The sequence below is a fragment of the Mytilus galloprovincialis genome, chromosome 8, assembly GCF_965363235.1.
Source record: "Mytilus galloprovincialis chromosome 8, xbMytGall1.hap1.1, whole genome shotgun sequence".
Classification (NCBI taxonomy): domain Eukaryota; kingdom Metazoa; phylum Mollusca; class Bivalvia; order Mytilida; family Mytilidae; genus Mytilus; species Mytilus galloprovincialis.
This window is the reverse complement of record NC_134845.1, coordinates 64,353,169-64,425,257: the sequence shown is the minus strand read 5'-3', so window position 1 is coordinate 64,425,257 and position 72,089 is coordinate 64,353,169. Positions and strand designations below refer to the sequence as shown.

At 31.7% G+C, this 72,089-nt stretch overlaps 2 long non-coding RNA genes across 2 annotated transcripts; both read right to left on the bottom strand.

Annotated features, from left to right (window-relative positions):
• Positions 1-4,243: 4,243 nt before the first annotated feature.
• On the bottom strand, positions 4,244-8,963 carry LOC143042379 (uncharacterized). The gene is made up of 3 exons (XR_012967959.1): positions 8,610-8,963; positions 7,176-7,273; positions 4,244-6,633 (listed from the first exon to the last, which is right to left on the bottom strand). It is a non-coding gene; the product is annotated as an uncharacterized LOC143042379 (long non-coding RNA).
• Positions 8,964-34,806: 25,843 nt separating this feature from the next.
• Positions 34,807-37,973, bottom strand: LOC143043444 (uncharacterized). The gene is made up of 2 exons (XR_012968394.1): positions 37,617-37,973; positions 34,807-35,003 (listed from the first exon to the last, which is right to left on the bottom strand). It is a non-coding gene; the product is annotated as an uncharacterized LOC143043444 (long non-coding RNA).
• Positions 37,974-72,089: the final 34,116 nt, after the last annotated feature.

Genomic DNA, 72,089 nt, shown 5'->3' with positions numbered 1-72,089 from the left:
TTAGGGGCCAGCTGAAGGACGCCTCCGGGTGCGAGAATTTCTCGTTGCATTGAAGACCTGTTGGTGACCTTCTGCTGTTGTTTTTTCTATGGTCGGGTTGTTGTCTCTTTGATATATTCCCCATTTTCATTCTCAATTTTATTGACAACTGAATACAGAACGAGAAATAAGTGAGCATGTTTTTTAAATGGAGATATAAGCACTGCATTTTGTATATTGCTAACATTTCAATCGTTTAAAAAAAAGTAATGGTCTTTTTTATCACAAGTCTAATACCTGTATTTGTACACTCTTTCCAGAATTTTGCTAATTTGTCACCTTATATGCTAGCAGTCATGTAACAGGTACCCACAGTGACACTCAAATTTTGTTGCAAAATGTATTTCTTAAAATCTTTAATAGGAGCTCAGACAGCCATTCAGTTTACCTGCGTAACGTAATAGTGTCACTTCACTTTAATTAGTGTATATCTTTTAACCAATTTCAATTAATTTTTGAAGTTTGGGGATTTACCTTTAATCAAAATTTGTGTTGAGATAAATGTACCTGCAAGAACGTACAACAAACATGGACATCACCTAAACTACACTATAGTTACAATACATCTGTACTATTACTTTTGTATACTAACATTTGACAGTCTGAGAGTAGTTTGGTAGGATATTGGGTAGCTGAGTGTAATTTTGTAAAGTGTTTTATTGAAATTCATCAGTTTTCAGAATTGTTTGAGGGGAAGGGTGTTATCGTACAGAGTCTTGATTGTCTAATAAACTATTCAACTATCATTAACGGTGTAAGATGTTATGTCAATACAAAATCTTCAAAATGAAATAGAATTCTAACAAAATGTTACGATTCATGATAAAGAGAAAACGCTGCAGCGAACTTTGCAAAATAGTTTGTTTTGGTATTACTCTTTGAAAGAAAAAGTGGTTCGTATGTGCAATTCATGAGAGCTAACTTGACAACAAAACAACATAATGCTCGTTGCTCTTCGTCTTTAATAATATAAATTGTGTCTTTAACTTTCCTCTTAATGTACCAAGGACCAATCGCCTGATTTAAATTTTTAATGATTTAAAAGTTATCAAATGATAAAAGATATGCGAATAATATGATAATATCCATAATTCTACAAATCAATGCTAGTAAAAATCACATTTTCTACCAAATAAATACATTTTCATTTGGTCATTTTTCTTAATTTAATTTTAATTTACTGCAACAATCTGATACTGCATTAATCCACTCGAATCCACTTAAATATTCAAACTTATAACGCGATGCTCGGGAAAATGATAAATCGTGTTAGAATTAGAGAAATTAGAATACTGATTTGCTAAAAAATGAACATAACATCGGAAAATACAAAATGCAAAAATAAAAGCTCAAACATATCAAACAAATGGAGAAGAAATGTCATTAATAAATTAGTGATATTTTCATGTATGTCACTTCATTCCATGTACATTGTTTATGTTTGAACCCAATTTTCCGGTTGTTTCATATGAAATGGTTAATACTCATAATTGCTTATGTTTTCTTGTCATTTACAAACGGTGCAAATCAAATAATTATTGTTTAGCGTACATACATGTAGGTATTCTTACAATGTTGATACTTTATAGCATCAAACATTGATTTCAGAAAATATTTCAAACCAGGAGATAACGAGTATTACATTTTTAATGGACGGTTTTGTTGTCAGAAAAAATACAAAATGTACCTCTTACATTCATTATAACGGGCTAAGTTACTTATTTTGCGTGTTTTACGTGTATATCCTTGATCCATATAAAAAAAAGGTTATACGTAAATACTATATGGTTTACCTGTTTTACTATGTATTTCTATAGATGGTTCCACTGCTGATAAAGATGTACCTGAAAATCGTAAATCTCAAATTAAAACAGATATCACACAGGTTACAATAATAACACTACTACGGTATATAGATTCCTAGCCTTGAGTATTCCTAAAATTTAAATCATATACTCAAGACTCATAGCTGATATCGCAAGATTTTCTAGCTGTGATGAAGACTCATCAGTAGCCTTATGCTGTTTTATGAGCTTCGATTCGGATGATGTCTCTATGCTCCATTCCCCATTTTCATGCACATTTTTATTACAGATATTTTTTTATTGTGTAAAACATAGTGTTAACTAGAAACTGCATATAGAATATGTATTAACATTTGTCTGGAAATATAGATAAAAGCTACAGGGAAAATGTTGACATAAAATTTAATAAGACATATAAGTAAAGCTCTTTTAAACGACAAAAACACCATTAAATTCCATTTAGTGAGAGCAAATATACCATTAAAGTCACTTTCATGAGAGCAACGTTTCCAACAAGATAAGCTTAACTTAATCACTCTTTTGTGGTAATAAAAGATATATACATAAGTGACGAATACAATTTTATTTCAAAGAGCAATTATGTAATGATGTGGGCGAGAGTTTATCCAAACACTACATGAGCTTATTTCCCATTGATATACAAACATCATCGATCTACAAAGAGAAAATAAACATATATTTTACCTTCAACATGATCATGTTCTGTGACAGCTTCGGTGCTAGGTAATATATCTAAACATCCTTTTACGTGGTCGCATCTGAAGAACAGGTATTTCATATATCTCTTCTTATCATGCATTAACAGTTTGTTTAGACAATAGCAGATTTACTTTGTGGACAACAGGCTGCTACTATGTTAACACGAACAACGACATTTCCCATTGGAATCCTTTTTTACGCATAAAGCTGATTAACTCTTACTATGAAGTTTTAAAAATAATAATATCCCTGAGTGAAAAATTCACATTCACTTTTGTTTCTAAAAGTTAGTGAATGTCCTATTTCATAACCTTTTTCTCATTTTCGATTAAAACAAAACTGCCAAAACGTTTTGGGAAGCGGTATGGACCAAAATTGATTATAGACTATCCGATTTGATTTCCTCTGAGTTCAATATTTTTGTTACTTTTTTCGCACTCACTTTTAAAAGTTAAGGAGGGGCAGTTTCCATCCTTCGACGTCAACAAGGCTCCTCATATTTGTTTATTTGTACACCCATTCTACTCAAAGAAAAACACTAAACAAAAGAACGTCAACCAAAAACAAAACACAACAAAGAAACTAATTACCAATAAATATATGAATACGAAAGACATATTTAAGATAATTTTTAAGAGTTCAACGACGTATTAAATAGGATAATCGAATAAATACAGTTGTAAATACGTGGAGCAAATATACGAATCTTTAAAAAGACTTCTTAATATTTTTCTAGAAATAAGATGAAATGAAACATAATGGATTTTGTGTTGTTTTGAATATTCGGTAGTCCCTTAATTTGGAAATCAAACGTTTCAATTTATTTTGGTGCCAATTGAAGTGAAATGATATTCGAGTAGACCCTGAAATTAATCGGGTAACACAATATGTTTTTATTTAACATCCCAATGTTCAAATATGCGATAATGTATGTAACGTTGACGCTAATTATGCACTTTCACAATTCGACTTGAACAAACTGATTAATGACTTTTGTGTGAAATGAAATAAGCAATCATCCGTAACGATTATTAAGAGCCAATCTGCCAGAAAACCATGCAAAACCGTCCGAATGCCAATTTTGCCAAATGAGTTCATACTTGGCACATTGGTGCACCTTATTGATGTAATTAACCACACAAAATTTTTTTTGGAAATTTTGAACCGATCTTGATTTTTTTTAGGCGCCATCTTTAAACAGCTGAAATTGCTCGAAAACGTCAAAAATAAGCCTTTTTTGGCATATTTTGATGGTTTAAATAAAAAAACATGGCAATATTTATAATTTTTTGATAGTTGTTCCTAGTAATACATTACTTTAAGTGTAAGAATGCATAGAAATAACAATGCTGTCTATAAAGTGTATGTATAATCTAACCATTTCAATATGTTCTATTTAGCTTCAAGTCCAAAATGGCTGATTTTGGTCATCTTTAAGAGCCAAAATACTCCTAAGACCCGTTTATTATTGTAAAACAACATATCTACTTGCAAAGTATAACTATATATACTCAATCAAAAAAAATATTAAGCTCGGCAAATAATGTTGGTGTCTAGTATATGCCACAACAAAATGGGGTAGCCTGCATATTCAAATTTTCTCAATTTTGCCGTCTAATTTTTAAAATCTGACATATTATAAGATCTGGATTAATAAATAAGTATAACAACAAAAGGAAAAGATTAATTAATGTTTCATTTAATACATTAAGAAAAAAATCATATACAAATACAAATTATTCATTACAAATCTAGAGGCTCCCAGGAGCCGAAATAGCTTGAATTGACAAATTGTGCACCTCAAAACGATAAAAAACACATAATTCATTAGCAATAAATTTAAAACAATTCAGAATAAGTTCAGACTGTAAAAATAAGTTTTTTTCTGACCACTTTTGCAATATTTTCTTATATCATATTGATATAGCTGTCAGATATTAGCAGAAAACTCTGAAAATTTGTAAAGGGGAAGGTCCGGTAAGGACTCATTTTGGCCTCAAATTTCAGTTTCATCTGACAAAAGATTTTGACCACTTTTTAAACACTTAAGTGTCTATTTCACTTGATACAATTAGTAAATGTGAAAGATTTTAACTGATTTAGTCATTTAAGACAATCAGATTCATGCTCAAATATGCAAAATCTCTCAAATATGCCGAAAAACGTCACTTTTTAGATGGTTTTTGTCAAAAATGAAAGTGGTCGCATCTGTGTTTATCCACAACCTTTATATATGTTATGTATTATCATAAAATACAACTTACATTTCAATATTAAGAATGAACACGAATGTGGCCACTTTCGTTTAACACGGAAACCGTCTAAAATTTAACTATAATGATAGAATATTGAAGATTTCAGTAATTTAGCATGACTTAATGGTGCTACAACCCGATATATGTCAATTGTATTGTCAAAAACAGCCCATTTTTATGTAGCAGAAGCATTCAACTGTCTAATAAATAACTTAAAGTTTACATTTTAACAATTTTGTAAAACTGTTATATTTTGGGGCCAAAAAGGGGTCTTACCGGACCTACTCCTTTACACACTTCAGGGACAATAGCTCATAGATGTTACGTCCCAATTTTACAGAAAAATTTTGGGTATATATATACATATATGTATGATACTTCTTCTAAAAGTTTTTAAAATAATGGTTTAAAAGAGAAAACTGTAAACAGTTGCAATATAGAGATGATTTTAACAGACACTAAGAGATGGACTTTTTTATGTCCCTTTGAGCCTAGTATGCTAACAAGGTAATATTGGCCAGGTACCTATATATCTACGTTGCTGCAATGTGGTCAATAAAAACATGAAAATCATAAATGCATCTACTGTAATGTAGTCAATACAAAAATGATAATCATAAATGTATCTTAAACTAGATGTGTGAAAGCAACACGAAAGGCTACGTCTCAAAAAATTGAAAATCTGCAATTTCAATAACACATGTGGATACAAACACGATGGTTGTTTCACATATAAAAAAATCAGCTCTAAATCTGGAGGCATATACAAAAATGTCCATATAAATGTGAATTTTGAACAATTTTCAAAGTTTAAAACCCTTAATTCTGGAAAAAATTACACAGCGGAACGAAACTTAAACTTGATATGTAACTCATCATGGTTAGCTCACATACCAAAAATCAGCCCAATATCTGAAAGCATTTTAATAGAAGAAAGGTCCATATAACTTTGATTTTCCAAAATTTTTCAAAGTCCATAGCCCGAAATTACAGCAAATATTAGGGTAGCATGACGAAACTTTAACTTGATCTGTAACTCACATACCAAAAATCAGCCCAATATCTGAAAGCTTTTTAGGAAAAAAGTGCATGTAACTGTGATTTTCAACAATTTATCAAAGTCCATAGCGGGTAATTTCAACAGAAATTAGGGGAGTGGAACAAAACTTATACTTGATCTGTAACTCATCATAGTCAACTTACATACCAAAAATCAGGCCAATATCTATGGCGTTTAGAAAAAAACACTGTATAATGGTTTGTTTCGGAATGACTGAATTATGGAATTACGGAAAATCGGTATTTTAGTACAAGGGTAAAACTTAAGGCACCGACTACTTTGTTACTGGCCATAAAAATCCCATAACTAGACGAAAAACAAATTACTTCAGTTTATATTTACTAGTGCCAAATTTTCAAAGAATTTTGAATGAAATTGAATAGCTGTTTAGATTACTGTCATGACTGTACCTTTACATGACATCCTGAGAAATAACAAAATTAAAACAAGTCATATGAATCTTCAAATTTCAATAAAGTTAAATGTTTTTTTGATACTTGAACAGCAAGGTTTTACTATAAAAACAAGTGTACATTAACTTTCTTGTAAAAGAAAATCCATAACAAAAAATTCTTCATTAATGATGAACTGTTATTTTTTGGAACATCATCCCATGGAAGATGTAAGTAGTGTTTTAAAGATGCAAAGTTTCTGTTACTTGTTTGGTTGGTTGAAATTGTTTCTGTCAGAAGCATTATCAGTCTTCCAATCTGATGTTGACTGCTGTAAAGTTCAGTTAGTTGTGAGTCTAGATCTGAAAATCACAAAACATACATGTACATATATAGATCAGGCTGTTAGCTTACATATTTTTTCATTTTCCAATTTTTTGGCCTTTTATGGCTGAATAGATATGCAGTATTGGTCTTGTGCATTGTTGAAGGCCATATGGCATATGAAGACTTATAGCTTACATATAAGTTGTATGTCATCTATTCTAATTGGCAATCATACCACTTTTTTCATATTTTTCATTTACATGTTTACCACTGACAGGAAATAAAGATGACAACTTTTTTTTTTGCCATCCTTAGTGGCCATCTTGAAAATGTAATAGTTGTTGAATGCAAAACATAGGACCACCCTATATATGTACGAATGTACTACATGTATTCCTACTACAAATTGAATTAGTATAAAAGTGATTTTTCAATGGGAAAACCAAGTTAACAAAGACATGTTCAATAAAACTGATGTATAATTATTATAAAGGTGATGACATATATACTTTGTATGTCATTATAACCATATTTTCCAAACAGTTAAATTAATATATATAGGTTAATAATATCTTACCAGTATCTTGTTCTTTACATGTATTTAGTTTGACCTGGCTATTGTCACATTCACAAAAATCATCAGCATTGCCTGCATCTATTATCATGATAATAGTCCTACAATGAAAAGTGTTAAACTATAAAATAATTCTTCAATTTTGTATCACAGGAATTGTAGGGTAGTGTAGCATCACTGTGCATGGTTTTTTTGTTTCTTTTAAAAAGGGCTCTATAAATATAATTCATACATTTATACATACATGTACATCAATGTACATGTAAGGTCCCAAAATTGAACTTTATAAAAGTTTGCAATGCTTTTGATATTTTAGTCGCCATGGCCTACATTCATTGACATTGTATAATAGATCATTAAACAAGATTATTCTTTAGATAAAGTAATCTAGTGTTTCATGTACAGAATGTTGTATGTAAAACATGTTTTGGAATGAGGCTTTACCACCAGGTAGAAGCTTTTTTAATAAACAAAGACCTGAACATGTACAACTTCAATTAAAAACTTAAAATTAAACTTAGGGTAAGAGAATAAAAACATATTGTCCTGCTTAATGTTGAACATGTTGAAATAAATTTTGATTACTATCATGCTTATCATGCTTATGGTCTATAAATTGTTTTTTTTAAGCAAAAAATTAATATACATGTACATGATGTATATTGTACCCTGGTTAATAGCTTAACAATTTAAATTCTGTCCTTAGCTGACAAGGATATTTTTACCATTCTAATCCTCCCCCTTTCTTTTTGGTAATTAAATGGTCCCAAGACTCACGCCATATATACATTTAATATATAACTGTTGCATGGGTTTATTAATGCGATTTTATAATTCAAGACTGAAATGTGATTTAAATTTTGAGATATTCAGAAATATCCAGAATCCTGTTTGATTCATATAAAAAATACTCAAAATGTGAGTTTTAATTAAATTGCAATTACAAAAAAAAAATGTTTTACATGATTACCCTTTCACATTCTAGCTATAATAAAAACAATACAATAATTTCTCAATTTACAGTATATTATTTGTTTGCACTTGGCTATGGGAAATAGATAAGATGTCCTAGAACAGGTCAGGTGTAAAAGAATATTCACATGCCCATTCAACTCCCTCCGTTCTTTTTTCATCTGGCTATTGTATCAAATGTTGGTCCCCTAATTTCAGATTGACTATATAGTGGGTCTCATTAGGGGGCTAGGATGAAATTTGAAAAAAAATAGGCAGGACAGGAGTTTTGAGTAAAAAAAAAAAGGCAGGATGAGACACTTGCAAAAAAATAAGTCATGACGACAATTTAGGTAAAAAAAGTCAAGATAAACTAAAAAAAAAAGAATGCAGGACCAAACAGAGTGAAAAATAAAAAGGCAGCACAGAAATTACAGCTAAAAAAAAATGCAGGACAAAAATTTTCATCCGAGTTGTACAATGTACCTGATCCTAGTGGAATGACTCGTCCTGTATACACCCTGTCAGGAAATTATGAAGATCCTTGGTCAGCTTTCAAATTGGCTTTGCTGGAAGACGGTTGGACGGGATGTTGACATCTTGCTTGACTACATGTATGATGTCAATGAATTCCATAAAAGTCCCTGTACTTCAAGCATATTCTAACATGTCTAAGACGAGATGATATAACAACCATAGGAAAATAAACCACTCCTCGTCTTATATAAAACAAGGACTCCTGTTGGAAATTCTACACCATAGTTTGCATCATGTTTATTCACTAAGTTATGATTATTGTCTGGTAAATTATTGTCATGATTGGCAGATTCTTGCATTGGCAGTCATTCAGATATCTTAAATAGTTCGTAATATGTAGATGCATAATGCTGGGATAGCCCAAATAGTCCTCCTAGATTATTAAAGTTGCAAACTTCGCTGTAAACTTTGTCTGCCAAGTCCATCACTGGGAGCTGACATGTTGCCCAAGGGAGATAAGTCAATGGAAGAGCATAAAAGATGTACTCCCTGGTTTCAGCCAATTTATTGATTTTTGCACTTGCAGTACAAAAACGTCTTATTTAAATTTTTAGACACATTTATTTTACTTTTTTAAATGATTTTATTAGCTATTTTATTACAATTGTATTTAGAATTAAATTAAAATCAAAATCAAAATGTGCCAATTTGGGACTAAAATCACCATTCTTCCAAGGCAAAAATTAACATGTAATAGTCATTTGCCAAGCTTAATATTTTAATCTATTATAAAAAATACACCATAATTAAAACTAATATAAGTTGCAAACATATATGGAATGGGTCTTGCAAGTTAGAAGCAAGTAAAAGTCATGTAAATTCATGTATGAAAAATCTAGCCTTTGCGTCCGTGCTCCTGGCAATGTGCCAAATAGTTTAAATTTTCATTTGTATTGACCAGAACATAGTAAAATGAATGGGTTCCAGCTGACATTACTCTAAAAACTCAACTCCCCCATTTAATATGCTTCTGGGTAGTTCTTAAAAGGCATTAAAAGTTTGATTTTTCCTTGGTTTTCGAATGAATTTACATAATTATGCAAATGAGGCTGTTACTAAAAATAGATATGATTCTGGCGAAAATTAAGTAGCCATTTTTTTTTATTTTATGTGAAGGATTGAGATGATATATAAAAATTTGTCAAGTTGTGATTGTCGATTTGGACGATTTTCTGAATATTGCATGGTTTTCTGGCGGATTGGCTCTTAAGATGACTCGGAAGAATCTATTTCAACAACTAATCAAACCAAGAGAATTTGTATAGTTACAGTAAGAATTTGACATATTTAATTTCATTTTGGATTTTTGGGACATAATGTGCTTTTTTTACAACACAATAAAAGAAAGTACTAGTTTTATTTTTTTGAAGTAAGCGGAAAATATGCAGATCGCAAGACATTAACACTATGCCTTTTATAACAACAAAATATTGTAACACTGTTCATTGGATTCCACCTTAACATTGAAATTTAATTGGAAACAAAAGAAACGGTATTATGATTTTGTGTCCGGATAAAAACTAAGTTCAAACTGTTGGATATTAATAGAAGACTGTCTTCTTTTAATACTAATAAATAAAATTCTACAATGTTTTAATTTTAATCATTCAAGTGTAGATGGAAGAATATGTTGCTAAAAAAATGTTGTAATAGAATATTTACACAATTTGATTAGTGTCCATGAAAATACAATGTATTTTCATTTAATCCCTACCCTGCATACAAAGTTAAAGGTACTAATAAGTGGCATTTAGGGAAAACAACACAAAAAACAGGGTATGTGCACATATGATATCTTGCAAAGTTGTCTCAGTCATGTGGTCCGAGACCACAATTGTCGTCCCTTGATTTTCGTTGTTCACAAATATAGTCCCTAGTGTTGATAGTGGGTTACTTGCCATTAATTTCTATACCCCTTCCAAATTTATTTCTCCATGTTTAATGCCTCAAATAGCAAGAAAGGGGGTGAAATTACACAGAAAAAAAAATTGGGTTCAGAATTTTAAAGGAAAGTAGTGATTTGGTCCAGCTGAAAAAGGTTGAAAATTAGCACTTCGGAAGCTGTCAAAGGATTTCAAGACGCCCTAAACATAAACTTGTCCATATTTTGAGTTAGAGCCGATGAAGTTTTCTATAATTTTGATATAATGTGTCCCAAAAGTAGTACAACACACTGTAAAAATTTCATTGAGGAAGCGCAGGTGGGAATTTTTTCATTTTCATTTATCTTCTAAAAGAAATGCACTACGAAATAATTGTGGTCTTGGACCATGTGTCAATGTTCAGTGAACCAATGAATCGTTCTTTGAAATTCTTTTTGAAAATGTCACAATCAACATGTATCATCAGTTGATTAGACCACATCATTTAACAAAACTTTAAACGAAAATAACACGAATTGTTCATTGTCAAACTTTTGAATTAACCATAGTTGAAACGTTTATACCAAATTCGTTGTCAAATTAAAAAAGATTAAAACATGTTTTTAATATGTGCACAAAGTTTCAATTTGATGCAACCTTTTTTTTTTCTAAATATTCTTAATTTCCTTGTTAATCTTTTAGATTGTATAAGCGTCTCAACATTTCTGTATATCATGTCTTATACTGTGTTGTGTTATTTTGTATTGTCAACGTAGAAAATAATATAAAAAATATTTCGACAGCATATTACAGCTTGTTCAATATTTTTTTTTTTTTTTTTACAGAATAATAAGTTAGTGCAGCTTTGCATCACACAGACACAAATGATAAGATTTTAAATTGTAGGAATAAAATCTGCCATCCCGTTCATTCCCATTACAAGGGGTATCGGTGACTGAGTGGTCTACTTAGTTACTACTGTAATCACTAGTGACTACTCTGTCAACACTGATGTTCGAACCACGCTCGTACGGATGTATAAGCCTCCAATCTTAATTGACTAGGATTGTCAGTTTTCCTATCGAAGGTCGGTTGTTTTATCCTGGCACTCCGGCTTCCTCTACCATCAAAAACTGTTCGCCACGAAATAGCCAAAAAGTGGTTTACAAAAGTGGCGTTTAACACTTAAATTAGATTATAAGGTCGCAATGAACAGCAACAATCAAAAATTGTTAGGACATTATCTATCTGAAAATGGCAATTTCGTGTGTTCCTTTTTGAAAATTGGGATGTTATTATCGTTGGATAAAAAACGAAACCTTGCAATTCGCCTTTCCACAATCCGAAGGCTTATGGGTAATCTCATTGTTTGTACACAAAAATGAAAATAACGTTACGTCATCGGTTGAATTTCTATTGTTTATCACGTTTTAAACCAATCACAACGTTTTTGTGTACGTTTTTGGAAATATTATCCAGAATGAATTAGTTTGTGAAACGGCGAATTGTTTTTTAAGTAAATAAAGATAATTAATAATAAACTTACTTCTCAGTCATGTTACAACGACACTTCCTTAAACATTTTATTCCGAAGAATCCTCTGGAACAAGGTCTGCATTGACCACCATCCAAAGTCATAAATCCGTCCATACACGCTGTTGAAACTCAATCAGTTAATCATGTTTATTAAATACATTATGTTCCCTTTAAAATATTAGTAAAATGCATAGTACCAACGACCGCAGAATTGTCTATCAAAGAACACAAATCCGATTGTTAAAATTTGTATTGGGCAGTGAGTAAACAAATATTGTTGTATCTTAAGTCTAAGTGAGGAAAGGTCTTTAAGGAAATTAAGTTTACATGTTCACATATTTTTTAATCTCCAATACCAAAAAAGAACCAATTCTAGTCTGTATTGTCGGAACATACATTTTGCATATGCTTATGAAGCCTTTTGTCAAGCCGGAAGACTTTTTAGAATTCTGTGTAGTCGCAAATATTCATTCTTATGTTAATTTTTTCTCGAATTTGTCCATCAACTTTTGGATAACACAAACTTTTCAAAATTAATTATAAGAACCTGTTTAAACGTTGACGTTTAGGAATACCGTATCTGATTAAATACAGACATGAAATAACCAAAATTGAAGGTCTTTTAAGATAACAATCTATTGTAAATGATAATTATTTGAAATGAACTTAATTAAAATTAATGGTCAGTTATGCATAATTCGTCGCTAATAAAACCTGCCCATCCTTTGACACTTGTATGCAAATAATTAACACCTTTGTTATTTCAATTAGTTATCGTTTTGATAACATAAATAATAAGCCATGTGATGCAGTGATTTATAATACTGATTAACAGTCAAGTTCAGCGAGACTTTGTGTAGATTGCTGTATTGATGATTACGCAAAGTGAGGAGTCTATTATTAATTGTATTTTGGAACTTTTGGTTCTTAACTTTGAACTTGTTTTGGCTTTCAACATTTTTTCATCTGAGCGTCACTGTGTAGTTTTGTGTGGACGAAACGCGCGTCTCGCGTATAAAATTTAAACCTTGTCCCTTTATTTAGCTACTATTCGTGTCTTTCTCTGTCGTATATGTTCTCCCATTTATTTGTATTGTAGTCCTGTCATGTAATGTCAATTTAATATTATATTTAACATCGCCATAAAACCGGGAGGTTTGGCATGTCACAAAACCTGGTTTAACCCACTATTTTTTTCTTAAAATATCCTGTACCAAGTCAGGAAAATGGCCATTGTTATATTATAGTTCGTTAATGTGTTCAGTTTTAGTTCGTAACCCGGATTTTTTTTTCAATTGATTTGTGAATTTCGGTATACTACTGTTGCCTTTTTTTGATTGCAGGTCTGTAATTTTTGACTTTGTTGAGTAATAAATCTTGCCGTCGGCTTTTTTTTATCTGAATTGTTCTACATACTGTGATGTCGGCATCTTTTTGCAGCGGACAATATGATTTTGACTTTGCTCATAATGTCGTAATGTGACCAATAGGTAGAATTATTACAGATATAGTATACTTTTAAGACCATATCTGTTTGTTCTTATATATAAAAAACTAAAACACGAAAATTGTTTGATAGAATTATGTCACGTTATCAATTCTGATTCCTTCTTCTTAAGTTATTACTTCTAATAGTGTTTGTTTGGTTTTTTATGTGATGTTACATTGCTGTATAATTGAAGTATGTAACACATGCGTACTTGTATACATATTCACAAATTCGGATTAATGTCCTTTTTGGGTGAAATATATCGTTTAACCGATTTTGGCAGTCCAATCAAGGAAAACATGAAATAATGCTTTAATAACAATATGGAACAAAGTCATTATTGTATTTTAATTTAATGTATCTATAGACATTATTTACTAGTTATGACCTCGTAAATATATTCACCTACCGATACAAACACCATTAACATCTTCGTAATTAAAGCAACAAACCAATCTTCCAAAACTAAAAAAAATGACAGACAATCGTCAATAAATAAACTTTTAATTAGTTAAACAAGACTATTATCACACATTTAATATATGCTAACATTCGACATTCGAGTTGGTTTCATTATTGTACGGTACTAACATCAACATTATCAGTAAATTGCAGCGGGTCCAAAACACAGCAGCACGTTTGATAACACGAATAAGGAAATTTGACTCAATTACGCCTGTTTTAATATCGTTACACTGGCTACCCATACATTACCGTTGCCAATGTAAGCTTCTTTTATATGTGCACAAAGCACAGCATGGCAAGGCTCCTAGTTACCTTCAGATCCCTCAGGTCGGAAAATAGTATGCTCATACATCCTTCAAATGACGTTCGAACTAAAAGCTACGGTGAGAGGCGTTTTGACAACGCTGCACCTACACTCTGGAACAATTTGCCATCGTCTTACGGAGTGTAGATTCTTTACATGTTTTTTTAAAAGCAACTCAAGACTCATTTATTTCGGACTGTTTTTAAGGATTTCTTGTAGATTTTATATATTTTTAATCGACTGCATTAGTTTTAGACAGTTTTGTTTATTTTAGGGTCCATGCATTTTTCATTTCTTTTATTTCTTTTTTTCTTTTTTAAGTATCTTATAAATTTGTATATGCTTGTTTGATTCTTTTAAGATAGTGCTTTGTAATCTATGTTTTATGTATTTTTGTATTTTATATATTTTTTTTAAATGTAAAGCTCTTAAGAGTAATTTTTGTTATTATATAATGCGCTCTATAAATATTGTATTTATTATTATTATTATTATTATTATTATTATTATTATTATTATTCTTTATTATTATACGTTTAGAGAATATGTTCTACTATGATTACACATGAATGATCGGAATATATTAAACTAAAAACATATTCGATAAAGAAGTAAAGAATGTATAGGGAGAAGTGGATTCAAAAATGATAATCAACGACCGATGTTGGTACTCCTAGTACATTATTTTTATACATACTGCCGAAAGACAGCCTTTTGCGGTTTTGACCATTGATTAAGGGAATAACCTAGATAGTTTTGTTATGTGAACTCTTCATCATTGAATATTGATTGTATTCATATCATATCCTTCTTTAGGCGTCAGACAAGATAAAGAAAATTAGACACACTTTACTTTAAGTTAAAATTTCATTCATATTGGTGCTTCCATTGTTCGGAACCCGTATTCAGTAACAACTTTAAGACAGGCACCCGACATTAACACGTTCCATGCAGTAGTGTCACAATCGAGTGATAGATTTGTAGGTTTTGGTTCTATTGTTGCATTTGACCCGAAGGTTATTCTGGAAATTTTGAAATCGATAGGAAATGTTTATAAATGAAGTCAATGTTTCCCCATCAATATACAAAGTTCAAACATTTTGTATAATTGCACTAAATGCAAATCTCCTCTCTCTCTCTCTCTCTCTCTCTCTCTCTCTCTCTCTCTCAGTTCGATCAAACATTTTCAATCGTCATTTCAGTGAATATACATCATAAATCCTTATACCAAACTTGTATTCTTATCAAATTACTGAACATTTTAGACTATCAAATGTTGACCAAAATTACTTTTGAAAGAACGTAATGTATACAACTTTGTAAAAATACAAATAATTTATTTCATACTTTACCTATCTTTACATACTCCTCCGTACATTAAATTTAAAGATTCCACTGTATTTAATATAAACAGTATATTAATTAATACAATCATTGCTATATATTTATTAAGGCATATTTGGAAAATATTGGAGGATTTGTGTTAGTTATATCAGGAAATATTTCGTTGAAGTAAAGTGTTTTAGGAAGTACAATTTATCAAAACTATGTGTGTACTAATTTACCATCGTACAATTAAATACTTTGTTAATTATCAACGTTTATTCATGTTATTGTCGGGATTAGTTCAGGGTGATATGTGAATTAAGACTCGTTATCATGTCAAACCACGGAACTACATTTCGATTATAAATTGATAAATCACGGGCATAATGCAAATGTGTATAAATGTTTGTTTTATCTTGCAGGAAAACTGTAGTTTCGGAATTAAATATTGTGACATTATGAATCGTACTAGTATTTCTGAGAAATTTGTTGATAAAATTGTAAATGGAAATGGGGAATGTGTCAAAGAGATAACAACCCTACCAAAGAGCAAACAACAGCCAAAGGCCCTCAACACGAAACTCCCGTACCCGGAGGCGTACCTCAGCTGGCAACTAAACACGATGTATAATATTTCAATGATAACGATCGTTAGACTAAACTCCGAAATATACACAAGAAACTAAAATTTTAAATCATACAAGACTTACTTAGGCCAGAAACTGCTGACTTGGGACAGACGCAACAATGTGACGGGGTTAAACACGATACTTTCTGACATAAATTGGCAGTGATGAATAAGTACTGGTAAAGCAACAAATTGCTGCTTCTTGATCTAAATTGCATATTTTCAACAAGACAACAATCATAAAATTGAGAATGGAAATGGGGAATGTGTCAAAGAGACAACAACTCGACCAAATAAAATAATCAGTATAGTTTGTTTTTATTTTAGCTCAGATGCTCTATTTAAAGTCAGTAAATCATAAAATCAGCAGTGCTTTTAAACTGACCTTAATGCTATTATATCAATCAGATATATCATGCACAGTAAGGATAAACATATCATAGAAAAGGGGACGAGAATGTGGTTCGGATGATCAACACATATACCGGTCTTCAGTGACACATATATTCGATGATGGTCAACCTATTCATAATGAAAATAGTTTTGTCTTTACAAACATTTGTTTTTGTTAAATTGAAACACAACTTAATGCTTATTGCTATTTAAATCTATAGTCTTCCGTCCTCTCCATTTCATCTACTTATATATTGGACATTTTACAAGATCATACAACTATTGTCGGATTATTTATGAAGCCAAAACACATAATGTGTTGGATGTGTACTGATAGATTCTTTAATTTAGAAGGGCATGCTTTTATTTATTAGTTTGTATTAACTTTAAACTAGTTTTCCGTATCTACAAGCTCAATTAGTTCTGTACATTGCGTCTTTTGATTGCATGTCATTTTAAAAGAGTATCAAAAGATACCAGAGGGACATTTAAACTCATTGATAAAAAAAATAAACTGACAATGTCATGGCTACAAAAGAAAAAAGAGAAACAGCCAAACAAAATTACACAAAACAAACATAGAAAAAATAGACTAAGCAACACAAACTCCAACAAAAACTGGGGGTGATCTCTGGTGCTCCGGAAGGTGAGCAGATCCTGCTCCCAATGCGACACCCGTCGTGTTGCTCATGATTTTACAACCCCGGTAAAAACCTACTTCGGTAGGTCACATTCGTGAGGGAAACTGGATTGAAGCTACGACATTATGAGCATAAACGATATTATATGTGAAACGGATATTCCATAACGGTCATCCAACTGTCCGTAAAATTTACGAAAGGAAATACAAACTTGTGATTCAAGCCATTTCTTACATCTCAATATTTTAGTATTTCACTTCATCTGTAGTATCAATTATTTCCAGTTCGAAGGGAAAGATTTGTTTCACAAAGGTATCAAAATCCAGGACATCATCAATGTAGCATAATGTGATGTCGAATGATAACAAAAGTTTTTTTACTGATTCTGGCTCATTTACCTAGAAAAGCTTGACAGAAGATTAACACAGTTAGTTTTCCTCGGAATTGTTCCCTCATTTGTAAGAAATATGTTGTCGATACAAACAAAAATCGACCATCTTAATAGCGTTATTTTCAGAGAATCATTTTTTTAAATATTAAAAATTCAAAGCGCTATTGTAGAGGTTAGAGATGCCAAATATTTGTCTACTATCGCACTAAGAAAAAGATTTATATTGGTGTAGTGTTTTTTAAGAATAAACATGTGATTAACGCCTACCCTGTGTAGCATAAGTTGGCTGGCTTTGATTGTTTATATAATTGCATTTAAAGGTTGGAAAGAACTTTCTTTATGAACTGTGTAGCCCCAAAAAATTAACGTGCTTTGTTATGACTTGTCATTTTGGAAAGTGAGGATTAAACAAAAATATATTTGTCTAGACAGATGTAAAGTGACATTTGAGAGTATGGAGATATATATAGTATGAATATTCTTATATCGATTCAGTCATTTTATTTCGAATTTGTATCAACATCCTCAAATCTTTAACCCATTTGGACAGAATAAAAGGCCCATAAATGACAAATATATAACAATTCAAACGGAAAACGGCCTAATTTATGTACAAACGTTTATATGTCCTGAACTTCTCAGAGTTTAAACTAACACTAACTTTCTTAACTACCCCTACCTCGTATGAAAGGTTACCACATATTTCAATGTAAACAATATGCACATGTTTATTTACTGGTAACATTCCCACGTTATGTCTCTGTGAGATGGAACACAGAGAGCATAACTGGGAACCAGTATGTAAACAAAATTAATTTTCTATGAATATTCAAGATCTCCCCAAAAGAGGCGTGTTTTGAGAAACAGCTGTATTTATAAAATGCAACCTCTGTGATATTCCTACTCATATGCACGTCTATACATCTTTCTTAATCTTGATCGAATTACCTGATCACAATGGGTTATTATGAGACAAAACAAAACAAAAATGAAATGGAAGTTTAAGGACAAAGTCTTACAAGAGAAGGGAAATATACCAAAGGCACATATCGAAAACAAACTTACAATTCCATGGCAAAACACGAAAATCGATGGAAAACTAAAGACTGAGCAACAAAATTAAAAACATTATAATATAAATCACCAAAACAAATGAAATATAATTCTGTCGTGTTGAGCATAACCTATATCACTATACAAAATACCGACAAAAAATAATTAGGTATCTGGAATATATTTAAAAAATTCACACGTTTGAACTCACAGCCGACTACATGTGGAGTTTAGCTTTATTGCAATCATTTGTGACAGATTACTTTCATGTAACATATTGCAAAATCACAGTATCGCAAATAGGAAGTATGTTCTGACTGGTCCAGAGAGTGGTCACATGTTACAGCACAAACTATTACACTGCTCACCAAAGATGAGGAAGCAATGACGAACATACTTGATAAATGAAAGAACAAACAGAATGACAGACAGACAAACGGACTGAAGGACGAACGGTTGGGAGAATAAAATAAATGCAGTATAACCCATACCCCTTGATATCGGAAATATCTTTAAAAAGTCTTAATAAAATGAACATAAATAAAACTAGAACTTAAGTATCAGACGTATCCCGCATTGAAATAGAAATATCATATGCCTTTTTTATTAGACCAATCATGGACCCTTGCGGAATTTTAATTTCTTATATTGGTGTACATGCAACAACCAGTTACAAAATATAAATATAATGTATTTGTAATAGGGAATTAATCCTGTTAAAGGGAGATAAGCCAGGTTTAGCCATTTTACTTTCGGTTGAATAAAAATGCATCATTCATTTGATGTCTATGTTAATATAAAAGATGTGGTATGATTGCCAACGCTCCACTAAATACCAAATGACACAGAATTTAACAACTATATGTCATCTTGCGGCCTTAAAACAATGAACAAAGCCCATACCCCATAGTTAGCTATAAAAGGCCCCGAAATGACAATGCAAAACAATTCAAAAAAGAAGACTAACGGCAAAATTTATATACAAAATATGAACGAAAAACAAATATGTAACACATAAACAAACGGCAACAACTGAATTACAAGCTCCTGACTTGGGACAGGCAATAAATAAAGAATGTGGCGGAATTTAAACATGTTAGCGGGATCTCAACCCTCCCCATACCTGGTACAGTGGTGTAAAATTAACTAAGTTAATTATCTAAGTACAATAACTCATAGGTCATTTGTAATTGTCAAATAAAAAAACCAACGCATTATAATACAACAAAATTAGAAATCAAAGATTAACATATTTTAACCATTGCACCGGATGTATTTTCATTAAGTATACATTAATATTGTGTCGTGTTTTTTTCCTCCCTCTCCCTCTTCAAAATCATATTAGCAATTTGCTTATGGTTTTACGTATCGTGTTTGCATTGTATATGCTTTTTCGAGATTTCAAGTGGGTGTTTATTTAACTTGCACAAAATTCGAGTGCTGAGGAAAATCAAAGATCTAACATGTGTGGTCTAAGTTTGAAACAAATCATGTATCTACATATAAATGAAAAGAATACGGTGTGACGTATACGCCATTGTTTTATCACACAGTTGGTTATTCAGGTTGATATGATCTTGGCAAAGTCCAACGATAAAAGTCAGTTATCGTTTAATTGTTTCAAAAATTAAACAATTTCAATATATACTCCGTAGATTTTTATTTTCCTGGACAAAGTACCATAACTAACGGTCATTTGGCATTGTTAAACAAAACAAAAACAACGAATTATAATGCAACAAAGTCAGCGATCAAAGATAAACATATTTGTACCATTTTACCGGATGTATATTCTTCCTTGTAAAAATAGGGCTTAAGGGAATATAAAACAGTTTTATTATTTATGTTAATAATTTGGATTCTACTACCTTTTTTTTTTAGGGAAAAGCCAATTTTACCAATTTATGTTTTATACAAACAATTATTTGGCCTTTTTAACTTTTTTGGATTCGAGCGTCACTGATGAGTCTTTTGTAGACTAAACGCGCGACTGGCGTATATACAAAATTTAGTCCTGTTATCTATGATGAGTTTATTGACAATCATGCTATTAGCAATTATACCGATTCTAAATGCACTTACAACAGATCATTATGATGTCGACCAATATTACAAAACTAGCAACATACAACATCACCATAAAAACCTTGTTTACTATGTACAACTCGAATATAGGATGTCTTTCTCATTGATATAGGAAAACGTGTATGGTATAGTTAAGATATGTGCATAATCATAAACATCCTAACAAAAATTGCGCCGTTCTACAAACAATATCATATACTGTACTTTTTATAACCCTTCATACACCAACGTAGTAACAGTACAGAAAGGAGCAATGTTGAAAACGTAATTATACAAACATAAGAGTAAAAAAAACTTTATTTTTATCTATGAAGTTGGAAGTAAACTGTGTTCTCCTGTGTATGTGTGAAACTGGTTCCTGTGCATGATTGCGAAGTATATTATGCATAATCCATCTCGATTTCATTTGATTTAAGCGCATGATAGGGATTCAGATATCCGTCACTGTCTACTCCACAAATGCCGCTACCCCTAGTTGAACTTCCACTGTTTCTCGCGCGATGAATATAATATATTGAGGATCCCCTATTCAATCTTCCATCATCTATTTCAACGTACTCGTGAGCCTCTCCTTGATGTGCATGGTTTCGAGATCTATTGGTATGATTTGTGCTAGATTGAACTGTTCTTCTTTCTCTTTTCTTGCAAGATATTTCATATTTCCAACAAACATACATAAGAGAGACACATACTAGTAGCAGAAATAATATCGAAACAATGCTGATGTTTACGATGTGAAGTAGCGATAGTGGCATAACAGCAGTACCTATCAAAAGATGTAAATATACTACAGAGTAAATAAATATTTTTTTATGAGAATATTAAAAAAGATGTATGTTTATTATTTAAGTTTAGAAATATATTGATAGTGTAAAACTAAAAGACATGTTTTTTTTTCATGGCTTTCTAACGATATGACTAAATTATAAGTTTTTCAAAAATCATATGACTTACAGTCAGGAGTCGGTATTAAAGAAATAGATGGAAAAATGTATTTGCTTGCACATGAGATTCCTGCTTTATTTGTGAAGCACTTGGTTTGTTCTTTACACATGTATACATTTATAAGAAGAATAAATACAGATAACAGATTTCCAGAAGAAATCATATTTTGGGGTTGTTAAGATTTTCATTACAAGTCGGTGGCATCCTTTATAAAACTCCTGTTCCTATAATCACATTCTGCACATTTTAAAATTCAGGAGGTACTTAATTCAGTAACAGTCAGAAAGAAGTAGCCCATCACTTGGGAGATAACTGTATTGAATTGTAAGCTCCGACGGCATCAATTTGTGATTTGATTGTCGCATATTAGGTTTACTGGCGACGCGTTTGATATCATCATTCTATTGAAACTAACAGAAAGCAACAGTAATTCATACATTTAAAATCAGACATACGTTGTCCGTGCTTTCGCATACTTTTTCGTAGCATCAATTGCGAATTGATACTATGCAAATTAGTAACTTCAACCCATCAAAATGAACGCTAAAACGATGATGCATTAGAACAACCATGTTATGTACAAAAAAAGGAATTATAGATACGTATCCGAATCCGGTCGGAATAGGAATGTTAATCCGATGCTATGTGAAAGGTAACATCCCAGTTATTGCATTTTAAAACAAGAGTTTGCAGTTCTACACTGAGGGTTTATATACCTATAAATGCCAAATGTATATTCCTACCAACAAAATATCATGTTTGGCAGTCTCTCAGAATATATATTGTTTACTTGTTCGTGTCCTGAAGACGCAGGCACATTTTGGACAATATCGACATATAAATTACGCAAAAACTGAGCACATTACGCATTGTGTCATTAATGTTATTACTGCTAATCATTTTGTAGGTATCCATAACGAAAATAAATCAAGATAAAAACAAAAACTTCGGGATCTCATGATACCGATAAGAACGAAAACAGATGCCAACTCTGTAATGCATAAAAGTAAAATTTAAAAAAAATACTAAACTCCGAGGAAACGGATAGTCCATAATCAAATGGCAAAATTACAAGCTTAAACACATCAAACGAACGGATAGCAACTGTCATATTCCTGACTTGATACAGGTATTTTCTTATGTACAATCTAATAATAATGTTCGTACCGCAGATCTATACCAAGTAAAATGTCACAATTGGGTTTAAGTACAAATACATTTTGCTCGTTGAATTAAGCTTGACTGTAACATAATGTACAAAACTATAACAGTTATGAAAAATGAAAACACTGAAATCACATTCTGTATTACTAAGAATTTTTGAGGGGGGTCTTTTTGCAAATGCTCTATAATTTCCTATTTAATTGGCCTTCCAACTGTTTTGATCGAGCATGCAGACGAAATACTCATCTTGTGTAGACGAAGTACGCGTCTTGTGAAAACGAAAGACGCGTCTTTTGTAGACGGAATACGAGTCTTTTTAGACGAAATACGCGTCTTTTGTAGACGATCTACTCGTATTTCGTCTACGAAATACGCGTCTCATGTAGACGCTATACGCGTCTTGTGTAACGAATTTCACAAGCTTTGTATCTTTGATGAAGTGTGTGTCTTATGATGGAGCTTTAATATTTTCTATTGTTTTAATACAGTTATAAATTAGAATAACAATATTGACTTTTATGTTTAGCTTCATTTCGCTGGAGTTCTTTTGAACAAATATATTTAGCTTTTAAAATAAAACTTTAAAGAACGTAACTATTCTTAGGTGTCTACTATATACTTATAAAGTTGAATAATTTCTTTGATTCTCTTTCGAAATTCAAAATATGAAGGATCATAATTTGTCCATTCGTTTTTTGATGCGTTTTGTATTTTGATTTTGCCATGTCATTATGGACTTTCCGAATTGATTTTCCTCTAAGTTCAGTATTTTTGTGATTTTACTTTATACATATAAAGCTCGATTTTAATAATGGACATGATTATGCGTTGAAGGATTATGCTTTGGGCAGGACTGTAGTTGGAGAACAAATGAACATAAGCATTAATACCTTTAGTATGATCATATGGTAAGACAGCTTCTGTGCTAATCAGTACCTGGACACATCCTACTTCATGGTCGCATCTGAAAAAATAAACAAATAAACGGTTTATAAAACATGTAGGTTTTGTAATAGAGGCTTCCGAGATTAAGGTCGGAGAAATTTAAACTGCCACGGGAATGAAGGTATGTTGGATAGGAACAGAAATCTAGCCTTTTAACAGGTCACCAACACACCCCTCAAAAAGTTGTTGTAACGGGTCTTAACGTGCAAAGAGCATGGCACCTTCTGTATGAGGCATTGGATTTAACGTCCCCATTTGGACCGGACGTGGCTTCAATTTGTACATCTCTCACATCTTAACAGGCGACGCCCCACTTTGGCGAATGTTTAACTGCCGGTCGGAGGAAGACAAGTTGTGACCATACTTCTAGTTCCTGGTCAACCTTGGGGTATATATATTGAAGAGACTAGTTCTTAGTTGATGACTGTAAATTCACTACTATAGATGTTGGCAGTGATATTTTTTGTTGTTATAAATACTAAATACACAGCTGCGCCATGAGCGCATGATACGCCCGACGTCTGGTGTGGAAGTTTAATGCAATAATCATAAATAGTTTCTGAGAAAGTTTTAAGGAATAACCATATATTGTTTTTGAGATAAGGCGGGACATGTGAACTCCCCCCCCCCCCCCCCTCTTTCCTTTATTTTTTTACCAAAAAACTAAATATCACTAAAATAAAATTTTGAATCAAAACCAAAAAGTATACAGATCTTAAGATTGATATAACAAAGAAGTGTGTAAAGTTTACAGCAATAATCATAAATTGTTTTTGAGCTACGTCGCGAAATGTAAAAAAAACCTCCCCTTTTTTACAAAATGCTTAATAGTTCAAAAATAAAATTTTAAATCATCACCAAAAAGTATACAGATCTTACGATTAATATAACTAAGAAGTGTGTAAAGTTTAAAGCAATATTCAAAAATCGTTTTTGAGATACAGTGCGAGATCTGAAAAAAAATACAAACTCCCCTGTTTTAGTTACAAAGTGCCGTAACTCAAAAAAAAATTATTTTATTTCCACCAAAAAGTATACAGATCATTTGAAACAACAATATTAAGTTTCATAAAATTTGGATAAGTCGTTCTCAAGTTACGGTGCGACCTGTTTACGCCGGACAGACGGTACAACGGATGGACGGACAGACGGAGGGACACCGGACATTTGTATACCATTAAACGTCCCGTATAAAAACTAGTACCATGAAATCATAATATGTCATAAAATATGGACCGCACCAACAAACACTCAGACCGCAAATAAAAGCCACCCCTACTAAATGTATTGTATGCTGGAAAATTATTCTGACATCGTCAATAGTTTTATGGTTATACTTGTTCGTGTCGACCTTAAACTTTGACAAAAGATTTTTAAATTTCCTAAATCGAAGACTGACATATGAACATTAGGAAATAGCGAAACGGAAAAGACGACAACACAAACAACAGTATAACTATCGCATCGACGTTACTATACCTTCAAATCGTTTGAGGTTAACGCTTACTCTACATATTTTTTTTTCTGGAGTCTTACATAAAATATATCAATCAAACAACATCAACTGGATTGTAAACAAATGCATTCAACATGTGACTAGAAACAACTAACATAGTGGAGCTTCAATATTCCATCCTACCCCTTATTCTCTTAATTATAAGAGAAACCTTTGTAAAGAAATATAAGGTCAAGACTTAATAACAACTATCTTGCGAAAGGACCTCTCACAAATTAGTCCAAAGATAAGAGGTAAGATGAACAGAGGTAAAACAAAACGCCTTATGGTTATTTCGAATACGAAACATATAGTGATGTTCATCGCATAGTTCATATTATGCGTAGTTGGACAAACGATATTCAGACTGTCAAGTTAAATACATTATATGTTATACATGTAGTATATGTCCTTCATTGATTCAGCGGAAGACACAAATAATATAGACAAACCTTTCAGTAGTTCTGCATGCACATTTATGTCCACATCTGTATCCATAATAAGGTTCTGGACATCTGTAACAAGGTCTACCGCCTTTTGAATAAAAACCACTTTCACATTCTAGAATAAATATCAACATATGTATAGAATACTTGAGGTAACCAAATATTCAAACCGTATATATATTTGCTTCATCTTATAGAAGGATATAATTTTCCGAATCTCTCTTAATCGTAATTCTTTAACACGACGGGTGCCACATGATGAGCAGGATCTGCTTACCCTCCCGGAGAACCTAAGATCACCCCGAGATTTTGGTTTGGTTCGTATTGCTTAGTCTTTATTTTTCTATGTTGTGTCATGTGTACTATAATGTGTCTGTTTGTCTTTTTCATTTTTAGCCATGGCGTTGTGAGTTTATTTTCGATCTATGAGTTTGACTGTTCCTCTGGTATCTTTCACCCGTCTTCAAGTTGTTTCAACGATTTTCCAATTTTCATAATTATTATTCTATCATTATTTTAAAACATCTTTCTTTAGACTAGTTCTAATGGTGATAAATTTCACACAGTTTTCGTTTGTTCAGAAATTTCTATTGATATTCTCTGCTTTACTTTCGACATCATTTATAATATTTATGGATTCCACGAGTTAAATCGTACTTCTTGATAACTTGTACAAATAAGTATAGATAAAGATTGATACGATAGTAAATAAAATTGTGGTTATTATTTTGGGTGCTTGATAATTTTGCAGTTCTTAATTGGCTATGTATAAATATTGATTACTTTTCTGGATTAATCTAAACTCACACACACACACACACACACACACACATGTTTCCAAACAAGATTCATGAAGTAAATAATTTGAAATATATACTATCTTACCAACACAGCGTCCGTTCCTGAATTCGAAATAGAAACAACAAACCTGTTCTATTCTGTAAATAAAATTAAACAATTTTGTAATATAATCTTCGAACGAATTTTATTATAAATTTGGGACTAGTATAATAGTATAATAGTCCCAATATAAATATAATGCATTATTTAAGGTTGAAACCGCAAAAAAACTTTAAAAGTCCTAACTGGTATAACTGGTAGTATTACGTTGTCTTCTGTATGATGAATATCTACCGAATTTGCTGACAAACTATTCATCTTCTCAAAGTTTTAGATAATAAAACATATTTACCCAGTTCTCGTTTCCCTTACACAAAGTCGTCCGCTACAAAAAGCATTGAAAGTAAACAAAAAGAAAACGTTCATGTGAATCAACATAATGTATACTAAATCAATCAGATAAAAAAATGTATATTTAGATTAGTTTTGAAAACAAGGAAATATTTGTAAAACATTGAATTGCGAGATAGATCATTATTAATTAAATATTAAATGTTATTTTAAGATTCTAGTTTTATAGCAGGAGCTGTGAAAAAACACCTTTATTGAAATTTGAGTATTTTTTTTGAAAGAGAGAAATTGCAAAGTCATTTCGAACGGCGATTTTCTATAATTCAAACTATAGAAAAATCTATAGCTTTCAAAAAGGCCACATATCTTCTATCAAGAAACTTTATCATTCCATGCACGAGATCACGAGGTCATGAATTTTCCGAAGATTTATATAAAATATCATTCACCTACTAAAATTATCTAGAAAGAATGTTGTCAAGACATCAGCGATGCTCTTAGATAATGCTGACAAAAATCACGGTTATCATTCTTAAAAGATATATGAATCTGTTACCTCGTAGAATGGATACTGATTTACAAACTAATTTGTATACTTGAAATCAGAGAGTCTCGTTATGTATATGTAAGATTCAAATCAATGGCAGGTTCCAAATCTATGGCAGAATCCTAATCTATGGCAAATGTGACGTTACAAACGCCAAACAACTCAAATCTATGCGGGCAGATTTATGTTTTCTCCAAATCTATTGCAGATCTGGTGGAAAGAGTAACATATAACGTCACAATTGAATAACGCCATATTACATTTTTACTACCGCTATCGATGGCGGAACCCATAGATATGAACACCAGTCAAGATGAAGGGATTTCCCTTACAACAATTTGTGGGTGGTTTCAAGGAAGATGTGACCTATTATATAGAAGAGGGACAAAATAAGCTGTGACATTCGATGCCCGCGATGAATTAGAGCACCGCTATGTTTGAGTACGGCATATTTTAGAAAAGGAGTTTAAATAGTTTTACTGTCTACGGCTGGCACAGTTTCTAAAGTGAACGATAAAATTACCGGATACAAATTTGATTTAAATTGTCATCAAATAAAAAAAAGATGTATTTGAAAATTCAAACTGTTCATTTTGTTATTTTTTTTAATAGCGGCCTTCTTGTGTGTTAAATGACTATTAGTTGGTTTAATGAATAGGTTAATAGGTACCATGCACTGATTAAAAATGTTAATTTCTTACTGAGCATATGATTTTAATCTTGAAGTCTGTAATAAGGTATATGAATTTATTTTTTTCGTTGACCATTATGGAATGTTTATTTCACAAATGTTTGTAGACATGCTCCCGTTGTAGTATTTCCACTTGCTTAGACAAGTCATTGGTCAAAAATGTACTGCATTGTATTCTGTTTGCACAAAATTTGCCATAGATTTGAAAGCAACATAAATCCGCAATAGATTAGAAAATTACAAAACTTGCCATAGATTAGGTTTTATAAATACTACCATAGATTTGGGATGGCATGACGTCACATGTACCATAGATTAGAAATCTGCCATAGACTTGGAACCCACCATAGATTTGAGTCCTACATATATTATGCGCACCCTCATTAATGCATACTTCTGCTTACACAAAAGAATTTATCTTTTATTTCGAAAAATTACATATTGACCTCAATACCAAGGAAGTTCCATCAAATTTCAATTTAGATTTTACATTCCGGTATATCCTTTTTATAGTGAACTGGTGAAGAGTCCGATTTTTTTATTATTCGGTAAACATTTGTCATAGCTATTCTTAAATCAATTAGACTTTAAATTTTATTTTGTTAAGTGTGCACATTTTTTTTTAAATGAGAGTAATGCAGAGTTGTCTATCGTTTGCTAGCAAAAGGTATCAAAAAGTAAATTTACAAAATGACTGAACTCCGAGGAAAATCAGTCAACATGGTGTTATAATCTATAAAAACAAAAAAAACATATAACAAAGAAGCACAAAAAGGCATATAGACAAAGCACATAACAATAACACGATGACGGGATGTATAAGGGAACGACCATTCAACATCCCGGTGGGGGATGCAAATCACTTATTGTTAAGTTACATGGTTGCTATCATCTGTATCAAAGAAACCCAAAGAGCCATGTGGCTTCTTTCCTCATTCCTAAACAATATCTTAATATAAAAATCTAGCATTTTAATGATTGGAGATTTAGAGAATACAATGTATTAATAGGTTAAAAGTTCGGAATGAAAAATATATTGTTCAAAGTTAAGACTAAATAAAACTATTATAAAGGCTACAAAAGTTAACTATTGGACTAATATAAGGCCCAAGACCACAATTAATGACCCCGCTTTTCGTTGTCCACGAATATAGTTCCTTTTAATTAGAGTGTATTTTTCCTTAATTTTTTTTCTTTCCTTTCCTCACTTATTCCTTAAATCTTTTTGGGTGGAAATGAAAGAAGAGAGGTCAAATAAATTTTTGGAGGTTGTATTTTAACTGATTTTGATATGGAATGAGTGATTAGGTCAAGTGCAAAAAGGTGATATTTACAGTTTTCGGAACATCTCTTGACTTGTCAATAGGGGTATGGATGTGTATTGGCTAAATTTGTAAAAGTGATTGCTTCAATCTTTCTGAATTTTGGATATATATTTGGACTAGGACAATACATTACACACACAAAAAAATGGACAAAAGTGCATGGTGCAATTTTTTTAATGATGCAAAAGGTTATAAAGAACTGATAGAGGAATTAATTGTGGTCTGTGGCCATAACAACAACAAAAGTGATCAAGATTATATCTAATCTAAAATATCCGTGTAGTATTTTATTTGTATTGTGACGTTTTTGACATATAGCACTGCCTAAATTTTTATTGATATTGTCTATATTTTGTTAAACTACTATTTAGCTAACCTTGTGAAAACTTTATGAATTATTGAGATTACATGTTTTGATTTAATTAGGTTGACATTGTTTGTCTATGTCTCTACCACGACTGTACTTTGTATTATTATATATAGCAAGGAGTGTGTGTATTTTATGTCATGATTACCTATGTATTGTATAAAATTTTTTATATCGTAAGTTCCAGAGTAACAGAAAGCATGGTTCTATGACCGGCAGCTTGTAATAATATGTACGTTACTTTCACTTTTGATTTAACCGGAAGTCACGTATTGTGATAAATATAGTGACAATCTTGAGAAATCGTATAAATTGTATACTGTCTTGGACATGTTTTAGTTATATTTTTGTATGTTTTTCAAAATAGAGATGAATGTTAGAGTATTTTATGTAAGGTTTATGTAGAATAGAGTTTTATTCTATATATTGTAATAGCTTCTTACGAACTATTTTTGCACTGACGTTGCGCACCTTTTCACTGTAATCGGGCTGTTATGACGTCGTTTTCTAAGACGTTGAGTGCAAAGTTATTTACCTAATAAGGAAGATTCCTTATTTGGTCATGGATTTTACCCATATTTGGAATTTCTCTCACGCGAAATAACAACACTAGCGTAAGATTGATAGTATTTTGCGTCAGTTCCAGCTTGTCCCTAGTTCCGGATAGCAGTAAAATAAACTTGTCTCATAACTTTCAAGGTACAGTTCTTCTAAAGCAGCAGTTTAGTTTAGAATTTTAATAGCGTTCTTGTTTTCTAAAGATTCTAAGTTTTGAGAATAAAGTTTAATAATGAATTTTAACTTTAAATAGGAAAGGTGCGTCAACTCGGCAAAAGTTGCCGTTTGTTTCGAATAGTAGGGTGGCTGTTTATACATCTTTTTATAGTATAAAAAAGAGAGTTACGAAAATAGGGGTTTATTTATTTGTGTACTGTAGTATTTTACATGTATTTATATGGAGAGTTGCTGATATAATCTGTGTTTCCTGAATGTTGATTTTATGGTATTATCTTATGTTCGTTTAATCTATACGGACTATTGTTAATTGTTGATTGTTGTTTTAAGAGATTTATTGCTATTAATCCATGTTCCAGTTGTTTTTAATATTATTGTCTGGTGAATAAAAGTTATTATACACTTGAAACTATTTTCCATTCAGAACATCAAACTAAAGTCTGAGCTGATACTTGATTACATTACATATAAAAATCTATCCGACACACACACACATATAAAAGACTGGGCGCCGACCTAGAAACTATATTTTGGTGATATGCCGTTGTGGTAGCAGTACTATAGTAATTAATTTATCCTGAGCGTTTATATTTCCTGTGAAATTCTTTTGGTTCGTTGTTGGTGTTTGTCTGGTCTGGTGGTTAGTTTTGTCGGTTAGCTTGAAAGGTTCCCACCGGTTTGCGAACACGTTACAGTATCAACATCATATCTATCTCTCCCCGACAAAACTTTCAAATGCTGGTTTGATTGCTGGCATTATTGGTTTAAAACGAATGTAGTAGATCTGGTTTCTAAATACTTTAATTTATTAAACATATTGACAATTAACAAAATTGGCAAAAATGAAGAAGATTGTAACAGATATAGATAAAGATCACACGTGGCAACACAACACTGTTACGCTGGTAAAAAAGATGAAGTCATTTAGTTCAATGGTATCTCATCTTTATTTTAATTTATTTTCAAATTTTGAACTCATTTATCCTATCGAACTAGAGATAAAGGATACATCAGATACAGTTAAATCGGCCTCATATCTTGACTTACATCTAGAATTTGACAGTGAGGCCGGTTAAAAACAAAACTTTACGACAAAAGATATGAGTTCAGCTTTCCAATTGTGAACTTTTCATTTCTAAGTAGCAACATTCCAGCAGCACCTGCATAAAGGGTATATAGTTCCAAATTGATACGATATTCCCGTGCTTTAGGTGAAAGGTGAAATGCAAAGGTAGAAAAAAAAATTGAGGAAAAGGTGTAAATCGCTAGAATTTAGGTTTAAAATGTTGAAATTTATATTTATACAATAATTCCAAACCTCGTTGGTACTAAAAATAACAAGTAAATATTGGTGTCGAAAAATACGGGAAATACCAACCTTGTTTATCTCCCTTTATTTCCTTCTCGCTGTGACGTCATATGAGTCCTTTGTTACATTGGTATCGAATACATGTGTTAGAACGTAAACTTGTAAACAACGTTAACCGGCTATGGTGTTTTGTGTTGCATACAACTGTAATACTGGATCAGGTCAGGGATTATGTTTGTTTACATTTCCGATAGACCAATAAAGACGAAAGAGTTGGACACGAAAGGTGAAGAGGCAGAATTAAACTTCGTTCAACGGAGCATTCCAGATTATGACCCCAAACACTTTGATTTTGATCTTGATGCAAGGATTGCCTCGTTCATGACAAAGTCACATTGACACCAAAACAGAATAAGACTGAAAGCAAATGTTTTTATTAATTATGACAAGACGGCAAGAACAGACCTCTGCTCTTCCTGCAGGGAGCCAGCCCAAGTATGCATCTAGAACACATAGCCAAAGGAAAACGACGGAGATTAGAATAGAGGTATATCTATATTACAAAGTAATATATTTCATTACTCGTAAGGCATATATGGTTCTTAAATAAAGGCAGGGTAAGCATCATTTGTGTTTATAATTTGCCGGGTTAGGATTATTTTTATTGGAGCTCGATCTACATAGACTGGGACCATGTACAGTTTAAACTATCTATTTTAACTTCGAGGCTGTAAAATGTAACATTGTTTTATAGAAGTCATAGTAGACCTGCATAAAGTGAATGAACACAAGTGTGTCACTTGCAGTTTCATGTAATACAGACCAAATACAGGCATTTGAAATGTTTTCTAAGACTGATAACAAAATAGTGGTAGTTTTGAAAGTCAATCACTGATCTTTTTCTATAAAAGGGGGAGGGGCTTATATATACCAGGAAAACATTAAACCTTCAAAAAATAGTTTGCTGTCTCATTTATGTATATATAGTATTTAAAAAATATATAAGGGTTCCGCGGAACACAGTGTCTCGCCTACTTTTGCTGTCAATTGCAGGCTCGACAAAAAAGATGGAAAAAATGATTAAAAAATCCACTTGATTCTATCTTTATATTGTGAGCAGCTTCTTTCCAAGTTTGGTAAAAACCAAGGATAGTTAATGAATCAAATAAATATTGAAATATAAAAACTTGAACTGCAGACTGTATGTAATGTTAACTGACAGAAACACTAAGTCTATTTATAAGTAAAATACCGAAAAAATGGATTTTTTTTAACAAAATTTACTTCTATATTCTATGTACTATCTTATGATCATGAGCTGCTGTATCTTGAAGCTTCTGTCCAAGTTTGGTAGAAATCCAGGCCAATTTAAGAAAGTAATTAATATTTTAAAAACTTTGACCACAAAATATTTGTGGACGACAACGATGCCACCGACAGAATGTAGGATCACTATGTCTCGATTTTTCAACAAAAGTTATCTCATGTCGGTGGTATTGTAAATTTCATCGAATAGCCTGGCGTAAATATTGTTTACAACAAGAATCAAAAATGTCCAACTCTTACACTATACAGCAACATTAAAATATACATGTCCCACGTCAGGAACCGTTTAGAAAAGTACATTTAACACTTATTTTATGTTTTTTAGCCCAAAAAGGTCTCAAAAATCCCCCCCCCTTTTCTAAATTTCCGGATCCGCCCCTGGTACATGTACATGTACATGTCAGTATAAAACCTTGCATGAGTAATAAAACAACAAGGCTGTTTACAAATATCAAGTCAATTTACAGAATTTAAGAATGAACCTAAGCCAACTTTGTATGGCAATCATTAAACAAGCCCCCCCCCCCCCACCCCCCACCCCTTCATAAAAAAGATTAAGAAGAATTAGGAAAGAAAAAGAAAAGATAATTGGATTCAAAGATATATAAGACTTTTTTTATTAGTTGTCAGTAACTGTCAGTACTCTCAGATCAGTAATTAGTCTTTTTGTTGTTGGGATATACGGTCATGTCCTCTCTATGTCAGGAGCCTGTAATTCAGTGGATGTTGTTTGTTAATTTGTTAAATATTTGTTTTTCGTTCATTTTTTGTACATTAATTAGGCCATCAGTTTTCTCTTTTGAATTGTTTTACATTTGTCAATGGGACCTTCTATAGCTTACTATGTGGTATGGGCTTTGCTCATTGTTGAAGGCTGTACAATGACCTATAGTTGTTAATTTCTATGATATTTTGTCTTTTCTGGAGAGTTGTCTTATTGGAAATCATACCAGATCTTCTATTTTTATATTCATTCCTGCTTTATTTATAGTTTCTCTTGTTTTTGTTCACATGTCTATGACAGTAGTAGATGGGCATTATGTTTTCTAGTCAGTCACATTAATTTGAAACTGATTAATTAACACATATAGAAATAAGAAGATGAGATATGATTTCCAATGAGACATCTCTCCACCAGAGACTAAATGATGCAGAAAGTACATATTATGGTGTTATCATTTAAACAAATCCATTAGGAGTCTGGCATCCAATGAAAGTTGTCCATAATTATTAACCATGCTGAAAGATTCAAGCTATGTTGTTCCTATGAAAATCAAATTGTTTTTTCAATTGAACAAGACTAATTCTCTTTTTATTTATTTTTAAAGGTAATGTGCATGAACTTATGGAAGTATCCTTCATACAAAAGTGGCTTAGATATACATTTGTAGCAGCAGTTGACAAAAGACTGGCTGAGCCACCTCTACTAGCAGATCAGGCTAACAGACAAGAAAAGGAGACCACTTATAAATAAATTAAACAATGAATAAATGTGATAAAATTTTATTATCAATATAGTTAATATAATTTGACTCTTTGTGTGGTCATTAGGGCTATTTAAAGTTTGTTAATTGTTCAGCTGGGAACTGTTCCCTTATTTTGCAAACAACATCTGATGGCAACACAACTCGTATATTTCTCCTAGTACATGGTAAATCTTCTTTGTGACAAATATCTGTTATTTCTGAAAACAAAAAACTATTCAGTGAGACATGTGAAAACTTATTTTAAAAATGAAATTTTACAAAGTGTCTTAGGTATTTTTGTTTGGTTGCTGTCCAATATATGTATATCCCACATCTTCTTTATTCATACATATTTAGTAGTAAAAATCATATGGCTGTTTATTTACTCTTTTGAAACTTGATAAGGATTTAAAAATCAAGTACAAAATTTTACTTTAATTATCAACTGTAATCTTATTATAGCTCGAGTAGGGAAGTAGTGGAATGGGTGTCAATGAGACAACAATACACCTTAGGCCAAATGGCACAGAAATTATATACAAAATTTACATTTACTGGTGCTTCTGAAATAGCTGCTGGTATAAAAATCTATGAAAACTGAACATGAATTGCTCTGTATGCATCAGTCTCTGTGCCAGTCACAAATAAATGCAAGTGATATTCATTGTTTGTAATTGAATTTGTATGTTAAAAACCTAATCACAGAAAATTAACTTCTTGTCTTTAAATATTAACAATACAACAGTTTGTCATTAGGAGACCAAGAAATGGGAACTTTCCAGAAAACTAGATTCCATACAGGGTAATTGACAGGTTTGTGTTGGCAAAATAAAAGAATATAGTCATTTAAGTAGTACAAGTTAGTGTATAATGAGGGGCTACTTGCTACTGGCATAATTAAGCAATGTGGCAATACACTTACTCATGAATCATATGATTTGGATTAAATGGATTAGTTCTTGAAGGTATTCACCCATGTACAATGTATTCATAATACAACATGCACAAGAAGGTATTGTTTGGGTTGGACAAAATCAATCAATCAAAAGGGATACAAGTATATCAACTCTACAAGAGCTTAACCCAATTAACATGGACTTTATCATGTTTATCATGTACAATGTACATGTGTCATGTGTATTACAAATGTAATACTGTTACAAAGTGCAATTGATTACAAACAAAGCCATGACTTTCCTTAACAAGTTTTCTAAATACTTTGATATTTATGAGATGGAGTTTATAGAGAGAATCGCTCTGTTCAAGCAAATTAATAAGCATAAATGCAACAGTCTCTTACTGTAGCAAGTTTGCCATATATGTTGATCAATCATCATGTATTGAATTTAAAATAAGAGAGAAATATATTTTCTTAATTTATTCCATTCACAACTTAAACAGTTAAAATTAATTTAAACGAATCAACATGATCAAACATGCACCCCCTCCCCATGTGTTGATATATATATATATACAAGTACAATGTACATCACACCAGAGACATACACAAATGTACATGTATGAAGATATTTCACCAAAGTACTGTAAATGTGCAAATTTGTTTAAAATTAGGACTGACTAGTGACTATAAATATAATTTATTCAGAGGTGTTCAATAATTCATGACAAAAATTGTCTACATAATATATAGTGCACACATGTAGATTCACTGTACAAATTACCACACACAATTGCTTTTGTTTATATATATATTACCCACTATATTGTAATAAATACATTGTACATGTAATATTAGTTATCTTGGTGTAATCAGGGGTGTACAGAATTTTACACCGTTGTTGAAAATTCATACACCCTGAGGCGCAGCCGAATGGGTGTATGAATTTTCAACAACGGTGTAAAATTCCGTACACCCCTGATTACACCAAGATAACGAATTTATTACTTATGAACAATTCCTTTACTCATTTTAAAATCAGGATGTAAAATTGTAAAAATGGTGATAAAAATTTTCCAGCGTAATATTTTTTCAATGTCCATGTTGCTGCAAATTGTCAAATTTTTTTTTTACTTTATTTTTGGAAAAATTCTGAAAATTTTTGTGTTCTTTTGAGTTAACAAAAAAATAAAAAAAACTTAAGATTTTTTTTTTTTTTTTTTTATTTTTTTTTTTTTTTTTTTTTTTTTTTAGCATTTTCTTAATATTTTTTTTTCTAAATTTTCTATTTTTCTTTATTTTGGCAAAATTTTATTTAATTTTTTTTTTTCTTAATTTTGGCAAAATTTTATTTATCCCCGGGTGAACAAGGGTGGGGTGTTATTTACACCGGGGTAGTCAACCAATCAGATTGCAGTATTTTTGCTGCATAAGAAATAATGATGTATATCATACAGAGAGGGAAGAATTGATAGTATCATTTGAAGACATTTCCATTTCAGGCCTTCTTTTTCAATCAAATCAAACAAAATCTCGCCCCCCCCCCCTTTTTTTCCTTTTTATCTCAACTTTAATTATAGAGGGGTGAGCAGGAGTCTTTTGATAATTTTCCTCTTCCCTAACCCATCCAATTCCATCTCCCTACTCCCCCTCAATTTCGCATGTTCCCTGCCAACCCCACCCTCAACAGCTAAAGGTCGCACTGTACATTAACTGTGTTTACCAACCTACTTATATGAATATTATATGATTACAAAAATTTGTCCGAGATGACTATGACGTCCAACGGCTGTTTTGCCAGACAAACTGGGGTCGTGCCGAGGGCCCAAGCTTGTCTCTCGATGTCTGACAGAACAGCCGTTGGATGTCAGAGTAATCTCGGACTCACAAAAAGTATGCCGAAATACATTATTTTACTATCTAATTTACGCACCATGAGAGTTTGAAGCCGACAGGCTGTTAAAGATCTATTTCGTTTCCATCTTCACCATCGGATGTAGAAAATGTTGGCTTCTTTATCCAGTTACCGATTCAGCACCGGCAATCCTCTGGCTCTGACTTACAGGTTCATACATGTATGATTGTACTGACATAGTTAGTTTAACCTTTGGAATGTCTATCTGTTCACGTTCATCGTCTGTGAATCGATAGTCCATAGTTGGTATCGTTGTATTGTCGTTCACATATTCGCGGCCATGTTTGTTTGTTTACATAATGAGAGGACACATATGACGTCACCAGCATTCCGAAACAAAGGGAGATAATCATGTTGCACTTTCCCCGATGAACCATGAAGTTACCTGTTTTATAGGTATAACGAGGACACACAAACGACTACCAATATTTTTTTTAGTATTTATTTTAACCAATTTATTAGCATATGAAACAAAAAAAGTTTTTAAAAACCTTTGCATTTCACCTTTAATTCTTATCATGATTTTCTTGATAGAGGGTTGCTGCTCACTAGGAACCAAGATGGTGAAGTTGAAATCATCCCTTCGTAAATTTTACGGACGCAATCACGAGTTGGTTGACCGTTATGGACTTACCGTTTCACAGATGATATCGGATATGTTCCTTACGTCGTAACTACAATCCCCTCCCCTTTCATGAATGTGACCTACCGAATTAGACTATGTACCGGATTTGTTATAACATGAGCAACACGACGGGTGCCATATGTGGAACAGGATCTGCTTACCCTTCCGGAGCACCTGATATCACCCCAAGTTTTTGGTGGGGTTCGTGTTGCTTATTTTTTAGTTTTCTATGTTGTGTCATGTGTACTTTTGTTTGTCTGTTTGTCTTTTTCCTTTTTAGTCATGGCGTTGTCAGTTTATTTTCGATGTATTAGTTTGACTGTCCCTATGGTATCTTTCTTCCCTCTTTTAAACGATTATTAAGATATATATTGTACATGTTATAAAATGTATGAAGTACGTTTGTACATGTTATATCATGTACGAAGTACTTTTGTATTGTTTAAAAAGTATTTTTTCATTGTACAAGTTATGATATTTTCAATATTTCTGTACCTGTTACAACATGTACAGAATCGCATATTGTACACGACGGATTAGTTAGGTCTTTTTCAACTGAGGTTTATAGTTCATTCTTATGTTGAACTGTTACAACACTGTCCCAGGTTAGGGGAGGGTTGAGATCCAACTAACATGTTTAACTCCGTCACATTCTGTATGTATGTGCCAGTCCAAAGTTAGGAGCCTATAGTTCAGTGGTTGTCGTTTGTTTAACTGTTATATATTTGTTGTTAGTTCATATTGTTGTACATAAATCAGGCTGTTAGTTTTCTCGTTTGGATTGCTTTACAATGTCATTTTTGGGCGTTTAAAAGCTGACTATGCGGTATGGGCTTTGCTCATTGTTGAATGCGACCTATAGTTGTTAATTTCTGTTTCATTTGGTCTCTTGGTGAGAGTTGTCTCATTGGCAATCATACCACATCTTCTGTGTTTATATATAAATGAATCTACACAAGTATATGAAAAGGATGCAATGTTACATACCGTTTTTGTTTTATACACTATTGGGTATTGAGGTTAATATGATCTTGAAATAGTACAGATAAAAGTAATATTTCGCGTAATTGAACAGGAAATAAATAAACTAAATATATTGTAAGTAGGTTATTGATGTAGATTGACCTTGACAAACACAAAAAATAAAGGTCCGTTCCATGTCATTCTTCAACACAAAGAACCTACACAATAAAATGCAGGAAAAAAATAAACATATATGAATCATTGTAGCGGATGGATATACTTCCTAGTGAAAATGGTGCTTACACGAATATATACGAGTATCATTTCTCTCAACATTATTGTTTTCATTCTCAATTTTATGTTACTTTTTTTAATGAAAATTCAACTTTCTCAAGTCATGTTGATTTGACACAACCTGATATTTAATTAATATAATTCAACAAATAAGTCAGATTCTATATTTACTAAAAAAAAATGATTCTATATATGCATACAGTACATTTTTGGGGGTTTAGTTTTTATAAAAATTTATCAAATTAAGTTAACACAATCGAGCCTACTTACAGCTTTCAAGTATATCCAAGATGACCATTATAAGATAACGATGTTGGGATTAAGTAGTAGTGATTGAAACTGACTAATTTGTTTTTACAGTTTAAACTAACTGTTTTTAAAATGGGAAAACATCCTACAAGCGAATTTTTGTCAAATGTCTGCAATAGCTAACGTTGTTTTGCAGAAGAAACACTAGCAAACACATGCATTTCAATCAACGGAAATAAGTTCATTCAGGTTTTCTGCTATCTATATCGATCAATTTAATTTTGCATTCTGATCTGTGAAATAAATTGTATTTTCTTGTGCATGTATGACACTGATTCCTGTTCTTTGTTGATCACAACTTGACCTTTGATCCAAACTTATTTCTATTGATTTAAGCGCATTATAAGGATTCAGATATCCATCACTATCTATTCCACAAATGCCGCGACCCTCATTCGAACTTCCACTGCTTCTCACTTCATGTTCATCATTAACAGAAGGTTCTTGATATAAAAATTCATCATCCAATTCATCATAATCGTGAATCTCTACTAGTTGCGGATTGTTTCCAGATTCGTTCGGATGTGTTGAGATTGTGTGAAATGAACTTCGCTCTCTCTTCTTGCAAGATAATTCATATTTCCAGCAAATACAAGTCAGAGAGAAGATTACTAATGACAGTAAAAGAAGCAATATCAAAAGTATGCAAATTATTCCGATCATGCGGGGGTGTTCTATTAAAATATATAAGGATAACATAATGAATTTACAATGTACACAAATCTAGTTATTTTTATTGGACATTTTCATTGAGATACAATTGAATATTCTAAATTTTTCAGTTTAAATTTTATCAGAGACTGTACATGTATAGAAAATACGATTTTATCTATTATATTCAAGAAATAATCTAGCAATATTGTTTTATAAGAAACCAATCACTGTTCAACGGATAATTCTTTTATCAAACAAGATGGCAAAATGCATTTTACTGCATTTAAAGATCATGACTATCCTCTCTGATGTATTCTTTATTCAACTGATGACGAGTGTTTTTTTATTTCGATGTAAGCATACAAATGTTATTCCAGTGTTGTAGAAAAATCTTATTTTCACATTGTAAAGAATTTTAAAGACCTCAACAATAAAAACCAAGTCAGGCCGGAATGGGAACTTGAAATCCAATAAATGTAAAACGAATCAACAAAAAACTGAGTGTATATTGTGGACAGAATATAATAGTTGAAACTTCTGTGTGTGATACATTTTAATGTTGTATTTCTGTTGTGTCGTAAGTCTCTTCTTATATTTGATGTGTTCCCCGGGTTTGGGTTTGTAAACGGTTGATGAATTTTGAACAGCGGTATACTGCTATTGCCGTCAAATACAACAACATACACAGGTAAATGAAAATATTGTTCTTGTAAGGTATGAGTTTGAATGAAGAACAGAAATATGTTTTTACAAATACAAAACGTTGTACGAAGAAGTGAAAAATTATAGTCATACCAAACACCTATCAAAACAGGTATATAGACGAGATAAAACCCTCAATAGGTAAGCAGTAAATATCAAAACAGCATTACATACTGTATCAACAGGTCGAATTAACAAGATAGTACGATTTGGAAGTACTCTAAGTTACTGAAAGTCAAAAACAATATTAAAAAAAATATCATGCATCAGAGACTACTTGTATATATACTCAAAACTATATGGATTAATTTATATATCTCTGATTGTTTTAAATTTTAAATATCTAGCAATGGTGTCGAACTGAAAACAGTTAGTATCTAGTCTTTTTCCTTTGAAATAAACTCATGATGATTAAACGGTTAGTAATAAAATCGAGATAAATTTCTCGAAGGATTATTGCCGATTTGTATTTTTTTATATATCAAAACTTTTTATTAGAATAATTCATTATTTTTCAATTTATTTCAAAAAAAAAATTAAAACAGAAAAATTAAAAACCAGTGTTACATTTACTCATTTAGTTGACCGTTATGCTTTTTAAAACGACGTATTATTTTAATTAATTCAGTATTACGGACTTAGCCTTTTATATCCTCAGCTGTAAATTTTAAGGCAAACTTTTTTGTTCAAATTAAGAACTGGTAAACGCATATGGATATACCTATTTTACAGTATCTTTCTGCTGTTGGTTCGTTCCAGTGCTGAAATAGATGTATCTGTAAAAATAATATCACATAAAACTGAACGTTGAGGAAAATTCAAAACAGAAAGTCCCTTAATATGAAATAGTCGGGTAATGAAATATGAAAACAACGCATTAAAAACTTCCTCTCTCCCGAAGCTCTTGTCTAGATTTCAATTCATCAGTAACGCTCAATGTCAATTTTTTGAAATACAAGGATACAAAATGCAGACTTCACACAAATAATTTGTATAAACGTATATGGATATACCTATTTTACAGTATCTTTCTGCTGTTGGTTCGTTCCAGTGCTGAAATAGATGTATCTGTAAAATTAAAATCACATAAAACTGATCGCTGAAAAAAATTCAAAACAGAAAGTCCCTTAATATGAAAAAGTCGGTTAATGAAATATGAAAACAACACATTAAAAACTTTTTCGCTTCCGAAGCTCTTGTCTAGATTTCAATTCATCAGTAACGCTCAATGTCAATTATTTGAAATACAAGGATACAAAATGAAGACTTCACACAAATAACAATAACTACACTACTGCTCTGGATTAGGTAAGTTGATAAAGCATTGATATTTAGTCAAAATTAACCATTTGCAATAACGAACTCACAACGTAAAATAGGGTAAGAAGATACCAAGAGCTATTCAAATTCATAGTCGAAGATTAACAGACAATGCCAGGGCTTAAAGGAAAAAATTAACAGACAAACAACAGTTCTCAAAACACAATATAGACAGCCTGAAAGCGAGCAACAAGAACACATCCAAAAAGTAATGATTATGTCAAGTGCTCCGGAAGGGTAAGCAGATCTTGCTCCACATGTAGCATCCGTCGTAGTAAATGTTCATTATAAATATGTGAAAGTATTATATACAAGAAACTACATTCTTTTTACATTTTGATAAACATATCTAATAATTTTGTAGAATGAATATTTCACTGTCAATAAAGAATTCAAAAGGAAACACGTGATAGTTACAAACAAAGATATGCATACAGAAATATTAAATAATGAAAACAACACGTTGTAAATTTCATTCTTCAGAATCACTTTTCTTGATAATCCGTCATCACAAAAGCATACGGTAATTTACCTTCAGTAAGTTAAAAATACAAACAGACCGGATATCGGAATTCAAACATCTAATATAGCATAAGTTACTTCCATAAACAATATATATTACATTTAAAAGAGGGGCAACAGATACCAGAGGGACAATCAAACATAATGAAAGGTATATTCTGTTCTTGTGTAAAAGTTATTTTCTCCTTCTGAAGTTTGTGATTAGGAAAATGGCATGGTCCATAATACAAGTACCTTGAGGTTGAAATCGTATAAAGTACAAAAAATCACTCTGATTGAAACAAAAAAAGAGCTAAAGTGACACTACCAAGATCCTTTGTTTCTTGATTGACAAAATATTTATAACGTTAGAATGACGTGTACATACTATCGGTATTCTTTTGAAAACCAACTGTGTTTCGATTAATGAGTTTAAATTTCCATCTGGTTTCTGTCGCCTATCTTACATACACGTAAGGTTCTATTTTGACATTGAAATGTACGTTTCAGTGTGATACAGCCGAGATAGTGTGGACACTTAATGAACTCGGGTTGTTGTCTTTTTGACATATTCCCGATTTCCAATGTCAATTTTATTTAATTTAATTGTTTTGGAAAAAAAAACAGATCGTCGAAAATATTTTTTTCATTTCTATTACCTTCATCATGATCATCTGTGTTGTCCGGTTCTAGACTAGGCAATAAATTCACACATCTGTTCACGTGGTCACATTTAAAATAAAGTAATTGGATTAAGAAAAAAAAATATTGATTTACTCGGTTTGATAAAAGCTCGACATGTTGTGTAGACACTGGTCAATAAGTTGTAATTCATTGAATATAAAATATGGAATTTCCAATAGGAACTCCGTTAATATCCCAAAATGTGTCTTTTGAAATTATGGAATAAACAGAACAGTAGAATGGAAAGTTCTCACGGACATTTATTTGCGAAGAACACGTTTAAAGGTTGTGTGGTCCTTTTGCAGTATGTGCTTGCATCGATCTTCTAGGAGAATGAGCTTATAATAAAACTTTTAAAATCCTTCACTTCCGGTTTATTTGTTTTGGCCACTATCAAACTGTGTCAATACTTGTTAAATGCCAAGTTGTGTATCACAATGAAATGAAAATGTTAATAATATCTTGAACCAAGAAGTAAAATGCAAAACAAAATAATTAAGTGAGTATTTTAAAAGTATCTTCATAAAAGAGGCGTAATTTGTTACTTGCAGCTACATTTACAACGTCCAAAGTATAGTTCTAGGCCATATGTGGTTTTTTTATATGTCATTTAAGCTGCTTAAAAAGAACATTAATATTACATTAATCGGTTTTAGAAATATGCTGTTTAAAGTCAACGCAAAAGCTCAAAATACGTAATATTTTATAAGGTAAAGTGTGAAAATTGGTCTTGAATGAAAGTTGGAAACACGTATAAAAATATTGCAGAACACCTGATTAGATTATCTCAAAATGCAGACTTTTCGCGGCGAGGAATTCATCCTATGTACATATCTTGCACTGTGTTGTATGCTATTTCACAGTTTCGACGACTGTTAGGAAGTCCATAGATTGATTACTAAATTATAAACTAACATAGAAAATATATCATAGGGCTGCAGAATTGGTAAGTTTATCGCGAATTGTTCAACATTCATCAATGTATTCTACATTCATATTTAAATGATTTTCTCATTCCAATACATTCTGTAATCTATATTTTCTATGTCTTTAGTATACATATATCTCCAAACAGGAGAAAGGTGGTGATTATGAAATAAAAACATCAATTGAAACCTTAATCTCGTAATTAAATTGTTTAAACTAACTATTATTAAGATGGACACATCGCTGATGGAATATTCACTTACAATATAATATTTCGACCTCATTTTGTCCGTATTTTTATGACCCTCATTACATCCAAATAGCTAGAGATAAGTTACACATGTAATAAGCGTGTTCAGCCAAAACAAGGCAGAAAATGTCCATTAAAAGTGAAACCAAATGGAACAATTTCGTTGAAACGATAATTAACGTATTTTGGAACTTATTACATGAAAACAAACTAACAGTGGTAAAAAAAAATCTTGGCAAACGTGGTCGCAAACGTTTTATATTTATGTTTATGTTTATATGTACTATGTGCGAGCTATGTGACCGTCTGCTGACATCGGATGTAATCTCGATAGTTAGTTGGATGGCACCTTTACTGAAATACACACGAAATACTTTTACATATCCGACTCCATGCATTGTTTATTAGTTATTTCAGACTTATTCTAATTTGAATATACGTTTACAAATTAAAAAACGAGAGTCAAATCGATGAACATGAATTTAAGAGATAATGCCCCTTTGAAATTAGTATATACCGTTTGTAAAATATAAGGATTTAACATTGCCATTTGTTACATCCCTCAGACATACATCGTTTTTCAGTATTCTTGACATAAGACCTATATTTAAAAATGTATATATGATCTTACCAACACACGTCTAATCCCTGTGTTCGAAATTGAAAAAACACAGGTACCACATCGTCATACTTTAGCTTTTTATATCTGTATTTTTAATTATTTACAGTTCATTGGAAAGAATAAAGGCAAAAGTAGTATACCGTATACACAAAGGAATCACGTGTTGAATGGTCTATTGACAAAAAAGTAGAACCACAATAATATTGACAAAAATTCAATACGGAAAGTCCCTAATCAAATGGCAAAAAAAGCTCAAACACATCAAACAAGTTGATAACAATTGTCACATTCCTGACTGGATGCAGGCATTTTCTCATGTAGACAATGGTGGATTGAACCCGGTTTTTATAGCAAGCTAAACCTCTCACTTGCATGACAATCGCATCTAATTCCATTATATTGACAACGATGCGTGAACAACAGAAACAGACATAACAGGTATAAATGTCACAAATGGGGTACAGGGAACAAGACATCATATATCTAGCAAAAAGTGCAGTTGATAATAACGATTTTTTTAATCTATCGGAAAAGCTTGTGGATCTCGAGGATATCACCAAACAAGAAATCAACACATGTGTGTTGACATGAATTATTATTGATATAAAATTGAGAATGGAAATGGGGAATGTGTCAAAGAGACAACAACCCGACCAAATAAAAAACAACAGCAGAGGGTCACCAACAGGTCTTCAATGTAGCGTGAAATTCCTGCACCCGGAGGCGTCCTTCAGCTGGCCCCTAAACAAATATATACTAGTCCAGTGATAATGAACGCCATACTAATTTCCAAATAGTACACAAGAAACTAAAATTAAAATAATACAAGACTAACAAAGGCCAGAGGCTCCTGACTTGGGACAGGCGCAAAAATGCGGCGGGGTAAAACATGTTTGTGAGATCTCAACCCTCCCCCTATACCTCTAACCAATGTAGAAAAGTAAACGCATAACAATACGCACATTAAAATTCAGTTCAAGAGAAGTCCGAGTCTGATGTCAGAAGATGTAACCAAAGAAAATAAACAAAATGACAATAATACATGAATAACAACAGACTACTAGCAGTTAACTGACATGCCAGCTCCAGACTTCAATTAAACTGACTGAAAGATTATGATTTCATCATATGAACATCAGGCACAATCCTTCCCGTTAGGGGTTTAGTATCATACCATCATAACATATATGAGAAGAACATAACCCGTGTCATGCCAACAACTGTTTTTAGAATAAATGTGTTTAGTTCCGATGCAAAGACCTTATCAGTGACTCAATATTAACGCCAAAATATGCAATCTTTAATGACTTGACAACAGTATCGTAATTATATCCCTTCTTAATAAGTCTATTCAAAGGTTTTGTAAGTTTCTGAGATGAATACTGACACCTTTGTGCTTTATAAAGAATATTTCCATAAAAAATTGGATGTGAAATACCTGGACGTATTAGAAGTCTGCATGTTGAGCTATATTTACGAATGATGTCTTTATACCGATGATAAAATTTAGTAAATGTTTTGACTAGTTTGTGATATCGAAAACCCTGGTGTAATAATTTTTCAGTAATACATAAATTTCTCTCGTTAAAATCTAAAACATTGTTACATACACGAGCCAATCGTACAAGTTGAGATATATAAACACCGTAAGATGGTGACAAGGGAACGTCACCATCTAAAAACGGATAATTAACGATAGGAAATGAAAAATCATCCCTTTTATCATAAATTTTAGTATTCAGCTTTCTTTTAGTGATATAGATATCAAGATCGAGAAAAGGGCAGTGGTCATTGTTAGTATTAGCTTTATTTGAAGTAAGTTCAACAGGATAAATTTCATTAATATACATACTGAAGTCGTCATTATTGAGAGCCAAAATATCATCCAAATATCTAAAAGTATTATTAAATTTGTTTATCAGATGTTGTTTCGATGGGTCTTTGCTTATTTTTGTTATAAATTGTAACTCATAACAATACAAAACAGGTCCGCAATAAGTGGTGCACAGTTAGTCCCCATTGGTAATCCGATAATCTGACGATATACGGAATCCCCAAAGCGAACAAAAATGTTATCTAGTAAAAATTCAAGGGCATATATAGTATCAAAGCATGTCCAATTAACATAGTTTTTTTTGTTTATTTTCTGTTTATATGGGTGTTTTAGCCAAATGCCTTGCATGATCCTAGACTGAGTGTATTTATTGAACATTATGGATTAATGCTTAAAATTGCAAACTACTTTTTTAAACCGACCATTTTACAAAAACAATTTCAAATTGGAATTAACATGTTTAATACACTATTTTCCAATAGTGATATAACCATGATAACTACATATATGCATGTCTATCCATTTCTATCCATATATATCCATATATATTGGTTTCATTACCTTTGTTGATCACTGGGCGTTGATGAGACAAATAGAAGTAATGAAAGGCAGTACAAATATCACGTAGAAAGGCGATAGAGACTAAAGTCACAAGTCAAAAGCAAACAAACAATGCGTAAGGAATATTCGTAAAACGATAAATAGACAAACAGTTTTCAAGACACAACAACGAAAACTATAGATAGAGCAAAAATCAACCCAATCAAAAACATTATAATAAAGATAAGCATAATGATTACAATTAAAAATTCATGTCGAACTAACAATACCGCATACCATTATTTAAAGTACTGACTCCTATTAGGTAGTTTCTGGTATATTCAAAACGCAGTTTCACGTAATAACTCATCACTGCAAACTTTCCGGGTCAAATTTGAAGTTTAATTTTTTCTGTGACCGAGAATTTTAATTTCATTCAGCACAGAAAAATTCACATTCTAGGCAAACATGGAATTAATATTATCTTAGGAAGCGATGACAGAAATATTTGTTAAATGATCAAACAAACACAGAGACGAACGGACAAAATGACAAGCAGATTGACGGATACGATATGATAAAGGCAATTTAACTGACACTCCTAAAGAGGAAGAGTAACGTTCATCAATAGCATAGGAAAGCACTTTCTAAATGAATAAAACATACAAGATACATGGATTATAATCATCTTGCATCTGAAATAATAAAAAATTATTTCAAATTGGAATTTATTATGATCAAATTGGAGATTCAGTTTTAGTCGTGTTACATCGTTAATCATGAATGCATAATTCGCATGACACCTCAGTTCAATGTGAATGACCTACAAGTTCGTCGTTTATTTTTTTCTCTATAAGGTAATAAAGGCGAGATTATACTTCAATGTAAGTGTGTTTTAATCACAGATAACATACATGTGTTTTTGGTTTTTACTTAGGCGTTCAGTGATTTCACTCTTAACATCATATGTATTCATATCATTGATCACATGTGAGACTGTGTGTAACACATTGGGTGTATTATTGGTTATTTTGTTGTTGGTTTACTGGATCATTGACCTAAAACTGGCATCTCTTGTTTCGTAGAAATTTAATTGTTACTGATTTTTTTAAAACCACTAGCAATATATGAAAAGATGTCGATGTGACGAATATGTTATAGTTTTATACACAATTAAATTTGGAATTCGATATGCCCTGTTTATAGTCAAAAGATAAAAGTCATATGTTGCGTAATTGTCCAGAGTGAATACTCTCAATATATTCTAAGTGGGTTATTGAAGTGGATTGTCCTTGACAAAACACAAAAAGTAAAGGTCCTTTCCTTGTCATTGTTCAACAGAAAACACCAAAGTTTTTATATAAAAATACCACGAATGAACCATTGTACCGGATGTATATTCTTCCTTGTGAAAATTGTGCTTATAGAATATAGACGACCTTGTTCCTTTTATTTTCAATTTGATTTTACTTTTTTTGGATGAAAATTCGACTTACTCAAGTCATGTTGATTTGAAACAACCTGACATTAATATAGTTCAACAAATAAGTCAGATTATTCATTTACTTAGAATTGAATCTCTATATATGTACATGTATTACATCATCTTTCTATCGAATTAAGTTAACACATACAAGCCTACTCACGGCTTTCAAATTTTGCCAAGATTCATTATAATAGGTTTACAGTCTTGGGTAACATTTTCATTGACTGAAACTGAGTTGGGTTTTTTGCAGTTTCAACTTACTGTTTAAAAAATTGGAACATATCCTTCAATTAAAATAATGTAAAATATCTACAAGAATTAACGTTCTTTGTAAAACAACACTAGCAAACACATAGATATCAATCAACGAAAAAAGGTTCATTCAAGTTTTTCTGCTATCTGTATAGATTATTTTAATTTTGCATCTGATCTGTGAAATAAATTGTATTTTCTTGTGTATGAATGAAACTGGTTTCTGTTGTTAGTTGATCACAACTTGAGGTTTGATCCAAACTTATTTCTATTGATTTAAGCGCATTATAAGGATTCAGATATCCATCACTATCTATTCCACAAATCCCACTACCCTCATTCGAACTTTCACTGCTTCTGACGTCCTGTTCATCATTTATTGAAGATACCCGATTCAAAAATACATCATCTACTTCATCGTACTGGTGAGTCTCAACTTGTGGTGGATTGTTTCTAGATTCATTGGGATGTGTTGAGTTTGTGTGAAATATACTTCGCTCTCTCTTCTTGCAAGATACTTCATATTTCCAGCAGATACAAGTCAAAGAGACAAATACTATTGACACTAGTAGAAGGATTATCAAGTATGTGCAGATGGTTCCGATTATGTGGGCGTATCCTATTAAAAGATAGAAGGATAACATATTCAAGTTAGAAAAATGATCGAGTATTTTTGCAACCTCTACCATCTAGTTATCTTTATGAGACATTTTGGATTGAGGTACAATTCAATATTCTTATTATTTCAGATTAAGTTTCATCAGGCACTGTACATGTATAGCACATACGTTTTTTATCTATCACATTCATGATATAATCTTGAAATATTGTTTTACAAGAACCAATCACTATTTAGCAGACATTTTTTGTATAATATTATGACGTTTCGCACGGTATTGCGTCGCAAGATGTAACATGAAAAATTGACAATTTTGACTCCATACCCGTTGACGTTTTCTTATCAAAAGCGAATTTGTGCCATTTTTCCAAAAATATTGCAGAGTACCTTCTTGGCCAATTTTTATCGTAAGGTGAAGGAATGATTCAAGTTTTATTGTTTATAAGGCCATGAATTTCGTAAGAATCGTTCTTTTTTATATGAGGTGAAAACAAATGCAAATTTTTTTTTTTTTGGTTAGAATGCATAGCAAACTGTTAAAAAAAATATTTGAGCTAATTCTTCATGCCGGAGGGACACATGAGAAAATACCCACTTTGATCATTTCTACATCTTAAAGCAGAGGCAAAAATATGAATAACATAGAAAGACAATTACAATTATGTCTTGGAAGAATTGAAAAATGGGCCTCGGAAAATGGTTTTAAATTTTCCACGTCAAAAACGGTCGGGATGCATTTTTGTAACAAAAGGAAATTGCATCTTGATCCAGAACTCACTTTGTACGGCAACCCAATTAAAATGGTTGATGAAACCAAATTTCTCGGGTTAATTTTCGATAAAAAGGTAACCTTTCTACCCATATCAAAATGTTAAAATCGAGATGTTTAAAAGCTTTAGATATTTTAAAAGTTGTCGGCAGCACTGACTGGGGTGCTGATCGCAACATTTTACTTAATTTATATAGATCTCTAGTTAGATCTAAACTAGATTATGGCTCTATAGTGTATGGCTCTGCAAGGAAGTCCTCAATACAGATTCTCGATGCTGTGCATCACCAAAGTTTGCGTCTCTGTCTTGAGGCATTTAAAACCTCACCAGTTGCGAGTCTGTACGTAGAGGCTGATAAGCACTCACTCTCTGACAGACGTTTGAAGCTTGGACTTCAATATGCTGTCAAACTAAAAGCCTATTCAGATAATCCTGCCTACAGCTGTGTTTTTGATCCGATTTATGAAGATATTTTGGCAAAACATGAAAATAAAATTCCTCCGTTAGAACGTATACGTTCAAAACCACATTTAGCTTCTTTTGATTTAAAATCTGTTGCTCAATTTAAAACTTGCAAATGTCCTCCATTGGAACTTCCCAAACTAAAAATGATATTTGATCTCCGTGAACACAATAAAAATAAAACAAAACCTCTTTTAATTCAGCAACACTATGCTGAAATTAAAGCCGATTATCTAGATTTTTCAACTGTCTATACTGATGGATCAAAAGATGGTGACAGAGTTGCATCTGCTGCTGTCTTCAGGGACAGAGCTGCAACTCTCCGTTTGCCATCTGATGCATCCATCTTTACTGCTGAAGCAGAAGCAATAATTTTGGCTTTGAAATTTATTGCTTCTTCAGATAAATCCAAATTTATTATATGTTCGGATTCACTTTCATGCTTACAAGCTATACGAAATACTAAAATTAAAAACCCAACAATTCTCAAAATTTTATATGTAATGAGGAATTTAAAAATTCTTCTAAAAGAAATAATATTTCTATGGGTTCCGAGTCATGTTGGAATCCATGGAAATACAGCTGTAGACCTTGAGGCAAAGAATGCCCTAGGTGACCCTCTATCTAACTGTGATATACCATATACTGATTTTAAATCTAATATTAGAGAATATGTTTTCAATATAATGAAAAATAAATGGAGTAAAAAAGATGATAATAAATTGCACGAAATTAAACCTAATTTAGGCAAACCTTTTAATAATATTATGTGCAGAAAAGATCAGTGTGTTATTACTAGATGTCGTATTGGTCATACTAGAATAACACACGAGTATCTTTTAAAAAATGAATATGAACCACAATGTGTTCCTTGCAACTGCAAGTATACTATTAAACATGTTTTAATTAATTGTATTGACTTTGCTGATATTCGTAAGAAGCATTTCAATGTCAATAATATGTATGATTTATTCAATAATGTTCCATTTACAAATATTGTTGCATTTTTAAAAGAAATTGGAATTTATTATAGAATATAAAAATGTTATCATATTTAAATCGTTTTTAATTTTTATCACGTTATTTTACTGTTGATTTTTATTTGTATATAATCAATTTGCTTTAGTCAAGAATTTTAGTATATTGAAGGACTTTTTGTCTTATTTTAAAAATCTGCTTTAAATTGTAAAAATATTCGAATTAGCTCTCGCCGCGATATAGCCTTTTTGTGCTAATGCGGCGTAAAGCAACCAACAATCAATCAATCAATACATCTTAAAGTATTTATTTCATAAAATAATTTAGAAAAATATAATCTTATATCGTTTTCAGTTGAAATGATTTTTTTTAAGAAGAAATAACTTTTGTCCAATATCTGAATGTGCGAGTTTTCGGACTATATATATGCAAGGCTCTTTCCGTGTTTTTTTTAAACACAATTATGGTTTTATTTACAATTCACAAAAACAGTATTTATTTAATTGTTTAAAGTTTATAAGACCGTTGTACATCGGATTTTAATCTGTAAAGGTGGTTTTAGATTTGTGTGAAAACTTTTGTCCATAAGAAATTATACCTAGTCCCTCACACCTTTTCTCATTGTCTATAAAGGGTCTAATCCTGGTGTGTGTGGGTTTTTTATTTTAAATCTGAGTGTTATTTGAATTCAGCAGACTTTTCCCGAATGAACATTTTCCGGCAACATTTTAACTGCCTAGACGGACTAGTGTGTATTCATATAAAAGACGCTACTGTGAGGAAAGTTAACGTCTAAATGACGCCCTTGGACATAATGGCTAGACATAGAGAATGCTTTCTAAAACAAAATTATAAGGTCATGATGTTAGTAAAAACACCCGACTCATAGAGCCATTTGTATGAACTTATAATTTGTATCTTTTAAATATGTTAATTTAGTATTATAAATGCACAGTTTCTATCTATATCACATGTTTCAACTAAGGAATGGGAAAAAATAAAGCTTGGACATAGTGACTAGACATGCAATTTATTAAAATTCTGCTCCATAAAAACGTTTGTTTTACATTTGAAACTTTGAAAATGCTTCTGTTTTTTTCAGAACTTTCGATTGAGTATACTTTTATTAGTTTTAATATGATTTAATCTTATAATAGTGATAAAAATGGAATCTTAAATTTTGAATAACTTTTCTCATAACACGTAAAGACGGGTCCCTCTGCTTAATATTTCTTTGAGGACATGCTTTAGATTTCAGCCAACGCCCAAAAGCTAGATAAGATGTCAGAAAACAAATCTAGTAGGAAGTTAAAATACCAAATTTTGCAGATTTTATGTGCAAAATTACAACAAAACATAGGAAAATTCATTTTATTCAATCTGAAAATGTACGCCGGACAAGCGATTATTAACGTAAAATTTCGACTTTTATGATCAATAAAATAAATGTAAACTATACAAATTTATAAAATTAAGTTGAAATAAGAAAAACATATCAAGGCCTTTTTGCAGATATGTGCATGTTGGTGGACTTATTTTTTATAGCCGAATGGTTGCTGTTCTAAAATCATATTGTAACGAAATTTATATCCGAACGCACGACCGTGCGCAACGTCTATAGTATTAAACTTTGTCAAATTTCTATTTAAAACCGACGTAATTAAAATACATGAAAAAAGTGTGATTGTTGCTGTTGGTATTTGTTGTTTCAGTTCCTATCTGAAAAAAATTGTTTTTGTTATTAACAAGAGCGTCTCATGCAAAGTCAACAAAAATGAAAATATTGTAAGGGTTCCGCGGAACGCAGTGTCTCGCCTACTTTTGTTGCTAGTCACAGGCTCAACAATAATTTAAAAAAAAATGTTTTTCATCTAGATACTATCTTTTGATCGTTCATGTTGTAATCAGCTTCTGTCCAAGTTTGTTAAAAATCCAGTATGGTTGATGAATCTAAATAATGTTTTTAGAAGAAGTCAAAAACTAAGTCCATTGATAAGTAATATATGGAAAAAAATAAGCTTCTGTTCTACATGTATATGGTATGAATTAATGATAATTTAAGAAAGGTGTTGCCATTTCAAAACTTTAAATATAGAGAGAATATTAGTGGACGACAACGATGGAATGTAGGATCGCTTTGTCTCACAGGTGCGACAAAAATCATTCTGTTTTGTAACATCGGGAAATATATGGCGGAAATATTTTAGTTTCATTCAACATATTGAAACATTTCGAGTATTAGCAAAGCAGTGGATACAAGATATAGCATTACAAAAAAATAAACGCATCATAGATACCAGGATTGAATTATCATATAACGACGCCAGACGCGCGTGTCGTCTACAAAAGACTCATCAGACACGCTAGAATAAAAAAAGATTAAAAGGTCAAATAAAGTACGAAGTTGAAGAGCATTGAAGACCAAAACTTCTAAAAGATTAGCCATATACAGACAATGTCATCTATTCCTGAGGTAGAAAAGTTTTGTTGGCAGTTATTTTATAATTACGAACACATCAATGAAAACTCAAGTCAACACATAAGTTCTGACTACTTGGCTAGTGATATAAAGTGTGATAACACTCTTTAATGAACAAACGCACGGACGGAGGAAAAGATGGATACAGAAAAGAGCGACGAAAAAGATGAATGAATTGTATACCCGCTCTTAGATCAGAAGGATAGTGGTTTTAATGAAAATCGAAAAAAAATTAGAGCAACAATCGAAAAACACTTTACATTGTTAACTGGAGAAACTATAATCAGTGTCAAAACTCCTATACCATTGCTTTTACATTTTAAACTCATGTTAAATATACATTACGTATATATCACGTGTACCACTTCAGTAAACAAACAAAAGTAGTGCATTTGAACTTTTCAATTTCTGGGATATAGATCTTTATGAACGTTGAATGAAAAAGTGGTACAGATTTATTTAGCCGTTAAAGGAGTTTCTATGGGAAATTGCATTGTATATATTTACATAATGTAAACTATAGAATCACATTTTATAAGAATATAAGAAAAATAAATTATCAAAGATTTAAGGAGGAACCAAGTTTATTTTTGTACCGTTTCAATCAATTGTTTAACAAATGATGCACGTAACTGTCTGCAAGATTTGTTGAACTGACGTTTTAAAATAAAAACAAAGGCAAACCAATATTGAAAATTAGTTCAGTCCATTGTTTCCTGCTATCTCTGTAAACTACTGATCTATGAAATAAACTGTGTTTTCTTCTGCATGCATGAAATTGAATACTAAAAATAGCAAAACTGTGCTGATGAATATGATGGATAGTAGTGTTATTTCACTGTCATTGATGCCTATTAAAACATTAAGGATAATACAAATATGATTTGTCTATCAACCCGTTCCTAAGAAAAAATATACATCTATTATTTAAGCAAAGTTATCACTTGAAACGGGTTAATTAAATCACATGTAGTCTTTTCGTGACATTTCAGCTCAACATGCATACATTGCTATTTTACTTAATTTTCCTTTGATTTAACTGAATGAAAATTTTCTTTCTCAGCACAGTAGAGCGATATGAAAAAAATATCGCTAGTAACATGGGAGCACGTGCCCGTTGAAGATAAATTAATAGCATCGTCATAGGTAAAATAGAAAGATAAACAGATCATCATTGGAATGCTTTTCTCACTTTCGCCGTACCGGCTCAAACGAAAAAATAAATCTCTTTGAGATGACCATCCATAATCTATGATTATATATGCATTTGGAAACCTTGACAATACTTTGTGTGACGACCTTTAGTTCAAATGATAACATGTTCTTTAAATAAGAAAAATAAATGCAGATATCAGTTTCATTTTATTAAACGAAGAAATCAAGAAAAAGATGTTTATTGTATACAAAAATAGACAACATCTTTCTTGATTTAATTAGCAGTCTCAGCCATTCATCCGTTTGGCTTACTAAATGTAAAAAGTAAAATACTGAACTCCGCGTAAAACTCAAAACAGACAGTCCCTAATAAAATGGAAAAAAAATACATCAACGCATGGACAACTGTCATATCCTGTGAATATCAATGGTTCATATAAAAGAACTGTTAACATTAAATGGATTTACCTATTTTGCTTTTTATTTCGTCGGTGGTTCCCAGTGCTGACAAAGTTGAGCCTGCACATATGTAGATTTTGACTTAAAACACAAACATCACACAAATCATTCAACTACAATAGCATATATATATATATATTTATTATATACTTAGTAGTAAATACAGATAAATTGTATGTGTAATACAACCAATGACAAGCGTGCTGTATCAGCCACCCGTGATGATATCGATATCAGCACGGTTGCAAAAGCTTTATCACACCTTTAATCTGCATGACGTCACGTCATCGATTGCAGTCACTGTTGCAAAGCTTTATCAAATCCCTAATCTGTATGACGTCATGTCAAACCTATAATCTGTATGACGTCATTTCAAAACTCCTTATATGTATGACGTCATGTCACATAAAAAACATCTACTTGAGGTAAATGTATATAATAAAGTGTATATGATATGGCTTTTTCAATATCACACACCGTATCAACCCTCAACCAATATAATCCCTCGAGCAGAGCTCTTCGGATTATATTGGTGTCTCGGGTTGATACGGATGCGATATTGAAAAAGCCATATGATATTCTCTATATATATAGTTGATATAATAGGATACTGATTTGATAAAAATGAAAATAATAAAATAACAGAACAAATCCCATCTGAACGTACCTTAAAGAATTGATATTGTCAAGTGTATTACTTCATTTCATGTACAGTGTTTATGTTTGAACCAAATTTACCTGTTGTTTTTTATGGAATTGTTAATCATCTCAAATGATTTCGTTCTGGTCATTTATAAACGGTGCAAATCAAATAATTATTATTTAGCGTTCTTATGCATTCTTACAATACTGCAACTTTTATATGATATAACATTAATTTTACGAAAAAGGATCAAACTAGGAAAATAACGAGTGTTACTTTTTTTACTGGACTGTACATGTTTTGTTGTTAGAAAAAAATACAAAATGTACCTCTTACATTCATAACAACAAGTTAACGTGTATATCCTTAATTCATTTATGGACGTCAAGGTGGTTACTTATTCCTTATTCCTTATTCGTTACTTATTCCTTATTCCTTATTCGTTACTTATTCCTTTTCCCTTATTTGTTACTTATTCCTTATTCCTTATCCGTTACCTATTCATTACTTATTCCTTATTCCTTATTCGTTACTTATTCCTTATTCCTTATTCGTTACCTATTCGTTACTTATTCGATTTTTAATATCCTTCTCCTTTTTAATTGTTTATATTCTTATCTCTAGTGATAGTTCTAAATTTGTTGAGGTAAAACGACCTTTTTATGACCTATTTATATGTGTTTGTGCTCAACCGATCCTGTTACTTTATGTTCGATACTTATTTGTTCCTTATTTGATTTTTATACCTTCTACCTTTTAACTGCTTTATATTCGTATGTTTGAAGATGGTTTTTTGTTCGAGGGGGTGAAATCATCGTTTAAGCGCTTGTATAAAAAAAAAGATGATGTGGTATGATTGCCAATGGGACAACTCCCCACAAAATGACACAGAAATTAACAACTATAGGTCACGGTACGGCCTTCAACAATGAGCAAAGCCCATACCGCATAGTCAGCTATAAAAGGCCCAGACATGACAATGTAAAACAATTCAAACAACAAAACGAACGGCCTTAATTCATATACAAAAAAAAAATAAACGAAAAACAAACATGTAACTCAAAAACAGAAAAAATCTAATTGATTTGAAATTGAAATACGGTCATTTTTTTTCTTCTTTTTAACAGGTGAATTATTTTTAACAATAGAAAATGCTCTATTGCCTATGCCACATTTGGAAAATTTGTATTTGATTTTTCTTTTTTTTTTGTTAATTCTCCATTGTATTCAATGTCATTTTTGATTGGGTAAGCTGACTGTTGTCATTAGCGTGCCTCTAAGGATTATATAGGAGTACCAACGTATAGGCCTGGTGTCTTTTATAAAGTCTTTAATATATTTATATCAGTTTAATTTGCGCAAACAAAGTAAAGCCAGTTTTAAAAACCTGCACAGTGCAACTACCAACATGATGAATATTGCTTGAACATGAAAATCGAAAACCTAAGGAATAAGACTTCCCATAATTTATTAACAAATAAATAGCACTGACTGTAAGCTTAACCTTGGGTATGTTTAAATTCGTTTAGATAAATACGTTCTAATCGTTTGATATGAAGCTTAAAATTATCAGCATTTAGTAATAATTTCAATTTTTGTCGGCTGTTATTTTTAATGTGTTTCGATTTCGTAGTTTAAAATATTTTCCATAAAAAAATTCATATATTTTGTTATGGCTTGTTAAAATGCTGTTATGATGTGGGCGGGGGTTTATCAAAACACTATATGAGTTTATCATATTAATGGTTGTTGTTATTCGTGCCAAAGGTGTATAAACATAATCGGTCGTAAGACAAACAATGAACATTTATATTACCTTCAACATGACCATGTTCTGTGGCAGCTTCTGTGCTCGGTAATATTGTTAAACATCCTTGCACGTGGTCGCATCTTAAATAAAGATAACTGATCTAATCATTTCAGTTTGTTTAGACTCGGGAACAAAGTTTCAGAAATAAAAGCATATCCTTGAATTAAAAGTTCACAAGCACTTCTCTTTCGAGGAGATAGTTCATGTTTTGTTACTGTTTTCTTATTTTTTCTATTTTCGATTAAAGTAAGATAATAATAAAATGTTGTTTTTTGGTAATTTATTCAGACAGTTACAAGTGCAGATGTAGAAACATGTTGCCTACAAAATGGTGTAATTGCTGCTTAAGGAGGTAGACCTAGGTTAAGGAAATAACTCTTAAAATCATCAGTAAGTTTGTGTCAACCATTTTCAAAAATATATTCTAAGCTTCTAGGTTACAAAGATTATTTTCAATCTGTTTCAGGTAAATGCTTAAAATACATTGATGAACTTGACTTTTACAAACGCTTAACTGATTTAAAGAGTTATCTCCCTGAACCAAGGTCTACCCCCTTAAACTATATGATTTGTGTTTATTAAGACACTATGTATTTTCATTTCATTTCTACCCCTGCACACTAAGTAGTAATTTATAAGTAGTGGCAATAAGGGGGAACCGCATATAAATTGTATGTGAACAAAGGATATCATGTAAAGTTGTCTCTATCGTGTGAACCCATAAATCGTCCACATTCACTTTAATAATGTTGTTTCACAATCAACATGTTAAATAAATAACAAGAGGAATTGATTCAAGCATTTAAGAAACTACCGTTACAAAAACTTCAAAGTAACAAATATACGCATTGCTCATTATCAAATTTTTGAATTAACCCTAGCTGTTAGGTTAACAACTAACTTCTTATCATATTTAAAGACATTAAATCATGCGTTCAATGTGTGTGCACAGTTACAATTTGATGCAACTTTGTTTTTCTAAATATGCCCTATTTCCATGTTAATCTTTAGTAATATTTCAGCGTCTCAACATTTCTTTATGTCATGCCTTATAATTTATTATGTTTTACGTATTTTCAACTTATCAAAGAAAATATCCTATATATCAACAGCTTGTTTCTTTGAATATTACTTGACGGATTAATAATTTATCACACAGACACAAATAAAAACGTTATAACTTGTCAAACAAAATCCGTCGATAGTTCTCCCTTTTCTTAGGCCCCAAAGAACACCATGCAATCTGAAAATGTTATGACATTTTGGTTTCCTCAAAATGTATCTATCTTTAAATGATAAATATTTGTGTTCCTGTTTAATTGGGATGCTATTATCGTGAGGTTGAAAAATTACAACCTTTGCGCAAGACGGTTTGATTATTGAATAAAAACAGATCTAGTAGACTTTGATGATTAGTCATTATTATACCTTACGTATATTTCAAACAATTCTATTGAGTGAAACGTAATCACGTGACATGGAATAATTCAGTTAATTTTCATTCAATTGCAAGGAAGGACGAATAACCCTAAAGAATTTATACCAGCGGTGAATAACCCTATTATTCACCGGTGAATAACCTTTTGAGTTTGTTTTTTTTGTACTTGAGTTACCTCCCATAAAAATGACGTCACAAACAGCGTTACAGTGGAAGCATATCGAGAGACGAGGAAATACGGCATTGGACATAAATAGAGCTGAGAGTGGCAGCAGCCGACGATTTCTCTTATAAACGGTCCTTTTCAAGGCCATCAATATTTTACAAAAAGATTCTACTTTTGTTGTATGTTCGAGAAAATCGAACACAAATGTATTTTCAAACGTCAGCCTGTGTGTTATGTAAAAAATATAGACTAGTAAGTGCTCGAAATGCACTTCCACTGTTAGTTCGGTATAATAAAACAATTGTGGCCCCTTAGAATCGATGAATATTCAAAATTGTCAACCCTCAAAAGTTATTTTACTTCGGGCTGCGCCCTCAATGAAATAACCTTCTCGTGTTGACAATTTTGGATATTCACCTCTTCAACGGGCCATAATTGTATAATATACTTACATCTCATTTATGTTACAGTTACAAATATTCCTACAATCTCTTCCAAAGAATTCTCCTGGACAAGGTCTGCATGCACTACCATCTAAAGATTGAAATCCGTCCAAACACTCTGTTGAAACTCAGAAAGGTTAATCACATACAGAATTTCATGTTCGAGTACTAACGGATTAATCGAGTCATCTACAGAAAACATAATCCTTGGACAATTGTAAGATTTGGAAAGGTAAAAAAATGTGCCTTCCTTTATGGATCGTTAAGAGTGTTTGCGAAGTGATGACTTTTTGATGGAATACGAGCGAGTTATTTAATGATACACTTAAATATCCTTTATGCATAATGGTTTCCGCAAATACAAAAAAAAATGTATTGGTGGCCATCGGCTGGTGTCTGCTCTATGGTCGTGTTTGTTTCTCTATGACACATTCCCCATTTCCATTCTCAATTTTAAAGAATGTATTTGCATTAGAATTGAATATATAGTCTTATTCACTTCTGACCTCGTAAAATCTTATGTATAAATAATCACTTACCTATACAAGTACCATTAACCTCTTCATGATTATAGCAACAAAACCATCGTTCTATTCCAGAACTACAATTATATAGAAAGAAATTTGACAGAAATTCTCCATTGAATTTACTTTGGGGAAACAAGATTGTTATCACACCTCACCCGGAATTTAGCTAAACAATTTTTAGTTCTTCCCTGAGAGGAATTTCAATCAACGTGTCTGTGATACCGTGACAATACTACTTGCATCGCGTATAATGCTTCAAACAACTCCAACAATTAGGCTATGTAAAGAAATATTCTTTGAAAATCGAGATATAGTATAAATTTCTTCGTCCATTTTGTAAAAGTTGTAAGGCTTTACGTCAGAAATCTACTGTCTTACTATTGCGATTATAACCCTGTCGCTTGTTTTTCAATTATAAAAACATCACAATAATTCCTGAATTTACAGTACTAAAAATCTTTCAATCTTTATTGGTTGATTTGACATACATAAATAAAATACAAAAAAAAGTAAGCAATGAATGAAGTTGTTAAATGTGATATATGCTTTTTGGTGCATCTGTGTTATATAATTGTCTGATTTTGTTGTGATTAAGATTAAGACACGGTGTTCTCTGCTGTACCACTTTTTGGACATTTTTACTTATTATGTCTGTTTTGTTCACCCATCGTTGTCAATATAATGGAATTTGAGGCGACTATCATGTGAGTGATTTAGCGCTATAAAAACCCGGTTCAATCCAGAATTTTCTACAAAAGAAAATGACTGTACATAGTCCGAAATATGACAGTTGTTGTCCGTTCGTTTGATGTGTTTGAGTTTTTGATTTTGCCATTTGATTAGGGACTTTCCGTTTTGAATTTTTCTCGGAGTTCAGTGTTTTTGTGATTTTACTTCTTTCTAGCAAGAGGATAAATTTGGCTGGAGAATTTGTTCCTAACATTTTCTTCTTCAATTTCAGGGGAAAAAAACTTTGCCAATGTAATAAAAAGAATAAATGATAAAAAAAAATCAAATATGGAAAATACTCAACTCGTCACCAAACTGATAATTGACCCATGTCCTACTAACATTCATGAATTAATGTGTTTTTCGGTCACTCTTTGAATATTTTTCTCTATTTGAAATCTTCAATTAGTTATTCCTTAAGTAACAAGCCAAGGAACTAATTTAAAAGCAAAAATTCAATGATAGGTACAAAAGTACATATTTAAAGACAAAAAGGGATGTTTAGGATTTTCCAGGTTCATCATAACTATTGAATAAAAAATGGTTTCGTTGACCTCGGGAAGTTTACTCTGAGTACAACAAAACTCAAAATACTGAATTTGTAATAAAGTCTATATACCTATAAAGTGTAAATCATCTCTTGTTTCAGTAATGTAAACACTTTATATGATTTTGACTTACATTTCTGCGGTGGGTGACATCTTTGAGATCTAACCAGAATATAACAACTATTTTATTTCATTGAAATAGAGAATAGAGAGACAATGGATATCTACAACTTTAGGAGATCATTGTAGAATACAATGCAGATGTGTGTTTGCTTAACCATCTGCCGTTTTTCGTTACACAGATGCAATTCCATGGTTGAAACACACCAATTTTACTCGATTAGTTATTATGATAACTATTTAAAAAAATTAATGAACACACGTTTCCATTATTAACTATTAGCATTCTTTGAAATGGTAATTGTATTTATGTGTTATGTGTTCTCTTGTAGAAAAGTGTCTCGTTGGAAATCGTACCTCATATTTTTATTTTTCTACAAAGATCGTGCCAGAAAAAATTCATCCGAGTTGGATAATAATATTAACGATCATATAACTTAGTAGATCTGTGAACACTCGTTTTACATATATTTATCATATACTTAGCATTGATATGATAGCTTTTGCATATGTGTAATGAGCGGAAGTACACAAGCCATAATTTCCCACCCGGGCTGATAACCCATATCAGGTGTATCTCGTGCATAAAACCCATAATAGTGCCTCTCGTGCAAGTTACTTCCGGTGTTTCCGTTATCGGTTGTTTACTTTTCCATTGTGACGTCAGATATTTTTTATGACGACGTCAAAATTTACGGGAACTTTTGTGGGGATAGTTTAGTACTTGTTAACAAATGCCATTGACAATAATGAATCATTTTATAGTACAACAAACATGGAGTAATAATGATCATAAAACTCTTTCAAATTTTCAGTGTTTCAAAATGCCTCTATAGGAAATGTTACCATAAATATATATGAAGGTAGTGATGCTGTTGTTGGACAATTATAGTATACAGAGGCGGATTTAGGGGTGGGGTCAGGGGCCCGCACCCCCCCCCCCCCCCTTTTCGGGGAAAAAATTGGTTACTTATATAGGGAATCACTGAAGCGCGACTGGAGCGGGTCCCCTCTTAGGCAGTCAGTGGGCCCCCACTTATGAAAATTTCTGGATCCGCCACTGGTATATTTGATTCATAATTTAACTTCTTTATAAACTTTTTGACTGTTTTAGTTATTGCATTTGTTTATTTGCCTTACATAAAACTATTGTCGGAAGTATATGATAAAGCGATTAATACATGGCCTTTTCCAAATCAGCCTGGGTATCATCCCTCGACCCATATCAGCACCTCGACTCCGTCTCGGGCTGATATGGGGGTCTCGGGATGATACCCAGGCTGATATGGAAAAGGCCATGTATTGATCTCTCTATATATACACTAGATACTGGTACATATCTTTAAAGAAACGTCCTACATATAGCTGTTTATATGTAGGACATATGTTACATTGCTTTTATATTTTGCTATTGAGTTGCCATTTTAAATTTATTTTTGTCCCCTTGGTATCTTCTCCTTAGCTCTTCTTCATACTCCTGAGTTCTTTCATTTACATATCTGTGTTACAGCTACTTTCGTTCATATACATGGCCTTATTGGTTAACTTTGGAAATGTAAAGTTCGACATTCCAGTTGATTTCATTTTACATTTAAAAATCAGTTTAACTTATTTAACCATAAATGATCAAAACATATTAAACTGAAAACATGTTGAATAAAGAAGTAGAGAATTTATAGGATGTAGTGGATTCGGAAATGATAATCAACGATCTACGTTTGTAATTCTAGTCATTATTTCTTAAATATTCTGTCGACCGCCTGCTTTTTTAGTTTTGACCATTGATCAAGGGAATATAAAGATAGTTTCAATGTGTGAACTCTATATTACATGAAACTCAGAAATTATTGTATCTATATGGTACATATTTTATGTAGGCAAAAGACAATTAAGGTAGATCATAAGTAAATATTTTTTGAGGCAGAATTTTCTTATACTTAGCTAAAATGAAGATTTTACTATGCTCTTTTCAAAAATATAATAAAAAGTATGGGTCACCGTGCTATTTTTCAAGCTATGGGTCGTTGAAAATTGCCTAAATTTGGTTAGATTGTTCATGGAAAAACACATTTGTGTGCATAAAAAAAAATCTATGAGATAGAATTTTGAAATAAATTGTGAAAAGATAGGTTTTGTAATATATTTAAAGAAAATGAAAAGAAAAATGGTGTCACCGAACTTGTTTTCTTGCTACAAGTAAAAAGAAAAAATTTCCCTACCAGTCCAGTATAAATATTTTACTAAAAGAGTTATCTTCCCTTAAATGGCTCATTTGAAAAAAAATATTTTAAAAGCAAAACAAATGATATCAGTTTAAATATTTTGTATTATACAGTAAATTACCAGGTTTTCTTAATATATTTAACAGTCTATCCTTTAAATTGCAAATCTGTCTCCAAATTTGCAGATTTAGGCAAATAACTTGACCGGTTGTTTACTGTGATGTGCAATCGAAGATGGCGATATACCATGTATCTACCTTAAGGAAAGGTATACAAGACATAACTTAAATCAGTATAACACGTTAACAAATTAACCCAATAGCATACCATTGTCTGATAAACACATGAAAATAAGAAACAACAGCCTGATGTATCAAAAGCATATAATACTGTGTGCTCCAACAATTCAAATCTTAATTTCAAAGAGTGAATATATACATCATAACATTTTGATGTTTAATGTTCGGATGTCATCGATTAAAAGAAAACAAATATGGGTTACAAACTGAAACCAAGGGAAACACATTAGCTTTAAGAGGAAAACAATGAAAAAAAAACAGAAACACTGAAGTGCAACAAAAAACAAACGACAATGCAACACACACAGAAACGATAACAATTGCCATTTTCCTGACTTGGGACAGGACATTTCAAGAAAACGTGTATTTTCTCAAATTACTTAACATATTAGACTACAGAAAGTTGTCCGAAATTACTTTTTCTTGATTTAACATAGGACATACAAGTTTTAAAAAAAATAGGAATATTTTTAACAAATCGTTTTAGCTTCAAATTCATTTCATGATTTACCTGCTAATATCTAAACATACTCCTCGATGAAAAGATTCCACTGGATTCAACATTAACATTAAATTAATGAATATAATCATTGCTATACATTCATAAAGATGAATCATGTAAAATGTATGTGAATTTTGTTGCTTAACCAGGAAATATTTTAGGAGTAAAGTGTTTTAGGAAGTACAAATTATCAAAACCATGTATGTACTACTTTCTAATCGGGTAATGATATACTTTGTTTATCATCAGTTAATTATATGGATAAGTTCAGGGTGAGAAGTGAATTAAGTCGCATTCTCAAGTATAACTGCACCTATTTCGGTTATAAAAAAAAAAATCCTATATAAAATGCTGAGATGGTTTTTTTTATCTTACGCAATATATTCAAACATGCATCGACATGTGGCATTAGACTAGTTTTTCAAATGGTCAGTACATATTCAAAGATATGTCTCATATGGTTATGTCACAATAAAAAAAGGATACGATATTTTTGTTAGGAAAATAAGAACATGTCAACCAACTGAATATCGTGTTTATCAGTACAAACATTGATTGGTATATGATAAATTTAAACATGTGTATTGTCATATTAAACTGATGGTTCTTCATCCTGGTTATACGATTTACCTATGTTTTGAAAACAACACAAACACTCACTTTTCTTAGACTGTAGTTGACGCCATAACACTTAATCCGTTAGTTGTGCACTTATCTCTATCTAAAAGCACATGACTTAATTTGATTTTGAATTAGCTTTCATCATGATAATTATTGAAATCTACAAAACGTTGAGAGGCACATAAACATACATGGGCGAGAACATAGTTCTGTAGTATGAATTTGAGTGCAGGTCGACTAGTCTTCGCTCTTACTCCTTAATTCCGCGTGCTAAAAGGAGAAACAGCAAATACCATTTGTTATGTCTAAAGTTTGACCCGGACGGTGTTCGAATTGAATATCTTCTGCACTCAAGTTGAACACGCTACCAAAAGACCGCCGAGACGGCTCTTGATTTTAAACTTGCATTTTGTGTCTTGGCACAGTTTTTTTTGTGCCTTTGTATCTTCATACAAATCTGATTATTCAAGGCATTTCTAACTTTTTTATCCAAATATTCTGGGCTGTTACACAACTTCCCAGGTTTAAAAAATAAAGTTGAGTATATTGTCATGTCAAGGAACAAACATGATTACCGTGAAAGCACTCACACGCTAAAGTTTATAATTACAAATTGTCTGACTAAGTATAAAGTTTGACAGCGACGAATGTAAAACGAAAAAGAAAATCGTTTCATTTCATTATAAATATAGAAACATTTAAAGTATCGTCAAACAGTATGTGCACAAAACAAAATAATACTCATACGTTACAACTCATCAATGTCATGCTCCTTTCCATTTACTAAGTCATCTTTGTTGAACGGGAGCAGTAAATAACGAAAATATTTGAAGTTCATTCAACATATAATCCATTGAAAAATTATCTGTATCGGCGAACAGGAAACAAATTGTCTGACTTTCCATTAATGGTTCATAAAAAATCACTGTAAAGTTTATAAAAAACAAACAAGACGAACAAGACGAACATGTTTAAAGGGAAAAAAAATCGCGATTTTTTACTCATGGTTTAAATATGTTTATTATGATATAATATATATATATTCACAAAGTTTTATCGCTATATGTGCAGTAATAAAGGAGAAATTTAATAATGACGAATTTCTTTCTTTATTCGAGAACAGTGTTATTGAAATATAAATCTGTGATTTTACTATGTCCATAACTTCGATGAACCGAAGCAAGTTATATATCGACCTGTATTTAAATAAAATCGGTTCTCTTCTTCTTTTGGTATACAATAGTCTATCGACATTCGATGATTACATACTGTTGGTATACGTGGACTAGTCTATTTACTAAACTTGTATCCAAATTTACACAAAATTTATGTTTCTTTCTTATGTCCAATGTATATTACATGTATATATTTTAAATTGCGCTATAGTCCGGTAACTTTCTATCCAGGCGTATAAACGAATGGTCGACATGTGTGTACATTTATAAATCAATATTTCTGGTATATTCAAATTTGTCGTTCACTATTGACAACGAGTATATACTTAAATTTTCCCAAATTTACCCTTGGAAAAAAATATGTAAATAGATTTTTATTTTATCAGATTTTTTTTTTTTTTTTGTATTATTTAGATTTTTATAAATAGTATTCTTTACGCCAGAGATGTTATTTATAAACAAGCGTGTGCGTTTAGTAATGACTTTCGGACACGCAAGACAGAAATGTATATTATACGCACTCGAAATGGAAAGTAACAAGTTATCGGCCGTGTACACTGATCAATACCCTCAGAAATGAAACGATGCACGAACTTGCAAGATCAACAGGAAATCGCTAGAATACCTGGACGAGTCACCTCACAATACCTTTGGGAGAAATACCTTTAGACATGCTGGTGATCAGGTGAGGGAAGGTCCGAATCTATTTTAATTAGGTTTATTACATAAAAGAATGATGAACAGTTTAGATTTTCGAAAACAATTTTCAAGGAACACTTATTTGTGATTTGAACTTTGACTTTTTTACTAATTCCAATATGAGCAGTTTAAAAACGACAGACTAAGGTAATTAAAAAAAATGATAACATTTTCCTTAAGTTAGTTAGTCGGATAAAACAACTGTACGATTGACAAGATATCGACACGCAATTACGACTACATTAGGTTACTGTATTTTAGTCATTTGTGGTTTATAAAAATATCGTGGTATCTAACGGTGAGGATGACAAATTAGCCGCACTCAGAGAATTGATACTCTAAATTTAAAATCGATGGTGATCTCTTATCTAGCAGAATGAAACTATAATATCTATGAATTTGAGCATTTTTATACAGAATGGACATAATGTCAATTTTTGATTTATTTACGAAGTTTCCCTTTAAAAGGTGGCTCGCGGGACTAAACAAAAAATGTGTTTTATTATAGGACTTCGCTATATTTTTTCTACAAATGAACTTTATTTTTTACTTAATAGAAAAATAAAACAAAAAGATGAAGTCACCGTTCACAATCTTGCTTCGAAAGAAGCATACATATTTGTAAGTTACTTTTTTCTGTTGAACTAATAGGACAAAAAAGGTAATATCGAAATAAAAAAAGAACTAAATAACAGAAATCGCTGAAATTTTACAAAAGTTTAGTTTAAGTACAGCTTGTTTGAAAATAATAATAAAAAATATAGGTCACCGATGAGTTAAAATAAATATTTCAATTTTAATGCCAAAAAAATTAATTTTTGCACCTAATGGAGAACATTTAGATTTTTTCACTGATATATACATTCAAAAAGTCATCTAGGGCCAACACTAAATGAAATTTTTAAGTGATTGTTGTACCATATGAAAAAGTAACAACTAATAAAGATAATAAATAATTGTTTAATTTTTTTCCGAAATATTTAGACCCTCGAGCGTCCTTATGCAAACAGATTGAATACCAAACGAATGATCGGCATTAAAAGATCTACTGATAAAAAGTTCCTTGCCCTTAGTCTGTCTATTGGTTCTTTTTTGTTTTTTTTGTTTTATTGCTTCCTTACTGAAATAAGTTGATTAATCATTTGTCAAACAGAGATGAATAAAAAACTAGAATGTGTCCATAGTACACCGGTGCCCCACTTATACTTTTATTTTCTGTGTTCAGTGAACCGTGAAATTAGGATCAAAACTCTTATTTAACATTAAAATTAGGAGGATCATATCATAGGGTATGTGTGTACTAAATTTCAAGTTGATTGAACTCCAACTTTATCCAAAACTACCTTGACTAAAAAGTTTAACCTGAAACGAGGCGAACGAACGAACGAACGAACGAACGAACGGATAAACAGAATCACAAAAAAAAACAGACGAACACTGACCAGAAAACATATTGCCCCTTTCAGTCGTAATTGGGGCCTAAAATACGAAAAATATTTTTTCTTTTTATAAATATTGTAATGAATCAGATAGGATGTGACGTAAACCATTTTCTATACCAGATACGCCTGAATCCTGTTAGGAATACGACAGTTGTTTTCCGGTCGTTCGATGTGTTTGAACTTTTAATTTTGCCTTTTTTGTTTCATTTTGATTTGTGAATTTTCAAGAATTAAGGTCACAACAGTGCTTCATATCTACTTTACCTACTATTTCATAGTAAATCAAAACAATTAATTTTAATGATGAATCAATCCTAACGAAGAGGAAGTCTACATGTATATGAAAAGTAATCATGGGATCAAGAGACAGTGTTGGCTTTAGTTCATTGACTGCTTACGATTCAATTGTTGTTTCGTTGTTGTGTTTACCTTTCAGTTCCTTTAGTGTTGGAGTGATAATAAATTGGTATTGTTGTTTAAAATGAACCACTTTTTTTGCATGAAGTATAAAAAATAAAATCTTTTATATGTTCTTTCGTGCTTCTAAGTACTCATCTAAAAGGTATTGCAACGAATGTTCTTTAAAAACTCTATTTTCTAATTTTCTTTTTTCAGGAAATCTGTCTCATATTTATTCTATTTAAGGGTAAAATTTACCCAAATCGCAGCTTGAAAAGCCAGTGCAGGATATTCTTTACAAATAACATTTTGATCATAAAAAAAATTTTTGTTTAGTTCAAACCGGAGACAACACAAAACTGTAATCATAACAGCCTTCATTTATTCACCCATCTGTATTTATATTGTGTCATACATCAAAGGAGTAGGTCCGGTAAGGACCAATTTTGGCCTCAAATTTCAGGTTCATCTGACGAAAGATTTTGACCACTTTTTAAACACTTAAGTGTCTATTTCATTTGAATCAATTAGTTTATGTGAAAGATTTTAACTGATTTAGTCTTTAAAAACGATCCGATTCAAGCTCAAATGTGAAAAATCTACCAAATATGCCGGAAAATGTCATTTTTCAGATGGTTTTTGTCAAAAACGAAAGTGGCCGCATCCGTGTTCATCCTTAACCTTTATATATGTTATGTATTATCATAAAATACAACTTACATTTTAATATTAAGGATGAACACGAATGCGGCCACTTTCGTTTTACACGAAAACCGTCCAAAATTTAACTATAATGCTAGAATTGTGAAGATTGCAGTAATTTAGCATGACTTTATGGTGCTAGTACCCGATATATGTGCACTGTATTGTCAAAAACAGCTCATATTTATGTAGCAGAAGCATTCTACTGTCCAATGAATAACTAAAAGTTAACATTTTAACAATTTTCTAAAACTGCTATATTTTGGGGCCAAAAAGGGGTCTTACTGGACCTACTCCTTTATTCGTTCAGTGTATGTTCACTTATGTAAATATTTCTTTTAATTGAGTTAAGCTATTTCGATTTATAATTTATGGTGTGTCTTTCTTTAGTTGTCGTTTGTAGATTTGGTTCATAAGTGTTTCTCGTTCCTTGCATATTATATAGATAAGACCGCTGGTTTTCTTGTTTGAATGGTTGTACACTAATTATTTGTGTGCCCTTGATAGCGTGTTATTCGAGGGGAGCCAAGGTTCCGTGTTGAAGACCGTACCTTGACCTGTAATGTTTTTTTCTGACAAAATTGTAATAATAATGGAGAATTGTCGCATCTTCCTATATCAGTTTATAAATTGATGATGGTTATATTCTAATTATTGTAATTATATACTTTATCGCAATTTTTTGCAAGTTTTCTTAATATCCAGCACACCCTGTCCAATATTCTAAGTAATAGATTATTAGTTATTTGAAGATACAAATTATAGACTGAAATGAATTTATTTTTATATTTTCAACAAATTGTTAACATATAAAAAAAGTTGATACCGCCCTTTCACCATATTTTGAAAATTATCTGCAGGATTTAAGAAGAAAACAATTGTTGCAGCATATACAAATAAAAACAAACTTAACATGGTAAATTAGTTCAGTATGTTTTTAACTAACTGAATTAACTATTTCAGAATATTTATTCTGATGTTTGAAAATAAACTGTATTTTCCTGTGCCTGTACGTAACTGGTTCCTCTGCTTGATTGTTCTGAACTTGCCCTCTGTCCTATTGTAATTTCTATTGCGTTTAACGCATGGTAGGGATTCAAATAACCGTCACCGTCTACTCC